The 70,071-nt window shown below is 35.3% G+C and overlaps 7 protein-coding genes across 9 annotated transcripts in view; 5 read left to right on the forward strand and 2 right to left on the reverse strand.

The window, feature by feature from the left end:
- The first annotated feature begins 12,857 nt into the window (after positions 1-12,857).
- LOC147547767 (5'-AMP-activated protein kinase-like protein) lies at positions 12,858-28,248 on the forward strand. 2 transcript variants are annotated; one of them, XM_086670411.1, is made up of 9 exons: positions 12,858-13,106; positions 24,557-25,276; positions 25,365-25,486; positions 25,944-26,129; positions 26,220-26,428; positions 26,584-26,729; positions 26,816-26,963; positions 27,624-27,692; positions 27,794-28,248. In XM_086670411.1, exons 2-9 carry the CDS (start codon positions 24,690-24,692, stop codon positions 27,887-27,889), a joined length of 1,563 nt encoding a protein of 520 aa, XP_086526537.1. In that variant the 5' UTR covers positions 12,858-13,106; positions 24,557-24,689; the 3' UTR covers positions 27,890-28,248. The 2 variants fall into 2 exon arrangements, with proteins under 2 accessions (XP_086526537.1, XP_086526538.1); XM_086670412.1 differs by lacking the exon at positions 25,944-26,129.
- Positions 14,115-19,970, forward strand: LOC147547768 (uncharacterized). Of its 2 annotated transcripts, XM_086672454.1 has the most exons (11): positions 14,427-14,692; positions 14,815-14,869; positions 15,142-15,281; positions 15,735-16,694; positions 16,764-16,901; positions 17,053-17,860; positions 17,966-18,115; positions 18,204-18,699; positions 18,830-19,001; positions 19,177-19,562; positions 19,650-19,970. In XM_086672454.1, the coding sequence occupies exons 3-11, from the start codon at positions 15,144-15,146 to the stop codon at positions 19,846-19,848; spliced, it is 3,447 nt and encodes a 1,148-aa protein (XP_086528580.1). In that variant the 5' UTR covers positions 14,427-14,692; positions 14,815-14,869; positions 15,142-15,143; the 3' UTR covers positions 19,849-19,970. The 2 variants fall into 2 exon arrangements, with proteins under 2 accessions (XP_086528581.1, XP_086528580.1); XM_086672455.1 differs by lacking the exons at positions 14,427-14,692; positions 14,815-14,869 and adding an exon at positions 14,115-14,178.
- Positions 20,892-23,274, reverse strand: LOC147547769 (protein FAR1-RELATED SEQUENCE 4-like). Its single transcript, XM_086666140.1, has 3 exons — positions 23,246-23,274; positions 22,029-22,804; positions 20,892-21,931 (listed from the first exon to the last, which is right to left on the reverse strand). Exons 1-3 carry the CDS (start codon positions 23,272-23,274, stop codon positions 20,892-20,894), a joined length of 1,845 nt encoding a protein of 614 aa, XP_086522266.1.
- Positions 28,249-30,802: 2,554 nt separating the features above from the next.
- Positions 30,803-33,064, forward strand: LOC147547770 (sulfiredoxin, chloroplastic/mitochondrial-like). Its single transcript, XM_086670413.1, has 5 exons — positions 30,803-30,985; positions 31,194-31,375; positions 31,881-31,914; positions 32,432-32,637; positions 32,796-33,064. The coding sequence occupies exons 1-4, from the start codon at positions 30,853-30,855 to the stop codon at positions 32,449-32,451; spliced, it is 369 nt and encodes a 122-aa protein (XP_086526539.1). The 5' UTR covers positions 30,803-30,852; the 3' UTR covers positions 32,452-32,637; positions 32,796-33,064.
- A 3,816-nt stretch (positions 33,065-36,880) lies between these two features.
- On the forward strand, positions 36,881-41,466 carry LOC147547771 (uncharacterized). The gene is made up of 5 exons (XM_086667602.1): positions 36,881-37,394; positions 37,522-37,658; positions 40,389-40,536; positions 40,845-40,951; positions 41,041-41,466. The coding sequence occupies exons 1-5, from the start codon at positions 37,085-37,087 to the stop codon at positions 41,080-41,082; spliced, it is 744 nt and encodes a 247-aa protein (XP_086523728.1). The 5' UTR covers positions 36,881-37,084; the 3' UTR covers positions 41,083-41,466.
- Positions 41,467-42,106: 640 nt separating this feature from the next.
- Positions 42,107-45,913, reverse strand: LOC147547772 (protein TWIN LOV 1-like). The gene is made up of 7 exons (XM_086667601.1): positions 44,804-45,913; positions 43,973-44,177; positions 43,813-43,877; positions 43,628-43,707; positions 43,449-43,504; positions 43,301-43,364; positions 42,107-42,447 (listed from the first exon to the last, which is right to left on the reverse strand). Exons 1-7 carry the CDS (start codon positions 45,417-45,419, stop codon positions 42,295-42,297), a joined length of 1,239 nt encoding a protein of 412 aa, XP_086523727.1. The 5' UTR covers positions 45,420-45,913; the 3' UTR covers positions 42,107-42,294.
- A 24,094-nt stretch (positions 45,914-70,007) lies between these two features.
- LOC147547773 (uncharacterized) overlaps positions 70,008-70,071 on the forward strand; it is a 3,206-nt gene continuing 3,142 nt past the window's right edge. The window contains exon 1 of the mRNA XM_086672145.1: positions 70,008-70,071. This exon is cut by the window's right edge and continues 242 nt beyond it. The gene's annotated coding sequence lies outside the window, so the exon portion shown is untranslated.

A 70,071-nucleotide genomic window follows, 5' to 3' on the forward strand; every position in this document is an offset into this window, starting at 1 on the left:
GGCTTGGTCACGTTATTGGCCCATTAATCGTGGATTTTTTGGGACGCTCTTGATGACGGATTTTGGCCCATACAATTTGTCCCCCACTCTCTAAGTCGACAGAGTGCGGAGGCTTAGAGAGTAGTTATTCTTGGTGCTCGGAGCAGAATAATACTACATCAGATTGAGCTAACGCTTTTGTAAATTTTCTTGAATATTCTTGGTTACCGACGGGCGATTGTAGATTAGTGGCAAACAAGTTGTGACAATTCATTAGTAAAAATACATTCTTCGAAACTTGGAGGCTAAAAGTGAAAGAGTAAGTTTCTCTATGTCCTTTGAATAGAATGCACAGGCTCTATTTATAATCATAGTTGGATTATTACAATATATCTTGAATATTTTATCTAAATAAATAATATTTACAATATATGATAATATATGATAATATATGCAATCAAAACCAAATAATATGAATGGGGAAATATGATATCCACATTTGAAAGTTTGGAAAGTTTGGAACATAAAAACCGATGACGAGCTTTGGAAAGTTTGGAAAGTTTGGAAAGTTTGGAAAGTTTGGAAAGTTTGGAAAGTTTGGAAATATGATAATATATGATAATATATACAATATATGATAATATGTGAAAGTTTGGAACATAAAAACCGATGACGAGCTTTGACCAATCCTTTGGTGAAGACATCAGCAATTTGTTTTTGTGTTGGGATATATCGAACTTGTAATGAACCACGAGCAACCCTTTCTCGGACAAAATGGTAGTCTAAGTTTATATGTTTGTTTCGGGAATGAAGAATAGGATTGTGGGCCATATATGTTGCATTGATGTTGTCACAATACACAGTTGGAGGTGTCTTAAGAAAAATGCCAACATCTTTGAGCAAGTGTTGGATCCATGCTATCTCTGCAGTAGTGTAGGCCATAGCCTTATATTCAGCTTTTGTACTGCTCCTAAAAACAGTTGGTTGTTTCTTGGATGACCAAACAATTAGATGATTACCAACATAAACGCATGTACCTGAGATTGATCGACGTGAATCTGGGTCACCGGCCCAATCAGCATCTGACTTGGCCGTAACTATTGAGTGGACACCCCCAACTCGGTAACCTGACTTAGATGAATAAAATAATCCACGTCCAAGAGTGCCTTTGAGATATCGTAAAATACGTTTGACTGCACCAAAATGGACATTCAAAGCAGTTACACGCTTTAAATCATTCTTGACTGTAACAAAAACTGATATGTTCTAGCTACGGAACCACCTCGTAGCAAAAAGGTCGTAGCAAAAACCTTTTGCTACGTCACTTTCAGTCACTAGATTAAAGTCGTAACCAAACATCAGTTGCTACGGAATGCTGCGTATTTGCTACGACTCCAGTCCATAGCTAAAGTTGGTCTGTTTTGTAGTGATTGCTATATCTTCTCAACTATCTGAGTCATTCAAAGCAGTTACACGCTTTAAATCATTCTTGACAAACCTGAGATCATGTCCTGTGTTGATACTATACTGTCGAAGAGCGAATTGAAATGCTTTTGCACCACCAGGAAATAACTTATCAACGGCAAAAAGAAAAATATATACATTAGTCAAACATCATGTATAATTTACTACAAACGACATGTACAGTATAGTAAATTATGTATAATGTGTAATAAAATTCATCATGTGTTTGATACTAACAGAACTTTAGTTTGAATAAGAAGACTACTTTTATTTGAAATAATATTTGTGTTATATTCAGTAAATTACACATAATTTCTTGTAATTTAGTAAATTATGTATAAGGTGTAATAAAATCCATCTTGTGTTTGATGCAAAAAGAACTTTAGTTTGAATAAAAACGCTACTTTAATGTGAAATAATATGTGTTATTTTTTGTAAATTACTCATAATTTCTTGTAAATTACACATCGTTTTCATTATGTTACAACAAAATTGTACGGAATCTTCTCTGGTTCAAAAATGGTACGGATACCTTGATCTGATTACAACAGATGTTCTAAGAATCAAAATCTGTAACCTAAAACTACTGAAAAGTAACATAATACATGGAGACAAACATAACATAATAGAAGAAAATGAATTGTAAACACGGATTTAACATTAACATCATAAATCGGTTATGAATCTTAGAAAGAGAAAATCATGAAAGTCCAATGAAGATTTGAAAAGATGATACAAAGATGAAATCGATTATAATGTAAATCATGGATAAAGTTTAAAATGATGATGAAAAATATTAATAGAACTTGTCACTTCAACCTTAGAAGCAACTGTTGTTGATAACACTAAAACGAACCTGAATCTTTGATGATGGAAATCGAAATAATCGATGGAGGTTTCAGCTAGTCTAATAGATTGGAAGGAGATTTCGAGCTTCAAAATTAGAGATTGAATAGAGGTTTCGGTCTTAAAGAGAGAAAAGTAATGACTTCCATTTTGAAGAAAAAAGAAGATAATAGTTTCTGTTAATAGAATGGAGATTGGAGAGAGAACGTGGGAGATAAACATGGAACTCAGATATTTGGGGATTTTGATTGAAAATGTGGTTATGTTTAGGCGGCGTCTTTGGGGAATAACAAAAGATCTCCGGGGAATAAAAGACATATTTATGTTGAGTCCAAATATATAAACTTTTTATTTGGCCCATATTTCTCTCTCATGTTGATTCTCTTTGTCACAGTTGCTCATTCTCTCTCTAGATCTCTCCATGGTTTTCATTATATCTCTCCACTTTCTCACACTACTTCTCTCTCTCTCAACCTCTTAAGCTCTTAGCCACTTCAATCTGTTGCATTTAATCTCTTATATTACTATGAAAATGGTCTGGTAGGTTTTACAAGTTTGATTTGGTTCAGAAAAGGTTATTTGGAATATAATCCTCAAGAAGAACTTGAAGATGTCCTAGTAGGTTGAAGAATTAGCAGATATATCGATTAGAAAGAGGTTCACTAAACTAATCCAGCTATTTTACTATGAACATAAGAATTAGGGTTTTCCATTAAATATCTAATACCAGCTTGAGCTACTAATGCATAACATGAAAAACAAGATATTTGGGAAGTTGTTTGTTCATTGTTTGACCTCTTTCATTCTTTACTTTCCCTGGTGTTGATTGAAATAGTTCTTTTACTAACTAGGGCATGATTTCTTCTTCCTTCTGTCGATTTGATCAGACTTCAGATTTGGGTTTTTGAGAAAATGAACAAATAAGAATTAGGTTTTTTGAGTTTTTCATATCCAAGAAGGGAAGTAATGAAAGATTGAAGATTTGCATTTTGGGTTTTCATGCTGTATTGGACTAAAAATTAATTTGCCCATTTAGCCTTTATTCCCCGGAGATCTTTTGTTATTCCCCAAAGTCGTGGCCTATGTTTATATAGAAGGTTATTTTAGGTATTAAGAATTAATATGAAATCTAGGGATATGAGTTTTCTCTAGAGATGGTTCCAAATGGACTAGATTTCCATTTATGTTAATATTTTGATTTATAAACCCATATTAGGATTGAAGAGGATTAAAAGTGTGTTTAAGTGTAGATTTTTGAACCCTAAGCCCAAAAATTAATTAATTTATATTACAAAATAGATTACATCATCACATAGTCACTATATCTATATAATAAAATAGGTTGAAACGTGTTGACTAGACAAACAAAAAAACAAAAAAAACAAACAATGAGATAAATCTAGCCGTCTGTTTTGGATCAGATTAGTTAGATTAAATCGTGGCCATTAAACCATAGTTATTATTTAAAATCAACATTAGTACATCCTTTAGATCATTTTCTATTATGATGCGCGTTAAAAAAATCATTAATTTGGATGTTACAAAGTAAATTTCTTCCTATTTAATCAACCTCTCACATTTTCCATTTAATGTGGTTAAATGATTTCAATTACAAACTAAATGCAGGGAGTTTTAGTTAAAAATCTATAATAATGTCTTTGCATGATTTCATCTTCACCTCCGTCTTCACGGGTAATTACATAGTTTCTCTTTCTAAATGTTTAGCATCTTTATCTGTATTTTAATTTGATTTGGAATAACACTAATCTGAAGTTGCTTTGAAAACGAACATAAAATATTTTTCTGCAAGTCTGCTTTTTGAGTTGTTATTTCTTGTTTGATTTTATGTTGGTTCGACCTCGGAAGCTGAATTCAAGGTGCATGTATTAATTTTATTTATAATCCAATTTTGTTTCTTTCTTCATCAAAGTTGTTTCAAGGTTTGTGGATCTAATAGTACAATTTCTTAACCGATTTGATGGTGGTTCACCCACGCAGAATTCATCTCATGGTGCCCATACTAATTCTATGTTTATGTTTACTTTGTCTTCAAGGTTTGTGTTTCTCATCTTCAATATTTGTTTATAAACCAATAAATATATGACACAACGATGTGAAAGAGGCAAATCAGTTGATTTTTGTCCTACGTTCCTACTGAACCATGGTAACTAAAATTTCACTATTTTATACCTATTTATTGGTCTTCCTATTAGCTATTATTACTGGTTTTCATATATATATATATATATATATTTTTAACTTTCTTCACTTTAGTTGTGCCCAAAAATATTGGATTCTTTTAGTCTTATTTGCAAAAACATAAAACAAGGAATGCAAAGCAACAAAACAAAAACAGCATCACCAGAGAAGCCATAATGTGGAACCGAGAAAAGGGAGCACAAACCTGCATCCTGGTAAGTTTGGCGTCACATGTAGGAGTTTTCAGAAAATGTATTGGGAATAATTATTTGTGTCAAGGGATTTTGGATTGTGGATAGTTTCTGTATTTTATGTGATTTTCATGGTTGCTGGAAGATCAACAAACTAACTATAGTTTTTTCTAGATCAAGTTTGCAAACAAACAAGCAGCCTTGAAAAAGTTATCGTAGAAAGCGTCGACGTCTGATTGAAAAGCTAAATAGCTAAAGTAAAAAAAAAAACATACGGGAGAAAGAGCTTTCTACGTTTATGGTATTACCGGAAGTCTTATTAAAGAGTGATTCTCCAATGTGTTAGACTAATGTACTTAAAACTTGAAACCCGTTTGTTTTTGTTACTTTAGGTTAACAAGTTGCTTTACTAGTCGTTTGAGGTTATATTGTTCATGTATCAAAATTTTGAACTTTGTTGTTTGTTTATACGATCAGTTTTTAAAATTCTCTTTGATTTTGGTATGAAACCTTAAACTTTTCTTTGAAATTTTACAAATCACAAATTGTTTTGAGACAAACGCTAGACCATCGTCGTTCTTTTCATTCAGCTCTGACTTTAGCCTTTAAATTTTATCTCCCCTAATTAAATTTGGTAATTGCCAAATTGATTTGAATTTCTACATCGATTGATTTGCCATAAAATTTACATATTTCACATAAATTGTATTTCTACCTTTTAATTTTTCTGGACAACTTTTCTGTTTCCCATGGAAACCTTTAGAATTCTCATAGGTAACGTTTTCTGCTATTTTTATAACCCACACCACCTTTCTTCTCTTCTTCATCATGTCTATAAGTTTATCTCTCTAAACTAAATAACTATAAAATGACTTCATCTTTTTCTCATACTTTTTCTTTCTACCAATCTTTTTATCTCTACAAACTAATTAATTACAAAATGACTTCACCTTTATATCTCTTCCTCATTAAGTTTGTTAATTGCCACAAATATTAAGTATATTTTTTAAGCCATTTATACTAACACCATATCAATTAATTTCTAAAGCCATTTACACCAACACATCTGAAGTGCTTAGATTCTTTCATCTTCAGTTTCGACGAGTATTTGTGGTGATTGTATTTTAGGTCCGAGCAAACAACCAATCAAGCATATATATAGATGATGTTTTCTACATTTCGTATTTTTTTTTGTTAAATGCATTACTCTAATTCAGATTTCGGGAGTAAAATATTATAACAAAATATGTGTGGTTTTGTGCACATAAGGCATGGTTGTCGTGCATGCATGAATTGCAGTTATAAGAAGTAACAGTCTTAGACTGTATCCCTGCCAACTACAATACATTACTTCACTGTATAGTTGGATCAGAGAGAGGATTGTGAAAGATTGATTTTCTTTGTACAACATTTAATTTAATAAACGATTCAAACAGAAACAAAATTACAAATCCACCGCCCCTTGAGTTTGGATGTCCTTTTGATGGGGGTTGTAATTCTTCAATGCCATTCTTAGCATATTCTTGCATTAACGATGGAATGTTCATATATCCATGAGGAGGCAATGATCCCAATACTTGAAAGTTAACAATTTATTTTTTGAAATCAATATGTGTATGTTTTTTTTTGTTGACATTATGTGTATGGTTTGTATAGGCTTAGGTCTTTTGTTTTTCATGACATGTCAGTTTTTAATGGCTATTTAGAGTTATTTGATAGAAATGTACGAAGTAGCCTTCGAGAAAACCTGCAATAACAGAGATAGCGCGAGGAAAATGTCCAAGCCACCAACAAAGGGTGGATATGAAGTTGGCTTGAATTTTAGCCGAACAGCTGGATTCACATCACTTTCTCCTTTTATGAAACGGAATGAGTGTCGATCATTAGATCTCAATTCAAATTTATCGTGGTACGATAGGATTTTCAACCGCCCTATCATCACTCATAACATAATTTCTGATTTCCTAGACTTAAAACAACTTTTGTAATTTTTTTTGTTAAACTGTGAAATATTATTAAGCCACAAGGGTACTATTGCAATATATATTCACTAAAAAGTAAAGTAAATTTTTCCAAGTCTTCGATCTATTTTTCTTGCGAGCCCGTTTAGCTAACTTGTCCGCTTGAATGTTGAGGATCCTCTTTGTGTGATTGAATTTGACGTTGCCAAGTCTATTTCTGATTTCTTTGATTTTTCGGATGTGGATCGTCGATTTCCATTGGACCTCGTGCCTCGGGTTTCTTAGTTGATGAATTAGGTTTATATGGTCGCTTTCTATAATGAGCCCATGAAGTATAGCAATTGCCTCACTCTCTTCGTTGTTTCGAGCTCGGTTCGTATTTACTTTAGCTTCGACAAAAGATGATTGAGTGTTATGAACTATCAAGTTGATGCCAATATGAGTATCAATATTAGTAAATGATGTATCAACATTAATTTTTAAGTAGGGCGACATAGGAGGTTGTCATTTTTCCAAACATATAGGAGCAGGTTTAGTTAGGACTTTGCTGGTTCTAGGGAAGGTCAAAATCAAGTTTATGACTGAACTAGTATTATTAATTGTATGTTGGAAGCAATGATCGCATCAATCGAGTTTTCCATATGTGTCATAGTATAGTAACAAAATGTATATCGTTCGATGTGCAACTTATTTGGTTCGGATCCTGCCAAGAAAAAATCCGGTCTGTTAAAGATTCAATGTTATTCGATATGATGTTGAAGTAAAACCAAATATTTTTCGCTAAAGGACAGTATAAAAGAACATGTTCAATGGTTTTTGTTTCTGTACAATTCGGGCATGCATAAATGTTTCCTATATACTTACCTATTCGTTCCCGGTCTGGGAGGGCTTTTGTACATATTTTCCATATAAAAAGTTGGATACGAGGGATTGTAGGGAAAAACCAAATAAAGTTCCAGTTGATAGAAGGAGGGGATTGCGGATTATTGTTGATACTGAGATGTTGATACATAGATTTAATTGAGAATATCCAGATTCGGTGAGGGTCTATTTCATTTGGTCGGTTCCTTCATTTTGGAGAGGAATTGTTTTAATAAGATTCTGCGTGTGTTCATCAAAGTTTGCGCTGAGGATAGCATCATCCCAACGATCATTTGTGATGAGTTGAGAAACTTTAACTAAATTCGAGTTGGTGGAGTTCTTGAATGGGTTATTAGTACCTGGGATCCAATTATCTATCCAAATATTGATGTGGTCTCGTGGTCTCCCTTGTGTACTTCCCAAGTAATAACGTTATCGATCTGATCAAATTGTCTAAAACAATTTTTGTAATTACTATCCAAAACTGTAGGGGTGAGCAACGGTTGTTTTTTCGGTTTTGGTTCGAGCCGAAGCCGAACCAATAAGTGGCGCTTAGACTAAATCGTTGGCCGAAGCCGAGCCGATCATTCGACCGGCCGACATGGTTCGACCTGGTTTGGTTCGGCTCGATTGAGTTCAGTTAATCGGTTTAACCGAGCACAATTTAGAGAAAATGATAAAGTAATGTTATTCAATTCATTGCATAAGGATTAAATTTGTTGTTCTCGAATAGGTTTTTCTTAATTTTTTTTCTTTTTAATTTAACACTTTTAAACTCTATTAATAATTATTATTAACTTAATATAACAAATAATTTGGAACTTAGTGTTAAGTTTTAATACGTATTTCTTAGTCTCTACTTCTTATATATTACTAGGTATAACCCGTACCTACGGCACGAACGATTTTTGGAAATTAAATATTGAACTGGTAAAGTAAGAAAATTATTTTAACGATTTCTTATTATTCATATGTTATATACAAAGAGTCATCGAAAATAAACATTTTTATCTTAGTTATCTTAAAATGTGAACTTGTGTGTCTTCACTATTGATTATATAAATTCAAACTTTAATGAATTAGATATCAATCGAAAGATGAAGGAAATAATTATATATAGAAATAAAGAGATAAAGAGAAAAAAAATACATATTGAATTGCTAATCAGTAAAGTACATAATAATAACTATATAATTAGCACGCGTCTCCAACACAAAGGCCTTTGTGGAGAATTTTACGCTTTTAAACATATTTTGGACTTGGTTATTGCATCGAGTGGCTTTTTTTTCGTTATTAGACCTTTTGAATCAAAGGGATTGAACAAGGGAAAAGATTATGGACCTGATTTTTCATTAGGTTTTCTTGTAAAACAATTAATTTGGGGAAGAAGAATATGTATAATACATAATAATAACCATATAATTAGTATGCGTCTCCAACACAAAGGCCTTTGTGGAGAATTTTACGCTTTTTAACATATTTTGGACTTGGTTATTGGATCGAGTTGCTTTTTTTTTTGTTATTAGACCTCTGGAATCAAAGGGATTGAACAAAGGAAAAGATTATGGGCCTGATTTTTTATTAAGTTTTTTTGTAAAACAATTAATTTGGGGAAGAAGAATATGTATAATAGAAATAGGAAATGATATATAATATAATTATGTTAATGGGTGAATATTCCAGTGACGATGAATACTATATCAAACACAACCAAGTGGAGGGAGAATATTATAAAATTATGAACCTATAAGAATTTCCCAATGAAAATATTTTAGATAATGTTGACATGAATTTGTAGGGTCAATTTTGATATCTTACCCTTAATATTAGAAAGGCCAGCGCTTTGGGGAAAGCTAAATAGTTTCCGGGGTGTGAAATTTTAAAGGGAATATGTAGGATTTTAAAGATTTTCCGGGGAAATAAATTTTAAGGGGAAAAAAAAAAAAAAAACATTCCACCTCACCTCAATCTATCTCCACCTCACCTCTTTGTCTTCTCTGATTTGGTCGCCGGCCGGAAAATTTTCCGGCCGGCGACCATGAAGAAAAAAAAATAATAATAATAATTTCACTCTCTCTCTCTAGAAACTCCGGCGAAGGGAACCGGTCAGTTCTTCAACAGACCGGAACTCCGGCGAAGGGAAACCCCTTCGCCGGAGTTTCTAGAGAGAGTGAAAAAAGGAATATTTTTTTTTTTAAATGGTCGCCGGCCGGAAAATTTTCCGGCCGGCGACCTAATCGGAGAAGATAGAGGTGAGGTGGAGAGAGAGTGAGGTGAGGTGGAGAGATAGAGAGCTGAGGTGGAGAAGTATTTTGCTTTCCCCCTAAATAAAATTGTCAAACAAAATTGACCAATTTTTGACCAAGTCTTCACACCCCGGAAACTATTTAGCTTTCCCCAAAGCGCTGGCCTTTTAGAAATCATTAAAATAAATTGGGGAGTACAAATTACTAAATAGGGTAACCCCGCAACATCATATAGAGAGAAACTGAGAACTTTTTCTTATTTCCACGCATAGAATGCAACACAGAACACAGTGATAGAAACTAATTAATTATAGAATATGTAATGACATGTACTCTATTTCTTTCTTCATCACCTTCCGCACAGCCATATAGAAGTCTTCGTATGTTACATGAACTCTCCTTTCACTAAGAGAAAATATCCCTACTTCGATGCACAACCTGCAAGTACAAGTAGCCGAGTACTGAGATTGGTATATGAAGGAAAGGAAGAGCTATAGTAGTAAGTTGGGATAATAAGAACATAATTATTTCCTTCGCATAAAAATAAAACAGTGACCAGGATAATATGAACATAATTATTTCTTTCGCATAAAAATAAAACAGAGAGCAGGATAATATGAAAATAATTATTTCTTTCGCATAAAAACAAAACAGATACCAAATAAAATTCGGATTCGAGATCTATATAACCAAAACTATAGTAGTTTTGCTTGAGCCATTGATACAAACCGTATCACTTTATGTTAGAACAATTCATACAAACCAATTAATTATTAATACAACAAAAGTAAAGAAATCTTACTCTAGAGATATCACTATAAACTTGGATTAGAGAAACTCAATATTTATAATAACAACAATATGGGAGACTTGCTTGAGAGCAAATTTGGATGATGACTGAAAACTCAATAGGAGGTGTGGGTTTTATAGAAAGGGGGAGTAATGGAAAATATTGTAGAAAGAATTGTTTGAGAGGAAGTGTTTGGTAACTGTAGCCCCTTTGTATTCAACTTTTTTTTTGTTGTTGAAAGTTGTATTCAACCTTTGATATTCCATGTTTGTAGAGAGAGGGTGATGGAGACCATCAAGATGGGCCTCACGACCGAACTAGTTAGAGGGCCTCATGGCCGAGTCCATTAGGGTTAGAGTTTATAAGTTTCCATGTTTTAGTATTTCCTACTAAGTCTAGGTTTAGAAGTTTCTATATTTGAGTATCTTTGATATTTAGGAATCCTAATTTGAGTCTATCTAGAAGTTTCTAAGTTCCTATAAAAGGAAGTCAGGTCTGTCCTTGTTATTCAGATCAGAAAATATTATCAACCAAGTTTATTATTATTCAAGTTATTAATCAAGTTTATTGTTTATCGTTATTTTATCAGTTTTATTTCGTTAGTTTAGTTTATTAATAATGGTGGATTCCATTACTTTTACGCTTCCGCAACAATCTACATCAGCTGGTATTCAGAGCTTTAAGAATCTGGGAACAGATAATTTTTTTTTAAATACTTCTCATCTTGAATGTTGGAATAATCTTCCGCGTTTAGGTTGGGATCCTTTAAAAGATGCACAACAACTCTATGTTGATCGAAAAGATCAAAACAAAATTAATGTCGATTCCAAAATTCCTATGTTTGATTATCAATATCATATAGATTTTTGGATTCAACAGATGGAAGATTGGTTTATAAACCAAGAAGTCCATGACGAAGATAAGGTTTTTGTCATCGAACAACACTTGTCTAAAAGAGTCTATGAAAAATTCAACGAGATGCAATGGAGACTCATTGATCAAGGAAAAAAATTCGTCGACGATTGGACTACATTGAAAAGCATCTTTAGGTATGTTTTTCTTCCTTTAGATGAATATTTTTCATATGTGGAGACAAAGATTGAATCCAGTAGACAGTTCTCGAATGTTACTTCGGTCACCGTGTTCGATGGTATTGAAGAAGTTCTTGACAAAAAAAATAAAATTTTCTCAATGACGGAGGAACAAGAAGAACAAAGTGAATTATCCTCTTTTAGCTTGAAAAGGTCAGTTTATTCTAGTTTAGATTTGATTAAGCCATATTCGAGTTTGGTTTATAAGCAACACGAAGATGAACGTGGGAAGATCGTTCAAGTGAAGAAATTCAAGGTTGATTCTTCCATAAAATATTATGTGGTGTTTGTGGTCTTCTTCATCAAATTAAAAGATGACGGGAGATGTTGCAATTTGTTGGAAGTTTCTTTCCTACATTTATTTTTGCAAGATTCTTTGCACTATGAGATTGAAGCTAGTGATTTCGTCCAAGTGGGTGTCCTTCGACCCCAATGCACCGTTCGCTCGAAGTGGGAATTAAGGATTGCATTGTTGAGTCTCACTTGAGGGCAAGTTCGTTCTCGGTCGGGGAGTATGATGGAGACCATCAAGATGGGCCTCACGACCGAACTAGTTAGAGGGCCTCATGGCCGAGTCCATTAGGGTTAGAGTTTATAAGTTTCCATGTTTTAGTATTTCCTACTAAGTCTAGGTTTAGAAGTTTCTATATTTGAGTATCTTTGATATTTAGGAATCCTAATTTGAGTCTATCTAGAAGTTTCTAAGTTCCTATAAAAGGAAGTCAGGTCTGTCCTTGTTATTCAGATCAGAAAATATTATCAACCAAGTTTATTATTATTCAAGTTATTAATCAAGTTTATTGTTTATCGTTATTTTATCAGTTTTATTTCGTTAGTTTAGTTTATTAATAATGGTGGATTCCATTACTTTTACGCTTCCGCAACAATCTACATCAGAGGGAAAGACATTTAAGAGGATGAATAGGAATAAATAGCATTGAAGATGACGGTTTTTGTTATATTTTGAGTTGGTGAAGGAATTATCTTTGTTTTTAGGTAGGTGAGAAATCAAAAAGTTAATGTAGTAGAAGAAACAAAATGGATGGCTAAATAAAAATAGCCAATGTTATTAGCAATAAATTAGAGCTATACGCGTATATTTTCTTTGTTAAATTGAGAGTCAAGATTTATCACGAGATAACGTCCGGTTAGATTTATCTCAATGTTTGTCTTGAATTTGTCTTTGAGTTTGTCCCGGTCAACACTCACCATTCTATTTTATATAATAGATATTTTATTATGATAAAACTCTTAGGATTCGGTCGGTTCGGTTTAGACGGCTTCTAGAAACCCATTTCGAAACCAAACCAAACGATTTGGATTGATCGTTTTTTCGGCTGAACCGAGTCGAACCGACCACGGTTCGGCCTAAAAACCAATCGGTCAGGTTCGGCCTATTAGTTCGTTTTTGCTCACCCCAGGATAGGGTACCGGTTCCTTTTAAATAAACTGGTTCCCCTCTTAATTTCAGAATTTAAGTTTGAGTTAATTCCTATATGGCCCCCTACTTTGTGACCAGCTTCCTTTATGACCCCCAAATTTTTGTAAATTCAAATATGACCCCCTATTTCCATGGAAATGTCATAACTACCCTTCCCATTAATATATTTTCAAAATAAAATTAAAAACAACAACTTAAATTCCACCTCACTTCCCTCTCCACCACTCATCTCTCTCCACGTCACCTATCTCTCCAACTCACCTCTCTCTCTCCAAGTCAGCACTCTCATGACTTCAAACTTTTAAAAAAAAAAAAATATTTTTTTTTTTTCACTCACCTATCTCTCTCTCCCCCAAGTCAGCACTTCATGAAGGTCGCCGGCCGGAAAATTTTCCGGCCGGCGACCTTCAAACTAAAAAAAAAAATTTTTTTTTTTTTTTTTTCACTCATCTCTCTCTCTCTCTAAAGATTCCGGCGAAGGGGGTTTCCCTTCGCCGGAATCTGGTCTGTTGAAGAACAGACCAGATCGGCCTGTTCTTCAACAGATCTGGTCTGTTCTGTTGAAGAACAGACGGTCTGTTCTTCAACAGAACAGACCAAATCTGGTACTACTCCGGCTAGTTTCTCAGCTGTTGCACTTTCCGTTAGAGGTTCATCTTCAAGTAATTCAATTTCTGCTTCTTTAGATCAAAAACCCACTCCCCAAATTCTCAGTCCAACTCCTTTTCTACTCGGTGGTAAACGTATTAGAACTGATGATGATTCCGATGATACTGACAAAAATGATTCTTCTGCTGTAAGTACCGCCGCCGCCGCCGCCGTAGCTGGTGGGTTTTGGGCTGTACCTGCTCGGCCGGATTATGGTCAGATTTGGAGCTTTTCGGCGGCACCTGATATGGTCTTACCCACACCGGTAATGGCATCTCAGCCGTTCATTTCAGCTAGGTTTGGCCAACAAAATCAACATCAACAACAAATTGGGGAAAATTCTGGTGTTAGGCTTGAGAATTATTTTCCAATTGCACAGGGACATTTGAATTTGTTAGCTTCATTATCAGGTGCACCTGCTTCTTCAGGTAGGAGAGAAGATGAACCTCGTTAATTCAGTAGTAAGTAAACTGTTTGTGTTTATGTGTGAATGAATGAGTTTGGAGATAACTTATAGGGTTTTAGAGTTAGGGTTTTTGTTTTAGTTAAATTTTAGTGTTTGTTGGATTTGTATGATTGAATTCAATTAGGGTTTTTAGTTTGAAGGTCGCCGGCCGGAAAATTTTCCGGCCGGCGACCTTCATGAAGTGCTGACTTGAGGGAGAGAGAGAGAGGTGAGTGAAAAAAAAAAAAAAAAAGAGGGATTGGGCTGGACGTCCAAAATGAGGCCCAAAATGGGCTGGACGTCCAGGGTTGCCCCTAAATAAACGAGAGGTCCAAAATGTCAGGCCGGGATTTAAAATGACGGAAACAACCCTAAAGTTCGTCGAATTTACGCCCCCTGCCATTGAAAATCAACCGGGATTTGGCGAATTTTTTGGCGCGATTTCTGACTGATCGAGCGACGGAAGTGACGTTTCCTGCAAACGGTCACTTCCACATTAACTTCTGCCCACGCCGAGTCCCTCTTCCCAGGTAACTTTGCTCCTTCTCAAGAAAACTCTCTCTCCAAATTTTTCTTCATCCGTCATCTTCCTCCTGCATCTTCCTCTTTCAACTTTTTCTTCTAAAGTGATTCAAGTTTTTTTGAAGAAAAGGAAGGGATTCAAGTCTGTTTGGAGAAATAACTTACAAGTTTGTGAAGGGATTCAAGTATGTTTTACTTCTATCTCATCCACCTAAACTTGTTTGATAAAAGTTTCTTTCATAAAAGATTTTTAAAACCCTAAAATTTGTGAAAAACTTTACTTTCTGACGCAGATATGGTGATTGATCTTTCTTTAGGGACGCAATATTTTAGAAACCTTTAAAGTTTATACAAATGATCTCTTATGGTTTGTTTGAAACCCTGGAAGATTTTAGAAACCCTAGAAGTTTTTAGAAACCATAAAATTTGTGTATAATCTTACATTTCTTTGACGCAGATATGGTGAAAAGTAAAGATACGAACAAGAAATCAAAGGGTGTGACTATCATAGAACCAACTTCCAGTAGAGAGAGATCAGTAAAGGAAAGACCGATTGCAGACATTCTGGCTAGAAGAACTAGTCCTAGAAAGAAGAAGGTATGAAACTGAACAAAAAATCATGTGTTCTTGAAAATCTTTCTGGTAAATGTTTTTTATTCTGGTAAATGTTCCATATTCTGGTAAAAAAAATGTTATTGTTGAAAGTATTCCTGGTAAATAAATTAAATTCTGGTAAATGTATTTGTTTCTTGAAAATATTTTGTTTTACTGAGATTTAGATTTGTCTAGTGTTCATGGGAATAATATTTTGCACCGTAAGTTGTTTTATTCCTGGTAAATAATTTTGTTCACTGTAAAATGTTTTGTTCCTTGAAAATATTTTATTGTACTGGCATTATGTTGTTCCAAGTGATATGGATTTCTTCATGAGAATAAAAATATGTTCAGTAATATGTTCAGTAAATTGTTTTATTGTAAAGATGACCATGCATTTCAAGTGTTTGTTGTAATGTGTGACACAACATTCTTTCCTGGTTACATTTTTTACAGGTAGAAAGTACTGAGAGCATTGAAGTAAAAGACAATGCAGAGAGAGAAAGGAAAGGAAAGAGAAAAGCTGCACAAGAGAGAGAAGTAAAAGACAATGCAGAGAGAGAAAGGAAAGGCAAGAGAAAAGCTGCACCCGAGAGAGAAGACAATGCAGCTAGAGAAAGGAAAGGCAAGAGAAAAGCTGCACCAGAGAGAGAAGAAAGCAGCCAAAAAAAAAAAGGAAAGAAAACAAAAACAGAAGGTGGAAACTCAACGGGTGAACGGAAAAATAGACCACCAAACCTGGCAGCACTGGTGCCGAAGGCTTACAAGTATGCCCTTCGAAATACGTGGAGACAAATGAAGAACACATATCCAAAGATGTCGACTACACAGAAAGAGTTGTTAGCCGCGACTCCATTTAAAAATCTGGTGATGGCTTTTGTTGAGGACAAAATAGATTGGGATAACATAAACAAACCCAACAAGGCTATCTTTGAAATTCTCTGCCTCTATTCTAGTTCGACAGAAAGGTTTACGTTGGCGGGGAAAGAAATGGAACTGAAACCTGAAGATGTGGCCCTAATTCTAGGTATGCCATTGTCAAGAGAGGCGAGAGAAGTCTTCCCTAAAAATCGATCAGTAAAGGAGCCTGAAATAGAATTTTGTATGAAGTACTTTGGTGAAATCCCTGGAATGATATCATGCACACAATTATCCAAAGCACTGAGAGATGCTGTCAACAGAGAGGTAGATGACATGGATGTCATCAGGCTGATCATCATGTATATTTGTGCGAGTGTTTTATTTGCTCCCCTAACAGGTTACAAGGTTCCAATGCGTATTCTCTTCAACTTGCATACAATGGAAGAAATTCAAACTTTGTGTTGGCCAACAGCGGTCCACTCATTCCTAATTGATCACATCAATAAGTATCCCAACGACCCACTGAAAGCTTCAGGGTGCCTAGTATTACTTCCGGTGAGTATGTTTTTTATCATTTAAATTGAAACTTAACTTCATGTGTCTCATACTCTATGTTTTTTATAGGTGTGGTTTTGCGAGCATACTACATGTTTTGATCGACAAGAGAGGTTTAGGGATGAGGTGCCTAGGATCGTCAGGTGGTCTTTGACCAATATAGATGAGACATTTGACCAGAAGCTTGCAAATCTTACTGCAGAACAGGTATACATTTGATCAGTGTTAATGTGAAACTGTTTTGTTCTGGTAAATAGAAAAGGAACCCTTAAATTGTTTTGTTCTTGGTAAATAAAATTATTTCCTAGTAAATGTTTAGTTCCTGGTAAATAATTTGGTTTACTGTACATTAAACCAGGTCAGTGAATCATTTGTGTACCCCCCAACTGATCAAGAAAAAGAGTTGCTGTCAGCACCAAAGAACACAGAAGTGGTAGCTGAATTGCTTCGAAGGATTGAACAGCTACAAAAGGAAAATGCTGAACTTAAAGAAAAACTGCGAGAAGCGTGCGAGGATAGGGATGATTCTTACAAAGCATATGAGGCACTCCTTCAAACCTATTTAGTTCCTGTAGAAGAACAGGTTAGAGGAGAAGATGGCCTAATCGAGGTTACGGATGGTGTTGAGGAGCTACGCAAACGTTATTGTAAGGGAAAAAGTAAGATGGAAGATCCAAAAGATGGAGAGAAAGAGAAAGAAGAGAAACAGAAGAAAGAGGAGAAAGGGAAGACAGAGGAGAAAGAGAAAGACAAGAAAGATGAGGGGGGAAAGGGTGTAGAAAAAGATGATGAAGAGGGAGAAGAAGATGATGAAGGAGAAGAAAGTGAGGGAGAAAAAGATGATGAAGGAGAAGAAAGTGAGGGAGAAAAAGATGATGAAGAGGGAGAAGAAGATGATGAGGAAGATGATGAGGAAGATGATGAGAAAGATGATAATGAGGAAGATGATGATAAAGATGATAATGAGGAAGATGAGGAGAAAGATGATAATGAGGAACAAGATGATGACAGTGACGAAGATGAAAAGGAGAAAGATGGAAGCGAGGATGGAAGTGACAAAGATGAGAAAGAGGAGAAAGATGAAAGGAAGCACAAGAAAAATGATCGGAGTAATAAGTATCAACTTAAAGACAGTGACGAAGATGATAGCGATGGCAATGAAGATGGTAATGAAATAGTTTCAATTTTATTTTATATTCTCAGTAAATATTATTCTTTTTCAGTTTTATTCTTTTTCTGAGAAAGTATAATAAGCATGCTAAATGATGAAGGCAATGAGGGAGAGGAAAAAAAGAAAGCCAAGCTGGATGAAGAAGGAAATGATGAGATGGATGATGAAGATGAGGTTCATATCAATTTGTCTAGTGAGCATGCAGGGTGGGTGGAGGATACTTCTGAAAAAGAGATGCCTCCCAAGAGAGGTAATGTTGCCAAATTTATGTGGTGAAATAATTTAAGTTTCCTAGTTTGTTAAAAACATTATTTTTCTGAATATACATTATTTGACAGATATTATGAAGGATGACAGCAATGATTTCCCAAGTTTTGATCTTAACTTGGGAACGCAAATTATTGTGTGGACTCCACCACCACAGCAGGGAGATGATGTTTGCCAAACAGCTGAAGAGAATTTCGCCGATATTGCTGAAATGGGGAGAGCATCGGTGGAAGAAGTATCCAAAAAATTGGATCATGTTGGAACAAGTAGAAAAATTAAATCACCACACGTGAGCCCCCCAAAAAGAGTAGTATCGAAGACACAGAAAGGGTCAATTGCTAAACCAACATCTCTGATCAAAAGGGTCAAGGATAACCCCAGAACCCGAAAACAAACATCCAGAGCTGCAGCTGCCATTAAGTTCCCTGTGATTGATATAGAGTCGATCACAATGAAGAAACAAGTGAAAGAACCAATAAGTAACTGGAGACAGGGAGGGTTATGGCCCTACGTCCAGGAGAAAGAAAAATCACTAATGCTAGAATTCATGACATACGGGTGGACAAGGTAAATAACTCAGTAACTGGTAAATAATTAAATGTCTGGTAAAAAAAAAATGTATGGTTAACAATTTGTATAGTAAAATGTATATCTTTCTGGAAAATAATTGTGTGGCTGGATGGGATTCTATGTACAGCCTCGAAGTCTGGAACAAGGATAAAGAACATTGCCTGAAAGGCAAAGATTTGGATGAACTTATGATGGTTCGGGGATGTGACTCGCAAATAATAGACTGGTTTGAGGACCACCTTGCACAGGACGCCCGAGATGTGAACAAAGAAGTTGTTTTCCTATCTTCATTGCTTTTTGTAAGTTTCCTTGGCAAACATATAATTCATTTTTAAATGGTGTTGAGTAAATAGTAGTCACTGAATTTAAATCAGCGGAGTATTGAGGCCAATACTGAATTTAAATCAGCGGATTGTTGAGTAAATAGTAGTCACTGAATTTAAATAGTAGTCACTGAATTTAAATGGTTTGCAGACATTGATAAAACAAGAGCGGAGTCAGGCAAGTATTGAGGCCAATTTAAATCAACGGCTGGAAGCGCAATACGTCAAAGATCATACTACAACTTTGTGTGCGCCACTGAATACGCCGTACACTGATGACTCATTCGAGGGTCATCATTGGACTCTGCTTGTGTATGAATTTGAAGAAAATCAATGGAAGCACTACAATTCTTTGCAGCGTGACACTAACTTGGCTAAGCAATGCAACAATAATGCAAAGAAATTTGCATCGCAGCTATCAGAGACCTTGATAAAGATGAAGTGCACGCGCAAAAGAAGTGGGCAATATGCTAAAGAAAGGATGAGCAAAAAGATATCCTATGTAAAGGAGGTTGACTGCCCTCAGCAAGGGGATAGGTGAGTCTAAATTTTGCTTCCTTACTTTAGTAGTTATTGAGTTTATTGAGTTTCTTTAAACTCACATTTTATTTTTGAATCAAACAGTCCAGACTGTGGACTGTACGTAATGCTCCAGTTGGAGGATATCTTCAACATAAGCAACCAGTCCAATTTCCCGGGGTCCTGCACGCAGGTGGAAACTTATGCAGACAAGGCAAGAAGAAAGAGGGTAGAAGTAACTTTCAAAATTTTGGATGAATCAAAGGAGGTATGGAGAAGGTTGATAAATGAAGGTCATAAATAGTTTATGTGAAAATTATGTTTGTGTTTGTTAACTGTTACTAAGTACTGGAAAAAACTTGGAAGGTTTTGTTATTGTGACAATTTGTAAGTTTTGTTATTGTGAAAACTTGGAAGGTTTTGTTATTGTGAAAATTTGTATTGGAAAAAAATATGTTTTCACTCGAAAAAACTTGATAATTTTCCATAAAATATGCCGGGAAAACAAAAAATTTCCGGTAAACAAAATTATGTACTTGACATAACTTAGGAAAAAATATCCAAAAATCCGGGAAAAATTTAACTTTCCGGTAAATAAAAATATGTACTCGACCAAACTTAGAAATTTTTCGGAAAAAATCTCGGGAAAACAAAATATTTCTGGTAAATAAAAAAATTTACTAAACACAACTTAGAACAAATTGTACTGAAGATGTTTTTGAGTAAAATCCACATGTACTGGACAAAACTCTATTATTGTACTAGACACAACAACTTAGAAATTTCTCCCAAAAAAACTTAGAAATTTTACGGAAAATCCACATGTACTGGACAAAACTTAGAAGTTTTGTCCCAAAAAAACCCGGGGAAGAAAATAATTTCCGGTAAATAAAAAAATGTTCTAGACAAAACTTGGAAAAAGTCCCTTGGAGAAAATATATTCTAAAAACATAAAATAATTTCCGGTAAATAAAAATATGTACTCGACTTGACTTAGAAAAAATAAAATCACCACACTGGAAAAACTTAAACTTTCCGGGAAATAAAAAAATTTACTGGACAAAACTTAAACTTTCTGGTAAATAGAAAAATGTACTGGATAAAACTAAAAGTTTCATATCATGCATTATGTTCAAGCACAATACACACTAACAAAATATAAGATAATACATTGACTTTAAACACAAATACATTAAGTTCGACAAAAGATACAAAAAAAATCAAAGCAGCACAAGGCTAAAATGTGACTCTCTTCAAAAATTTGAAAAGCTCCCAACACTGTAAATGCTTTTCAAAGTTGTAGAGTGCCCCTAGTTTTTGCTGCTGATATAAAAACCATTTCAATCACTAAATCGCTTCGTTGCACGAAGCACGGTTGTGATAAGAGAGCTTCTTACACCTACCGCATATCCGCTGCCTCTTTCTAAAGTTACCAGAACTTTCAATTCTTACAGAACGTGGTCTGCCCGGACGTTTCTTGGTTAAAGGAGGAAGTATCTTGCTGGCTTCCTCAAACGTTGTTGGTTGATCGAAAGATGGGACAGGATTTATGGAATGACTATAAGTCTTACAGTATGCATCCGTTGTAACAGCGGGATCAAAAAAGGATGATGAATCACCTCCATGCACTTTAATACACAATATGGCATGCTCACAAGGGATACCTTGGACTTGCCACTTACGACATGTGCATGTAAGAGCCCCAAGGTCCACAGAGTGACTCGGCATGGACATTACTTCATACACAAATTTACCTGATTGTATTACCTTCCAGCTACAGGCAACGTTGAATCTAGACTGCATTTTTTCGTTGACCTTTGGGCACAAGAAAGAGTCCCAAGTTGCCGACTCAGTTCTTCTGGCATTCATCATGTTCATAATTTTGATCCTCAACATATCTAGCATTACGGTTATTGGAAGAACTCTCTCATCCCTTATCCACGAATTGAAGGATTCCGAGAGCGAAGAACATATTAAACCGTACCTTTTTCCTGGGAAGAAAACATCAGCCCAATGTTCCGGATTTACAGAGTGAAGAAATGCATCCACAGCATTGCCACCCATGACTACAAGTTCAGAAGTGTACTTCTGAAAATCCGATATAGTAAGGGCTCTAGCCGCCTTAAACATGAGGGATTGGAAATAGTCCGACTTCTTCGCACCATTCTTTACACGTACATTCAAATTGTTTCTTAGATGCCAAACGCAGAATGAATGGTGCGCGGTTGGGAAAATGTTGGAAACTGCATTTATAATACCATTGTGCCTGTCCGACATAAAAGTCAAAGACTCACTATTATCAACCATTTTCGCCAAGTTACAAAAAAACCAGGCCCAGTTTAGATCATTTTCTACGTCAACGACAGCATAGGCGATAACAAAAAAACCTGCAAAGTACATATGGCAGTAGTTAGAACAGGAAATAAAAAAAAAACCAGTAAATAAAATTGTGTACCGGAAGGAAAATATTGGTAAAATACTTACCATCATTGCCATTCTTGGCTACAGCTGCAAGAATGCACCCATTGTATTTCGTTTTCGCAAAAGTACCATCAACAAATATCAATGGGCGACAGTGCTTGAAACCTTGGATGCATGCTCCAAGAGCAATAAATATTCGAACAAAACGGTGGGAATCTTTATCAACTTGAAGATCAATTAAACTATTAGGGTTAGAACGGGATAGGGCATCAACATACCAATTGAGTTTGGCATAAGAATCAGCTTCCTCCCCATAGGCCAAAGAAATACTCCTGTTTCGAGCCTTATATGAATAGTAGTAGCTGAGTTCAATTCCATAGTCTTTCTTGAAAGATCTGACAATGTCTTTAGTACTTTTGGTCGGATTCTCCCTAATGTCATCGACTATTAATAAGCTAACACTTTCGGTTGATAATCTTGGCTTATTATCTGACATTATAAAATCTTGGCATGTGTGCACAGGGTTGTAAGCTTTTAGAACAAACATTGACCTGGACTTCAGAGGAGCCACAGCGTGAATGGTCCAAGAACATTTTGGGGATTTGCATACGCAAGTAATACGATCAAGATCATTCTTCAAATAATTAAAATTGTACCCGTGCTTTATTGAATAACGTCCAAGTGCATTTCGAAAGGCGTTGGCGCCTCCAGGGAATTCCTGCCCTAAATGTGTAAACACCTCAGGCCAGCTAGCAGACCTTAGAGGTTCAGCCCTGACAATAGCATTACATGCATCCTCAACCAAGAGAGAGGAATTTCTTGAAAAATCCAGTGGGAGACTGCACAAAACAAACATATCATTGACATCTGAATTTAATTTAGGAAAGGAAACAGTTTTGTTTTCGGTAAACATAAATATTTACTGAACATATTCTTGTTTACGGTAAACATAAATATGTACTAACCAAAATTTGAAGTATTCATGTATACTGAACCATAAAACTATTGGATTTACCGTAAAGTAAGAGCTGGTTATAAGTACACAACAATCAACAATATGTAATGACTTCCACACATACTTATTAGACATTTGTTACTGGTTCATATAAATGGCACAGGTAAATTATTATTAGGTAAGGAAACAGTTTTGTTCCTGGTAAATGAAAATATGTACTGAGCAGAGTTTGGATTTCAGTAAATTAAAAAGTGTACTCACCAATTTATTGTTTTTAAGTAAAACAATAACGAAACAGTAAAGTTCAAGTTAGTTTTGGACTTACTTATTAGATGCTTGATTGTGGTTCGTCATTTCTGATGATGTTGCAGCAGAAGTAGATGAAGTATAGCCGAAAAAATCACGATCCAACCTGGATAGAGAGAGAAAAGAAAGAAGGTATGAAACGATAATTTACAGAAAAGAAAAAACAAAATATCCATTGTATACTGTTACAACTAAGTTGAAGTTTGTTTCACCAGAGAGGACGTCGTGCAACAATGTCCCCAGAAAGCATTCCTTCAATATCCATTGTATACTGGAGGGAAAAGAAAAAAGAAGAAGGTATGAAGAAGGTATGAAAGATGAAGAAGGTATGAAAAATGAAGATGATAATGCCTTTTAAGGTATGAAAATATAATGTACAGAATAGAAAAATATTCCTTTCACTTTGTCTGTCATTTTGGAATGTCAAAGTTTCATTTACAAAAGGCATTATCCTCTTCCTTAAAAGGCATTATCATCTTCCTTAAAAGAACAAATGGAATATTCAGCTTCCTTAAAGTCTATCATTGAAGACAAATAGGATTTGCTCATTTAAGAGGAATTACCGGAAAAGGTTGGAAGATAAGAGCAGATTCTGGTTGGAAGATATTAAGACAGTGGGTGGTATAAATAGGTTGGAAGATGAAATTTGAAAACTTTTTAAAGATTTTGAAACTGATCAAATAGAGAAAGAGCGGGATCCCAAAAATTTCGCCAAAAAAATTGGCTAAATGGGGGGAAAACTAAGCTTTAATGGAGGATAATTTAGAGAGAGAAAGAAAAGGAAAGAAGGAAGAAGCAGATGGCGCGAGATATGGAGGAGGGAAGTGACGTTGCCTGTGAGATAGGGACGGGAATTTAATGATCCCTCAAAAAACGTGGGAGAGAGAAGGGCTGGGTCAAGTCGAGGGGCAATAAAGGAAGAAAATAAAAAAAAAAAAGGTAAACAAATATTTTCCCTGACATTAGGACCTGCCCCTCATTTTTAGGCAACTTAGGATTTTTTTTCATTTAACCCCCCACTTTTTGGACCCCTGCCTCAAAAACACAAAAAAAAAATTTTAAGTTTGAAGTCATGAGAGTGCTGACTTGGAGAGAGAGAGAGAGGTGAGTTGGAGAGATAGGTGACGTGGAGAGAGATGAGTGGTGGAGAGGGAAGTGAGGTGGAATTTAGGTTTTTGTTTTTAATTTTATTTTGAAAATATATTAATGGGAAGGGTAGTTATGACATTTCAATGAAAATAGGGGGTCATATTTGAATTTACAAAAATTTGGGGGCCATAAAGGAAGCTGGTCACAAAGTAGGGGGCCATATAGGAATTAACTCTTTAAGTTTTGTTCGTTACTTGCCTTCTCTATCTCGTTCTAAACAATTTTAGAATCTTCTTTTGTTTTCGTCTTCTGGGTTTCGAGAAAAAAATTCAGTTCCCCAATTTTGAAGAAGAAGAAGAAGAAATGTACCAAAAATGGTTTCATTAATCAGACCTTCTCCCAATCACTTTCTCCTCTTTTCTTCTTCTTCTCATTCATGTCCACCAAATTCTTCTTCCTTTCTCTCTCATCGGTTCATTTATCCAAGAAACCATCTTTCTCTCTCTATTGATCTTCTTGTATTGAAACCAACTAGTTTTTTAGGGTTTTCTTATTTTGGGTATCCATTTGTTTTGCTTCAAAGAGGGTTTTGTTCTGGTTCTGGGTTTCTTCGGATTAGGAGGAGTAAGGGTTGGGAGAGTGAAGAAGGAGATCCAGATTTAGAAAGAGAAATTTTAGAATTCATGCGGAATTCAGAAAACCCTTATGTTTTTCCTAAAAAGAAAGATTTGATTGAAGCTGGAAGGAGTGATTTAGTTGATGCTATTGAGAAAACTCGTGGTTGGCTTTCTTTAGGTTGGGATTTTGATGATGATGATGATAACCCTATTCAAGAAAATGAGTTTCAGGGTTCGGATTCAAGATTTGATTTTGCTTTTGATTTCTTGCAAAGTGATGATAGTGGTGGAGAAAGTGATTCTTGTGAAGGAATTGAAGCAGCTGGTACTTCTGGCAGACCAATGTGAGGGCATTTGCTTCATTTCTTGTTTAATTTTTAGGGCAAATCTTTCTTGGGGTGCAACTTATTTGATTCTATCTTTGTTTCACAGGCGAATAGAAGATGAAACTGATAATGATGATGATGATTGTGGTGGTGGTGGTGGTGGTGGGATTGAGGGCATCTTGAGTAGATTAGAGAAAGAAAGGCTTCAGTCATTTGGACTCTCAATGGGTAAGTTTATCTCTTAATTGAAACTTTGCTTGTCACTGATTTATTACTATTATATTATATGATTCTTTATAGGATTACTTTTGGGTTGGTTTCCATTTTTAGAATACTTTTTGTTCCCAAACTAGATTAGTACTGTTTGTGGCTTAGGGTTCTCTGGTTGAACTATATGTTATTAACTGGTACCCACTTTAATTCATTCATTCAAGAGATGGATTCTCATATCTCTAATTTCATTATTGGCGGTTCTATTCATTGAGATTTGAGGGTGATGTTCTTATCATATTTCTAATGAACAGAAAAGCTATGGTTATATCAATAATTGCTATAAATTGTTTTACAGAACCGTAAGTTTTTCGATTGTGAAAGAAAGAAAGAACAACTTCCGCTTATGACATTTCATCGATTTAACCTCCAGTTGGTAAATAATTTGCATATACTTAAAACTTGTATTTGACAGCTTCCGATTATGAAAGAAGGAACAGCTCGATTCAGGGAGAAAAGAGTCTTAGTAAAGATAGATTTAGTGATTACGAGGGTACGGGTTCATGGAATCGGTCTTGGTCTGACATTAATGGCACGAGAAACTCACTTAAATCAGATATTAATGGTGCATGGAATACCCAAAATGAGGATTATGCGGAATGTGAATTTGAAGTTACCCATTTTTTCGTATCAAATTTAGGTTCAATTACTTCATCAACTAAGCTCTTCTCACATTCTATATGTCATACAGCTGATGAAAATGGTAAGCCTTTGAGGAGTGATGCTGTCACGGTAATAGATATTGTAAATGGAACACGAAATGTAAGGAGCTCTAGTGATAATAACATTGGTGGAAATCAGATTGAGTCTCGTCTTCAGCACCTTGAGTTGGAGCTATCTTCTGCTTTACGAGTACTACAGTTAAGAACTAAATCAACCGACATTGTTGTGTCTCATAAGGCAAGCATTGCGAACAACTTCTTCGTTTCCTACAGATCCTTGCCATAAAAATCAACTTTTATTTTTCTCGTTTATTTGATCTGATATGAAACTGCTTATGAAAATTCCTCAGAGTTATGTTGTACTTGATAAAACATTTTTATTTTCTTCACCAGGACAGTGGAAGTTCACCAGAGAAGTTGCACGAACTTTCTGATACATGGGAGTATCAAGAGACTGAAATAATGAATGCTCGAGATAAATTGCGATCGACACGTGCAAAGTTGGCTGTATTAGAGGGCAAGATGGGTCTGGCGATCATGTATGGATAATATCTAAGTGATGGCATATATAATTTTATCCCTGAATTTCTCATTATGAACTGACAATATATATTTCCTTTTGCAGAGAAGCACAAAAGATGACGGTAGTGAAACAGAAGAGGATTAATGATGCTCGAAGGGCTCTCAACATTCTCCGAACTGCATCAGTTGTTTGGCCTGGTTCAGCTTCAGTGGTTCTTCTAACTGGATCTTTTGATGGATGGACCAGCCAGGTATTCATACAGCTTTCATTTCCTCCATATACAACTTAAATGTTGTAGTTCATCCTCGATTTGACACCCCACCAATGGCCACTCAGCCCAGTTGGTACATGAGCTTTCTTGGCCATCCTATACTTGACCATCCTAGGAGCCAAGCCCTCAACTAGGTGTAGCGAATGTGGCTAATATCCAAGGTTTGGAAGGGAAACAGACAGCCCTTCAGTTCACATGCTCATGCATCCTTTATGCATCCGATTTTCAAAAATGTATTGTTTAGTTATCGTTCAACATCTGCCTCGATATAGCCGTGTTTTCTCTAATTGAACTGCTCTAGACCACCACAGCCAGTTCTACTTGACCAGCCTAGGAGCCAAACCCCCAAGAAGAGTAACCAAACAAGGTGTTATCTTATACCCAAGGTCTGGAAGGGCACTTCCTAATCAATGTGGGACTAAGTGTGATGCATATGAGCCATCGTGCTCATGTGTATCTGCACCCTTTCAGCATCTGATTCTCAAAGGCATATTTAGTTACTCGATCACTAATGCTAAATCTTTTTCCCTTGTGGCCATGTTCTTAACTAGGATCCGTTATACCAAAGACATGGCGTTTCTAATTTAGCTAAATAAACTCTTAAAATGCTACTCTGTTTCCCTTGTCTGTGAAATGCAGAGAGTGATGGAGAGATCGAGTTCAGGTATCTTTTCTTTGAGCCTAAAGCTTTATCCTGGTCGTTATGAGGTAATCACAACTCACTGTGATCCTATCACTTATGTTATTAGTCGTATTTCTATATGGTTAGCAATTAATAACCGGAAGCTGAAAACTGTTGTGATAAACAGATCAAGTTTATCGTCGACGGTGTATGGAAGATTGATCCTTTACGACCTATTGTAAACAATAACGGTCATGAGAATAATCTCTTGATCGTCTCATGAAGGCACAAAATAACAAAGATCATTCGTCTATTCTCGTATTCATATCCTAAAGAGCAGCCACAAGTATGTCTTTTTAATCTCATGAAGACACAAAATAACAAAGATCGTTTGTCTATTCTTGTATTCATATCCTAAAGAGCAGCACAAGTATGTCTTCTAATCTCTGTTGGATTTTCTTTGCCCATAGTTGTTAACTGAAATTCTTTTGTAAACATCAAATTGTAACACGGTCGATATATAGCTTCTTCCACTTCAGAACAATGCAAATAGTTTCTTCATGGGCTCACAAGGATGGATTCTACCTGTAACAGATATTTCTTTCGTTTCATCTGTAAATATCAATTGTTCTTTTCTTTTACTATGTACTCATATTCCATTTTATTCGAAAACTTACTTGACCAAAAAAAAAAGCTCCTTGCCACGAGTTTAGTATAAAGTTTTGTACGTCTGATTGTCTAATTTTACTGTTAACAGCCATGATCCATGAATCTAAGCTCTGTAGACCCTATAGCTGCAAAGGAGGACCATTTTGGTGGTTGTCCAACTTTTCTATGGGTGTCTCCTAAATACTAAAGGCGCCCATGTAGGCTAAGTTCCACGGCACCTTTGGAATTTCCATAACATCATTTATACAGATGTAAATGGGGTGGCTTTGGAACGGCCCCAGTCTCTCCAAAGTCCAAACCATTTCTGTTAGTAAATGTGTTGGGAGAAACCCGATCTACGGTTATTAGTCAATCCCGCTATGCTTATTAGTCGGATCGTGATTGTGTTTCCTAAACCAGCTATGTCTGTAACAAGTTTTTATGTTCTGATTATCGACTGCAAAATCTGTCTCTCACCATTCTCTTATTTTAGATATGAAATATAGTATCTGGAACCCAAAACGTAGAGGACAAAACCCTAAGACAGGGAGGATAGAAATTGTAATTACTCCAACCAAAGATTTTGATTCATTTTTTCTTGTTTAATTTTTTGAAATAAATATTACAGTATTGGTATGGAGCAATTGCTTCTCTTTTCTCTCTTTCTCTTCCTAAATAAATATGTTCTTTTTAAGACTTTTGGAAGACTTGTTGGAGAAAAGAATGGTGAGCACTAATTCCCATTAGGGCCATCTATTGAAAAAAAGGCATCAATCAAATCCAACTGTCCAATAATTCCAAGCCATTAGATTATGAGAATTTAGACATCTGATTGGAGTTCCAGCATCAGAATCTTCTTATGTACGACCGACATTTTAAGCCGAGAATGGCGGAATTGTTATCATTTTATTAGGTCTTAGACTATTAAACTTTGCTACTCAACACTAACATCCAAATTTCCTCTTCTCTAATCACAAAACCCATGGTTGAGAGAGAGAGAGGGAGGGGTTTCTTTTCTAGCTTTAATCAAGTTTGTCACTACCTATTTTATATAGTGGTGGGAAAAAAAAAAGACTCCGAAGACCACTACCCCATCCGTGCGACCGAAACAAAAAGTACCCATGGGCACCCGATGGTCATAACGGTCAGTGTCCGACCGACTCGAAAGAATTTGCGGATGGTCACGGTCAAATTCCATATCGGTTGACTGCTCGCTAATCGACCGACCAATATGATCAGTCCAAATACCCGACCGGAACTAGTGACCGAATAAACCCGTCCTCATTTTCAGAGGTTATAGATAGACGGATTTTATAGACATGATGAACGTTGGACATAGAAGACCAAACCGATCCCAAAACTCAACTCTTTATAAATATACCCCCTAAGTATCCCTAATTCTCTTTTCCTCTTTTTTTTTTCCAAGGTCCAAGTAAACTTAAACTCCTAACCTTAACTATTGTTGGCTACAAGTCTTGAAACTATCTCTCTTTTGCTTTCTCCATGTAGAACAAAAACTCTGATCATCTTAGTTATTTTCCCTATCCATTTATACTTTCTCTCTCTGAATTTCTCCATCCCCTCGAAGTTTTGCATCGAGAATCGTACCACGAAGGTTTGTATAACTTTGTGTTATATTTTTCTCTGAATCTTTAGTCCTTATTGGTTCCATTCATGCTTAGTTACTTACTGGTTTCATTCGTACTTACTGGTTCAATTCATATTTCATTTTTGAGGGTTGCTTCACGCGGACGAAAATGAAGTTTTTGTAAATTGTTATTGGACAGTCTGAATCGAGACCGTCTGATGTCCGACTGGCCTGATAAAATTAACGGTCTTGAACGGTCAATGGACAAATAATTTTTGAAAGTGACCGTCCGAATAAATAGGTGGTCACCAACATTTTATGTCCAAGTCGACCTATACGATGAAGTTAGAGTCCAGTATCAACCGACCCAGACCGATTCCCACCACCAATTTTACACTATCAAACGGAGTCTTAATTGAATTGTAACTGTATTAGACATAAAGAAATTAAGTACACGAGAGATTGAATCTCTTTCTTTAAGACATTTTGAATCTCTGTAACAATTCAATTACTTTACATCACTGAAAGTTTTCGAACTCAAAGCTTCTGACGTCGAATAATAAACACATGTAGAATTGTATTCAAGACACACTTGGAAATTTTTTTTTTTTTTTTTTTGTTGAACTACTTGGAAATTTTGTTGACTTCAGAAGAGAAGAGAATGACGGATCCTTTTATTCCTCTCTTCATTACCGTAACAATTGGTGAGTAGCTTACAGTATAACTTTTTTTCTTGGGAAAATGGCTTTTTAGGGTCAAAAAATTATCATATTAACAAAAAAAACCTAGATTTTTTTCTATTAGGTAGAAGTTACCAAAATTTTATGTGTAATAATAAATAAAGTTTGAAAAAATATTGATAATTATCAATAAGGTCACTTTCTCTTATTTTCATTCCCAAAATAACCCCACCCTCAAAAATCGATTCTCTCTCTAAAAAGTTCTAAAATTTTAGGGGTTTCTTCTTCTTCCTTCTTCTTCTCCGATTCTTCTCTGGTTTTTCTTCTTCGATGCTTCTTGTTCTTCTTCTTCTTCTTGATTCGACAAAACTTCATCTTCTCCATCCGCAACACCTCCATCTCCCAGTCAGAAGTTGCAACAACTTCAGGAGGTCATTCTCAGTTACAGCTACAACATCAAATGGTATTTCACACTCTCTCTGCAATATATTTCTGATTTCAATTATGTTTCAATTGAGTTTGGCTATTCTAATTAGTTTTAAATTTAGTTCCAAACTACACAATTAACATAGTCGATTTTGGATGTATTGAGTCTTATGTGTTTTTGGGGTTGGATTAACCGTATTGGAGTTGTTAGGGTTTGAATTCATCTTTTATGGGTAATTTGTCAGGCAGTGTTCCTCCCTTAATTGGTGATAATAAGAAAAGCAATTCAAGAGGAAGAGGAGGGGTGGTGATAATGGAAATTCTGATGGATAAGATAACAAGACCTCTCATGCGGACCAGATCAAATGATCCAAACAAAGTCCAAGACCTAATGGACAACATTCAACAGATTGGCCTCAAAGTCTCTGTATGTCATCATTTGTTTTTAATTATTTGTTTTCTATAATTTTAAATTAGGTGATCACAGCCTAGGGTTAGAAGTCCCTTATCTCTTGAAATAGATCATGAAGATTAAATCACTTGGAACTTTTTCACCAAAACTAAGTATTGCACTTGTTAATTTACTGAAAATACAAAAGTGGAAATGAAATGAAGATATTCAAGTGGAAAGAGTACTAAAAATTTTGATAGAGGTAATTAGGTATAGGCCGCACACCTTACTAGCGAAGGCAGTGCCAGTATTGTCAAGCGTGTTAGGAGAGTTCGCATATAATGTGGAGGACGATACAAATGCTGGTGTGTATCATATGTTGCAGCTAACAACCTTTTACCGATAATACTTCTCTAAATTGCTTACCAATTGTTTTCTAGTGAACGGCTTCTTTAATTATGTTACTCCATTTAGATAAACAATAGTATTTTCTTATACTCAGAGTGAACTTCAATTTGTTTGGTTGTTTGATAATATGCAGATTGATGTGCTTGAGGTCGATAGAGTGTACTACGGTACGTTCACTTTAACCTGATGATGATGTCTTGTTCCTTTGTTTTCATCAAGTCTGCTTTCCAGGTGCCACTTAAACGTGAAGTGCTTTAAACTTTATGATGACCAAAAATACCTACTAAGATAGTCTTGTCGTGTTGCAGTATTATGAGAACTCATTTCATAAGAAAAAGTGGTATAAGAAAAACTTGGAAGCCTTGTGAATAGAAATCTGAGGTGGTTGTCATTTAGATAGATGAAAACATGATCATTGTTATAACTTCACTGAATGGTGATTCACTAATGATGAGAAATGCTTTTTTCTTATAGTTTTATACATAATCTTGCTCAGAGACTGATTACCCTAACCATGTAGTTTCCATAATTTGAATTCTAGTTATCTAGGATCAACAAAAGGGATTATAACAACAAATTACTTTGAGTAGACCTTGAGTAAAACTTCAACCAATTCCAGCAGTATGGAAGAAGGATATGGGGAAATTTCGTTAATTGCTACTAAACTGTATTGTGTCTGAACAGGTTTCTCTAGTTTCCACTGATATGAAGCTCACCAGAAAACTCCCAACAATCCGTTGCAAAGTTTGTTAAAGATCTAAAACCATGGAAGATCGACGAGAAGTACTTCCATAACGATCGAATTGATCAGCTACAGAAATTCTATAAGATTTACAAAGAAAGGATGCGAAAATTCGATATTGTCAATTATCACAAGATGTATACAATAGGTCAGTCATTAGTCTTCAATCCTTCTCTTTGTTAACAATCTATATCCACGATTTCCATATACTCCATTGTTCGTTTAGTCTTGAATTGTCGATGGATAGTAAATTCAGACCTTTGATCATTTGCTTTCTCATGTTTGAAATGTCTTGACAATTTACAGGTTTTCTTCAGCTTAGGGACCCACTTTATCAAGAAAATCAGGAACTCAAACTTTCAGTGAATGATGAACCAAACGGAACGAAATGGGCCAAATGAAACTACTATTTTGTGTTGGCATATAAGTACTTTTCAGTGATGATGGGTTGAATGGGCCAAATGTGATGATGTATCCCTTTCTAGATGGACATGAAGTTTCTTATTCTTCTAACTCATATTATTTTGTGCTTCATGAATTTTTATGATGAATGATGAAATCAATTCCAAACTCAAGATTTCATAGACACATACTCTTAGTTTATATTCTCGATTTGCAAATCGAGTTTGCAAGATATGCAACTCAAGATTATATTCTGTAAAACTTGCAAATCATGTTTGCAATCTATATTTTGCAAACATAGTTTGCAATTTACATTATACAAACACATGTTTGCAGGTCAGATTGTTGCAAACACGTTTGCAGAACAGATTGATGCAAACACGTTTGCATAACGTTTGCAAAACAGATTGATGCAATCAAGTTTGCATAACAGATTGTTGCAAACACGTTTGCATAACAGATTGTTGCAAACACGTTTGCATAACAGATTGTTGTAAACACGATTGCAGAAAAACGTAAAGGAAAAGAACGCCGTTTTTTTCTGGGTTTTTTTTTTGAAAAAAAAATATTGAAAGTGGATCTTGTTAGAAAGCTAATGAAAAATCATTTCTAAATATATAATTTTTATAAAATTCCGACATCTCAAACAAAAGTTATATCGATTTAAAATAAAATTAAAAAACAAAAGAATTTAGTTACACAAAATGACAAAAAGGGGTATTTTAGTATTTGCACACTTTTTGACCTGAATAATAATTTTCAAATGTTTTGTGCTACTCTACTCATTTTCAATATTATTTTGACCTTTCTAGAAATTACCTCTTTTTTCTTCTTTTTAGTAGATGTGGTACTGAACTAATGTTCACTACTTTATTTGAACTAAGGACAACTTTTGTACTACATTTATACTCAATTTGAAACCTCAGTAAATCATTTAATCGAAATTAGTTGAATTTCAAGTTTAAATTGAAGAGCTTGACGAGATGCATCGAACAAACCAAAGAGATCCTAATTTCGGTATATTTAGGTCCTTAAAAATAGAGGAAAGCAAACGATCTATAGGTTTGATTCCAACAGGGAGAGAGAGGGGCAAACCCGATTAGGCGATTACGTGTGCCCTAAAAGATATTTGCACCCAAATGTTAGTATTTTCCGTAACCCAAACCGTAATGCCCCAAACATCGGCCCTAGTTTTAAGACTTCAAAGAAAAAATTCAACTGGCTAAATAATTAGTTCCATTTAGAAAGTCCTTGTATGTGAAGGGTTTTAGGGTGTGGCTAAAGGCCCCGCCCAAACTGTTGTAGGCCAGTTTAAGCACAAATTATGAGAGATTCCATGTGTAATCCGGGGGCCTACAATACTTTGGCCGGGGGCCTTTACCCCCTCCCAAGATTCTATTGTCATCACCATTTTTTGGACACAAGATCTCAAACATTTTCGACATATTTACTGTCATTGTCGGCAAAAAGTTGTACAATAAACTAACAAATATGAACACACAAGAAAACAATGAACGAGGTTTTTTGAAGAGAGAGAAAGTCCAACCTGAGTTTCTTCCCTCTTTTTTCTCCCAAAACGAACCCTAAACCACTCCAAGTTCATCTAATCTGCCACCCAAATCTCACATGCAATAACATCTTTTCATCTAACCTACCTTCATAACCCCACATACGACTAATCAACACCTTGCCTCCATTATCTTCTCTCAACTATCAGAAATAAGTAACCCCAAGAAAACCCTAATCTTTAAATCCCAAATCACTCAAAATCAACCAACACAAACAGCAAAATCACTGCCTCGTTCAACTGGATCTGACTTTCAGGAAATTTATGGATTGATCGAAGTAATCTTGAATCAAAGTCAGCATTCCGTTTCACAACAAAGCCCCACATAAATTGCAGCAGGGTGAGGAGAAAGCAGACGTAAATCATTACCCTCAGTTCATCATCACGTCAGCACATTCAGGGCAGTAATCTGTCTCTTCTTTACTTTTGAAAATCTAATCTTTAGCCGTGGCCTAACTTCTCATCCTTAATTAGAGTGTCTTGAATGATTTTAGGCATTTTTTTGTTGGTCATTGTGATCTTTAGTTCTGTCTGCACTAAGACTTGCACATGCATGTCTATTTTTCTACATCTTTTGGTTTTTAGACGTGTATCTTTAGAGGTCGAGCCTAGATCTCGTCAAATGGTGGTTTCTTTCACCCCTCTCCGTTTAACTGATGACCAAACCTTAGGTTCAAACATCTCTTCTATCTTAACTGAACATGATTTTAACCTTGGATATTATTCTACCATCTTACATTACAGCACCAAGAAAGTTTTAATTGACTGAGATCAAATTATGTTTATTTGGATCCATCGATTAACCTTGTGGCTCATGAGTTCAAATCGACTGTCTTATAAGAGATTTAACATAAGTATTAACCTACCTTTCGACCCCTGAAGACACTATGATTCCATAGTTATGTCCACCTTTGTAGTTCACCTTTTGTTTCTCATTCCTCAGCTCAACCTCTGTCGATTACTTTTGTGTTTGATTTTCAAATAGATTTAACTCCTTATCCAAGTTCCTCAACATTTTCACTTCCAGCCCTTGTCGCAATTCATTTACGATTCTTTGTAGGATTAGTTGGGTATTTATACTCGGGCTATGACGACGATCTCATTTACCAGGTGTCTGATCAGATTCTACTTTGTGGAACTCGAACGAATATGGTCTCTGTATATGGAGAATACTGCGGGATAACTCGGAATTGGTTCTATCTTACAGACATCCTCGCTTCGTACTGGAACATTGGGTGTCTGTTTAATCCATCTTCAATGTCACATGAAATTAGGTACTAGTTTCATCTTTCAATCGACTGGAAGGACTCTAAAGACCAAATTTCAGATCATCCTCTAGAAGAGCAGTCAGGCTTGTAAGCTACATAATGAAGAATGCTCCACTAATCGAAGTTATATTATGTAATTCCTCCATTATGTGATTTTGTTGTTTTACTTTGTTTATTGTTATGTTGTTTTTTTTTTGATATTGTAATTGACCTATTAAGGTTAATGTATTTCCTTTCAAAAAGATAAAAGACTCCCATTGTCACCATTGTTTTAAGTATTATTGACCCTTTTTGTTTTTCAACTGTTTTAGTTGGAAACTTGGAATGTCCTAACTAATTTCTACCTTTATGACTATTCTTTTCACTAATTAATTTCTACCATGTTATACTATATGGTTCTATCTTCAATGTCACAGACATCCTCGGAATTGGTTCTATCTTACAGACATCCTCGCTTCGTACTGGAACATTGGGTGTCTGTTTAATCCATCTTCAATGTCACAGGAAGTTAGGTACTAGTTTCATCTTTCAATCGACTGGAAGGACTCTAAAGACCAAATTTCAGATCATCCTCTAGAAGAGCAGTCAGGCTTGTAAGCTACAGAATGAAGAATGCTCCACTAATCGAAGTTATATTATGTAATTCCTCCATTATGTGATTTTGTTGTTTTACTTTGTTTATTGTTATGTTGTTTTTTTTTTTTGGATATTGTAATTGACCTATTAAGGTTAATGTATTTCCTTTCAAAAAGATAGAAGACTCACATTGTCACCATTGTTTTAAGTATTATTGACCCTTTTTGTTTTTCAACTGTTTTAGTTGGAAACTTGGAATGTCCTAACTAATTTCTATCTTTATGACTATTCTTTTCACTAATTAATTTCTACCATGTTATACTATATGGTATTACATGTTTTCAACATTATTTTGTAATCAATACTAAATAATGATAGGGATTACCTAACTTAGTAGTAATGTCCTAGTGGGTTATCTTCTAGTAAAGAATTGAAGCATCATAATGGAATTCTAGGGTATACTCTTTTGGAAGTAAGTGGAAGATCAAAGTTTGATGCACCAATAGTATAGCAGATATATATATACTATCAATTAACCTCTGTTGTCTTAAAAGGCCAAATTATAGAATAAATTTGTCATAACTGACACTGTATTTTAGTCCATTAATTCAATCAAATGACCCTTCAATGTAACTGAAAGGCCACCCTCATTCTCTCACATCATATAGATAGATAGCTCAGCTTGATAACCTCCCAGCCATCACCCCTCTCTCTCTCTCTCTCTCTCTCTCTCTCTAAACTCTCTCCCTCTCTCTCTCTCTCTCTCTCTTTTGGTTGGGGAGATGATGAAGATGGAACTAATATTATGCAGTCATAATCTTCATCTCTTCCCAATTACATCAATACCATCTTCTTCTTCTTCTTCTTCTTCTTCTTCTTCTTCTTCTTTTTCCTCTTCTTCTATCTTCAATCATGGAAGTATAGGAATCACCCAGAAGATCAAGAACTCAATATCAAGAAGAAGAAAGATAAATGGATCCAGGGTTGTGGTTGCATCAAGTAGTAGTAATACAGCTGCTAACCCACTTTGGGATTCTTTTAAACCATCAAAATCAACATCTTCTCTCAGTGACATCATTTGGCCTTCTGCAGGTTTAATACACTTTCTCTTTCTCTCTCTCTAGTTTTTGTTTGTATGATTGGTTCATTTCATATATGGGTGTTTAGTAGTATTGAGGGAAAAAACCTTATGGAGTATAGATGGAATGAGAGTTGGCAGGGGCATTTGCGGCTATGGCAGTGCTAGGTAAAATGGATGAAATATTGGTGTCTAAAGGGATAGCCACCATGACAATAGCACCTCTTGGAGCTGTTTGTGCTATCTTGTTCGTCGCTCCGTCCTCTCCGCCTGCTAAGGTATTCATCTTTGTCTCCATATATACTTATGTGAAATTCTATTTTTCCCTCCATTTGCTCATTCTCTCCAGCCTTCTGACTGATGTGGCGACGTCTTACTTGAGCGTAGAACAAATTGAGAGAGAATATACTCAAGTGAGAAATCACCACATCAGCTGGAGAGCTGAGGGAGAGAACTAATAGAGGGAGGAATAAGATTTTTGTGTATTAATATACATGTACATTAACCACTAGGTATGACATACACAACACAATATAGATCGTTAACAATAAACGCTTTGTGTACATGTATAACTATATTCATTTTCAGACCACCAGCCATACACATGACTATTTGTATGTATAGCACACCCACTAAACAAAAAATGAAGTTTACTTGTCAAAAGTAAACTTCATTTATTAGTTAAGTTGGAACAAAACACTGGATACAATATGTAATAATACTCTCTAGGTCTTGGTTTCCTCTCTAGATGTCTCTGTCCTAGCTTTTCAACTGAAAATTTGGAGAAAAAAACTTTGCTGACTGAAAAGGAGTAGGTCAATATCCCATCACAAGAATTATTATGTCTCACACTAAGTGAGTGAGGGAGAGAGAGAGAGTATACTGAGAGCTAGTGGCTATTCCCATCACAATTGTTAGTGTCATACATATTTGATGCATTTACAATTAATAGCTATGTTTAGTGTATCCGAATGAGACGTGGTTACCTGGGTTGAGAATAATCGGGCTTAAGATAAGAACGATTTAACAACCAAAAATAACTATGTCGAAATTTTTTGTGAAAGGCCTAAAATCTGAGTCTTAATAATACCAAAGGCCCAAACTGAATAAGTCCATTTTTTTGAGTTACTGGTCATTCCTAATGATAATACAAAAATGTATCGCTAAAGTGTTCATTGTTTAGTGGAAGTGTAGATATACTTTATTAAAGCCCACATTTCTACAACTCCACTACGCAATAAACAAATTAGTGGTGAATTTTTTATTTGTATGAGGAAAAATCAATAATTCAAAATAATGAACGCATTACCTATTTTTTTATTAAAGCCTTCAACCCATAATATTTTTTATTTTGGACTTATCACCCACGAACCCAGTGATATTGAGGTCCTCACTACTTGTTGTCAATAGGTTTTGAGTTTACGACCACAAACTTAACATGGTATCAGCACTAGCCCACACATGATAACTTTGAAAGTGTACATGTACTCTACGTCACCCGAAAAGTGAAGGGATGTGTGAGAATGAGAATAGTCTTACATTCAGAACGAACACTCTAACTGTTGGGTATAAATAGTATCAACTGTCTATCCAATTGTCGGTGAATAAATTTGCATGTTCTTTTATGGCTATTAGTCTATGGATGCAAGAGAAGTTGATTTTCTTGTGCCCTCCTAGCATGATGATTGGTTTTCACGAAAGTCACATCAATCTTCCACTATTTCAATTTCTCTTTGTGATAATCACCTAACGGTGAAATATCCTAAAATATCTTCAAATATCTTGAACCTCCATTTGATAGTCTTTTTGATATGTTACTTTATTCCCTCATCTCATTAGTGTCATTAAATACATACAACATTTTGTTTATAGCTCTTTCAAGATGGACGTGTCAGCCATATACACTAGTTTTCTAGTTATGCATGGAGGGTGTTGAATTGAATTTTTCAACAAAAAAGAAAAGTCAACTCCAAAAGGCCAAAAAATTGAGAAAATCACATGAATCTTTGGTTGAAGAGCCGCTAATCACAAAGTCAAGAATAGGTACCAAACATAAATCAGGCTGGCTCGAAAAGCCATAAAAGAATCCACTCTTGAAGGTCAAACCCTAAATTTTTAATAAGCTAAACTACATTCTGTTGGTTGGGACCTATTCTTGGATGGAAAAATATGCCTTAATTAGGTCTTCATTTTTTTGTCTTTCTTTCCACCCACTAGACTTAATGTTGTTGGATGCACTTTACAAGTTGCTTATCAACTTGTTAAATTTTCATTAGAATGTAATTTGCAAATAGCAACTTGCATGTTGTCATTCAAGTTGCTTATAGCTTTGTCTAAAATATCTATCTAGATTCTAGCTAGGGCTCTAAAAATGTAGTTATAAACCTATTTCACTCAAGTGGTCATGGAGTACTTTGTGGGCAAAATTTTGCCAATATGGTCTAACTCTCTCTCTTTCTTTGAATTCTTTTCAAATACTTTTGAGTTCATTTCATTTTTTTAAGGATCTATATAGAGATATCATAAATTAGGGAGGCACTAGTGCATTATACATGAAAAAGTACATATTAATTTGTAGTAATGAGTATTTGTTAAAAATAATTTTGTACAACTCCAATGGATTCATTGAACTAGGCTATGTTAACTCCAACCATAACAACCTACTAAGACCTTGTACGATTAACTATTAGTAAAACTACCCTCAGTATGTACGACCTTTAGACACATGTCATAGCTTCCAGTATAGTCGTGGTTTACTACGTTGATTTGATGTGTTCGAGTTTGTTACCTAATGATCATGATATACCGTTGTAAATTATGATGTAATATTGTAAATGTTGATGTGATTATGATAGAACTTGGTAAAGTTGAATTTTTTTTGTTAAAAATAAGGTACCCAAAATTACACAAGCATATGGTTCGAGCAAATCAAATACATAGAAATAAGGTTGAAAAGAAGATGACTACTTTTTTATTTGAATTCTCAAAGTAAATATGTTTTGCTGCAGAAGTACAATATGTTCATGGCACAAATTGGTTGTGCAGCATTTGGAGTAATAGCTTTGTCAGTTCTAGGTCCAGGTTGGCTAGCCAGAAGTGCCTCACTTGCTGCATCTATAGCTTTCATGCTTTGCACCGGCTCCATGCATCCACCGGGTAAATACTATTTATTTGACTACTTAACCTTGTTGTTTATGGTACACATAATGTATTTCTATAGCTAAATTATGTACAACATAAGCTAATGAGGGTATAACCGTGTCCACCAAATACGGACAGTTTTGTCAAATGTGTTACATGATGCGTGTATGTAAAAAGAAATTTAACCTAAAACATTAAGTCAATACACTGAAAGAATTTGGTCGGCTCGCTTAATTCTCGGAATTTCAACATATTTAGTTAGTTGTTATCCTACTCTAATGGTAGTAATACATATTCCTAATTTGTTTATTATCATTATGTAGCTGCAAGCTTGCCATTATTGTTTATAGATGCAGCAAAGTTGCATCATTTGCAACTATGGTATGCATTGTTCCCTGGTGCTGCTGGATGTGTACTCCTCTGCTTAATTGTATGTCCTCTCTCTCTCTCTCTCTTTCTCTCTCTAATAAAAGAGAATAGTTTGTGGGATGTTAATAGATTTGACATTGATGGTTGCAGCAAGAGGTGGTGTGTTACTTGAAAGACAACTTCAAATTTTGAGAATTTAGGGAGCATTTTTTGTACCCTCATGATATGATGGATGTTAATAATGTATGTAGTCTAAAGGAATAATAATAATAGTATGGCACAATACTCAAGAAATGGCCTTTGGGGGATATATGGAGATGGAGACACACAAGAAGACTTCATTAGTTTTGATTGCAGAACTACCCACAATTCTGCTCTGCCGGCCTTGTCTACTCTCTCTCTCTCTCTCTCTCTTTATTTTCTTCTCTCTCTACAATTGTTAATTCTGCTCTATCTTCTTTCTTCACCAACAAAATCTTGTAAAAAAGGGGGGAATTATTCCTTGGAAACAAATATTCTTGTAAAGGGAATTCTTGGGAAAATTTCACCTAATAAAATAGTGTACTCTTTCTTTTCTCCCTTGTGAAATCAAACAATAGTGTTAATTGGTACTTCCATAATAACTTTCTTATCCAAATGATTGAGGAGATTTTGGAGTTCAATATTTGACTTGGTCAATAAATTATGACTAATGCTCTGTGTCACTGTGTGTGACTATATTTTTTTAGTGAAGGGAGAAAAGAGTTAAGAAAATGTTTAGAAAGATAAAAAGAACTGAAATGGTTTATGTTTTTTTCTCATTTGTTTGAAGTTAAATCGTCTGTGACTTAAATTGAACTAAAATTAATCTAACCCAGTCATTTTTTTTATGACCAGGGAAGAGGGAAATCAAGAATTATTACAAAAAATGACGTTAGAACCCTGTAGAACTGTTACAGATCTTGTTAGATTGTCAATAGTTTATAACAATTCAGGACAAGATAGAAGGGTAGAAAAGGGGATTAGAAAAATATGACTGTATCGAGATGGGAAAAACAACTCAAAGACCCGTGTTTGGACTTGATTTGAAGTAATTTTTAAAAAGTGAGTTTTAAAAACAAATTTTTCGGGCCTAATTTCTTTTCTCGGCCCATTTTTAGGGCTTTTCATCAAAAAATTCGCAATTAAATCCGAGGATAGGAACAAAAGGTAAAATCCTATATAAAAAAAAAAGAGATGGAGAAATTTCAACTTCGGGTTGAAACATATTCATTGATGATTCATATACAAACTGTGAATTTACAAAGCCAGCATCACAAGTTATATGTAGAAATTGAAGTCCATTTATCCCTTCACTTCTAAAAATGCTTCCAATATCCTTTAAGACCTCAAGGTTGAGTTTCAAAATGTGTTTGAATAAACCTATTATCGTTTGGAACACCCAGCAGTCACTGCTAAGCTTCTGATCGCGACTTTGACTGCACCCACGGTTCCGAGTTGCCTCATTTCCGGTGACAACCCTCGTCCTCCTTCACTCCTACAGCCTTCTTCTATCTGAACACCGATATAAAACGCTATCTGAAATACAGATAAAACAAATATATTGTGAGAATAATCTCACATGAACAGAGGTAAGTCTCTTGATCAAGTAATTAACACTAGACAAAACGGTTAAAAATACGAAAAAATAGATTTCCTTAAGTGACATATATCACGAACAACAAAAAACCAGAGATAGGTGGGTTTAGGAACAAAGATGGAACCAGGAATTTTTATCGACAGGCGCTGGTTAAATATGGGTAAATTTATGGAGTCTGATTTCGAATTGGGAAAGTGAGGCCGAAGTGCCAAACCCATTGGAGAGCCCAAATCTTTAACTATTTTTTATATGAAAATGTTTGACCCTACTTAAAAGCCAGGTTAGCCAACTAGTGGTTCCGCCCATCTGCTTGTGGAGGAGTAAACAGCACCAACACGAGTATTGTCTCCTACTCGATACTACATGCATCAAGGCTCAAGCAATATCGACCTCTGCGCATTTTAACAAAATATACGCACAAACCTAGGCAATTCATATTTTGATATTTTCAAGTAACCTGGAAAAAAAAAACTCTTAAGAGAATTGTTAAAGCCTCTTGTTGTATCTTGTTGAAGTCATCCAACTCAAAACCAATTGGCAACGTCTGGAGAGGACCTAGACATATATTCTTGGTTACTAGACTACCTTCTCCCATGTTGGACTATTCTCACATATCTCACCCACAAGGGTTATCCCTATTGAGACTAATTATATTACGACCTGAATTACTCATAAAATTTCAATCTTTTGTTCTTATTGGTACTAAAGCAAATATTTTGTACAAGTTTATGCCTAAAATTGCGTATATTAAAGCAAGGTTTATATATTTTTCCATGAGAATGCAAAACTTACTCTGCCAGTGGCATTCCGGACAGGTGATATATGGAGAAGATTCCAAAATGAGCTTCCATCCTTCCTGAAATTCAAGTACAATATTAATGTCAAGAGAACTAGCTGGCTAAAACCGTTTTAATGTCTGAAAATATAATATTTAATGCACCTGTAATTTAAGATACGTACGGAACAGGCCTTGTCGTGTTCAATGCTCTCTTTTATCTGCGAAACAATGAAAAATAGTCATATTTTGATCCACCAAAGAGCGATATATACTTTAAATTTGATTCACCATGAATCATAAGAATGACCGAAGAAAACATCGCGTAAATGATTGAGTTTTACCTGGCATAGTGTCTCGGGGTCAGTGTCAGGTCCATTCAAGAATCTACAATTTCGTCCCAAAACTTCGTGTCTACTATAACCTAAAGAGAGAAACAAACGTTTACTTTAAATTGTGAATGCCCTCTTTTAAGGATGCCAAACAAGACATATAGACACCTTCATTGAAGCAGAAACTCATTGAGTACCTGTCAAAATTAGGAAGGCGTCGCTCGCATAAACAATGGGCATCTCGGGTAAGTTAGGATCGGTTCTGTAATCAAACACAAATAGGCTATTCAGAGGAAGATCAAACTAAATAACTGTCTAGTAACAAACAAACAGGAAAAAAAAAATGTAATAACTCACAATACAAAGCTTTGTTTGATTCTACCGAGAGATATATTTAAAGACGAACTAAGAGATCCCATCATAGAATTGCATCTCTTTCCACAGACCAGTTTGCCTGTGAACTCGCTATAGTGGGTCAGCACAGACAATATACTGTTAATGGCTGTGGTAGCTTTTCGTTTCTCAAGGTCATTTGCTTCACATGTTTCTTCAGCTTCCAATACTATATGCATATAATAAGTAACACAGTTAAGAGAATCCTAAGTTAAATATAATCTTTGCAGAAATATCGAAGAAGACTAAGTCGAATTATCGTTTGAAATAAGAAATCTAGAGTTGAACGCAAAAGGTTTATCAACAAAAGAACGATAATCAATCAATTTTACCCAAGTAAAACATAAGCAACATGGAGATTGGAGAATACAACTAAACTGCAGATCATAAAAACAAAAATGAAAAGAATAACAAAACAGAAAACACGATCTTTCTTGTATAGTTTGAAACCATTCTCTATTCATTCCACAGAATTGCAGATCCTAAACACTAAGCATATAAGGGCGTGATCCGACATGGGAATATCCCCATCCCCACCTATCAAAGTAACTCGGCCGAGTTTTCACGACATATATAACAGCCAGAGACTCCGAGGTTCGGCATGCAATCAGCTCAGACTACTCCCAACCCATTCCAATCCCGGAATAAGCGGGACGAGTCTGTCCATTCCATCTAATTATGCTAAACAACACATTATCAATGAAAATAATAACTACTTCTAAGCAGCAACGAAATTCACATTATGTTTTCCATGATGAATAGAATAGTTTAGTATAACAAGTTAAGAAAACATACTTCGATTATCCGAATCCAAGAACGAATTCGATGCCCTAGCTCGATCAAATTCCAACATACTATCACTACAAACTTCTCTCCTACAAGACCCAAACACAATTTCTTGCCATCTATTTCCATCTTCACTCCTCAATTTCCTCAAAATTGGAACTTGAACTGATACAAAATGAATAACCCTTCCATCTTCCTTACTAAAAACTGGACATAAATGAAACAACATCCAAAATGGTGTCCCATCTTTCTTGTAATTTAATAAACTTGTTTGAATTGCCCTTTCTTCTCTTATTGCTTCTCTAATCTCCATTATTGACCTTCTATTAGTTCTTGGTCCTTGAAATATCCTCCCATTTCTTCCTATAACTTCATCTTTTAAGTACCCTGACATTTTCAGAAACCCTTTACTAGCAAACACAATTGGGTGTCCAGAAATTGAAGGATCAGTTATTGTAAAGTTATCTGGTAGTTCATCAAGAGCTTCATTTACCCATGATGAGTAAATTGAATTAAATGATTGATCAATCAAACCTAACTGTGATTCCATATCTATGTTATTATTTGTGTTCTTCTTTCTGTGTTTCTGTTCTTCTATCTCTATGTTTAAATATCCAAATCCCATTCAAAATACTATTGATCCTCTTAAAGAATCTTTAGATTATAATTACAAAATCATCAAAAGTACCAAAATCTGAAGTAAATCAAACTACCCATGAACCCAATTTTGCTAAAACTATTTAAAAAAAATGATCAGAAGTTCATTAAATTTGCTGATCCCAAAATAGAACAAAATCTCTAGTGAGAGAAATCAGAGAGAGAGAAACAGAGTAATGGGTAAAAGGTGAAAATATCATTTAGGGGATCAATAATTTGATTGAACTGAGATCATTCACACATACCCATAAATCAATTACTTCTATGAATGAAATTTCTAGAGTGAGAAAATCAAAGGAGTCTCTACTACTATAAAGTATAAATCAAGTAAAAAACAACAAAGATTGAATCTTTTTCTTCTTAATTTTGCAATTTTAGATTTTCTCTTCTCTTAATCCAAAACCCACTATTTAAGAAAGAAGAGTAATAGTTTCTCTTTCCAATCCAGATGAAGTTGATGATGAATTTAAGGTCAAAATTAGTCATCTTAATGCAGATGTTTGGCTTACATATCCACCGTTCGATTGTTCTCGAATTTCACATGCTCATCTTGATGGTAAGGTGGAGAAGATGGACGGCCGAGATTTTTGGATAAGTTGAGGAAGACAATTCTAATTCTTATCCATCCACCTCTATTTTTGATGAGTCATCTCCATGTCATTTTCATTTCTAGGGGTGCTTCCATAAACCACAACAAATTGTTTTATGGATTTTGTCGAGTATGACCGGCAAAGAGAATTAAGGCTAGGTCCTTTTTCTTTTTGTTGAAAATTAGGGCTAGGGTTATTTTTTTTGGTTGCAAAAGAGCTAGGGGCTATTAAGTTTGGGGTCAACTATCTCAAACAATAATACTAATATAATTGGTAAATGAGAAATTTTTTTTATTTTTTTTTTGAAATAGAATACATTAACCATCTAAGCAGTTTACAGCAAACATCATAAAAAAAAAACAAAATTACAGAACAAAGAAATTGCATGATAAAATTTTGATTTGCATACCATTCTTCATTCTTTATCCTGCGAGGCCGACAATTCATCCGGTGAATGATATGGAAATTGATCAGAGGAGTCCTCCTGGTTGATTGAAAGATAAACCTTGTACCTAACTTCCTATAACATAGAAGATGGATTAAACAGGCACCCAAAATTTTAAGAAAAAACGAGGATGTTTGCAAGAAGGAACCAAAAAAAGATTCCTATTTACCCCGTCATTGTTCTCCAAACACAGAAACCATATCAACTCGAGTTCTAATGAATAGAAACAAGTCAGATACCTGGTAACTGGGATCGCCTTCATAGCATGAGTATAAATAGAACAGCTAATCCAACAAATGATCGCAAATGAATTGCGCATAAGGGTGGAAGTGAAAATGTTAAGGAATTTGGATAAAGAGTTAAATCTATTCGATGACCGAAGACAAAAGTAATCGACAAAAAGTGAGCTGAGACATGAGAAACCAAAAGTGGCCGACAAAAGTGGAAATTAATATTTGAAATAAAATGTCCTCCAAGATCGAAAGGTAAGATAATAGTAACCTTAAAGTGCTCGTAAGAGAAAGGATATGGGCTCATGAGACGCAAGGGCAATGATAAAGAGGTTTGCAAATGACTGACAGAGTAAAAAACCAAATCATGAAGAGTAAACATGGTTGATCAGTAAAGTGGGTATCCAATGGAAAAGTGAGGTCGAGTATGGCCTATGACGGTTAATGGTTTTAATTGGTCGGATCTGAGTACTAACACAAAAGAGTTGAAGAAAATAGAACTTGCAGAGATGAGAATGCAGGCACTGAAGGTATTGAGATAGAACTAAGCTAATAGGCTAATACAAAAGTCAGAAAAGATTAAACATGAATAAAAAGAAAATAGTTATGGTTCATCATCATCACAGTGAGCGTACAAGAAAGATGAAGTATAGGTGCCAAAGAAGTCGCACTAACTTTAATATTGGATCATATTAAAGAGAAACGCTAAAGATAACAATGAAAAGAGTTAGGGTCAGTTATTTACTTTCCTGGAGTTACCAATCTTTGAATATTATGGGTTTCATCTTGCATCAGTTCCATCTTCGTTGGTGGGAAAACCTTAGATCTGTAGAGGAATGAGTGAATCAAAGATTAGGGCTCATAAATTGGATTTGGTTTTGGGGGTTTAGGAGAAATGCTATTTGGGATGTAAATGAGGTCGTCCACATTTTAAAAGTTGATGTCTCCGATTTTCATTAGGCCAGACATTTTTCCACTCCTTTACTTTCGAGCTGTGATCTGCTTCCATCTTGGGTTAAATAGCATTTCTGTTTTTACACGGGGGGTGTGCCACAAGATTATTTGAAGGATTTTGGACATGGAGTACGAAAGTAGTGGAACGATTTTCAAAACTTGGATAAAATATCAAAGTTAGTGCATTTTCTTATATTTACATCATGGATAGTTGTGATGTTTATGCAAAAATTAATGTATGTAAAGCAACAATAGACACCACAACGCTATCGGATATCCATTGAGTTTTGTGATGTTCTTGCTATACTGTCTAGTTTTATTAATGCAATTTAGTAGTTTAATCAATATACTGGTTAAGGATATGATAAAGACTAGTATAAACATACAAACACTGTATTTATATTAAAATATGAAGTTCTTGGTGTAAGAAATATTTGAGTAGATTAAGTTTGCTCTCGCTAATCTAATTAATTAAAATAAAATTCTTTTTTATGAAGTAGAATGACTACCCTAAAACATATATCAAAGCAAAATATCTAGAGTTGGAGAACAATAGGATAACCTAATTAATTATGTAATAGATTCTTCATTCTCGAAGAAGGGTGTCTCTCACATTATCCAAAAGCCAAATGCATAAACTGGCTCTAAAATTAATTTAATCCTACTTGACAGTAATGTTAAATGGCAATCTCTTTACGATCAATACAAAATACTAAAAGCAAAAGTTAACCAATTCTAACGGAGGAGAAATAGGTTTCGAAAGCGATTGAAGCAACTTACCTTATCTATGTTGGGTGGTCTTGGGCCTCTCTCATCCCAAAAGTTAGCTCAAGAGGTAAGGCTTCTCCCACACTTATTTATACACCATGTGCTCCTTCTACAACTAATGAGGGATTAACCTAACAATTTCTCCCTCACACATTGGCTCTTGACAATAATTATTGAGAAATTCTATTCGTCCACATCAGCGGAGGGCTGGGAGAGGGACCGAAATGGAGAGATGAATAGAATTTTTGATAGTTATCGGGCTGAGACTTGTTGTTATCCGGACTCTAATACCAATGTTGGGTGGTCTTGGGCCTCTCTCACCCCAAAAACTAGCTCAAGAGGTAAGACTTTCCCCACACTTATCAACACACCCCATGCGCCTTTCACAACAAATGTGGGATTAACCTAACAATCTAAGTCTAATTGTGATGGTAACAATCCAAAAATAATTAAAATGCGTGGCCACATAGGAGATTATGTAATCTTACCTTTGAATAGTTCAATCCAAATGTTAATTTTAACTTCGAGAAATTTTGTTGATTGAGATAACTTCGTGGACTCTTATTTATCTAGTTTTTTTTTGTGGGATTTGATCCTTATCCTCTAACATCATTTTAGTGTAATATTTGTATTAGACTACTATGTTTATTCTAAGTCGTATATGTTTTAAGAGATTTAGTTATATGGAGGTCAAATCTTACAGTTTGATATAATAGAAATCCTACATCAAGCCAGAACAAGAGAAATTTACAAGCCAATCTAGATTCAAGTATTACAACTTAGAGTCAAAATTCATAGAACTCTTTCTCTTTTAAATTATTCTTCAGTCCTTAGTTGTCCAAAACCAACTAAGTTGTAAATTGAGAGTTCAAATATATTTTGAGAGAAGTGTTCTGTTTTGAGAAAGTGTGTCAGTTAACTTGTTGCAGTGTCAAAGATATACACATTTAGTGTCGTATAGTGTAGTGATAATTGATTAGTTTATTGTTCTTAATATCAAATTGATCATACAGGTGGCATAATTAAAGGAATAAAAGATTCTTGAGCAATTTTTAAATTGAATTATTTCAATATTTTTTATCATTCTAGTGTGGAACAACTTAACTACCAACCCTTAACAAAAAAAAAGAAAAACTTAACTACCAACTACATTTGTAAATCACACCACTCGTCATAAATTGGCGAGACGAAAGAAATAAATAAAGAATTACTATGATATTATATATTTATGTGATGATTCAGTTGGAGGATAACGAAAATGTTATGAAAATATATTTCACTATGAATAAGTAAAGTGGGAATGAGTAATCACAAGTCGATAACTCACTTTTGTATAATGGTCACCATAAATGTATCTTTTGTATAGATTTAAGAAACTTGAGATACTGTAAGATCTTAACTACAACATCTTGAGGGGCAGGCTGGATGAGGGTTAGGCTGGATCTCGATCAATCACATTTCGGGGTGTCTTTATCAATTGAGTGTGATTTAATTAGCAAAAAATGAGTGAGCGATCCAAATTTTGAGGGGTAAATGAGAGCCCAATTCATTTTTGGCCAAAAATGTGAAGCAGGTCCAAATGTCAGAAAACAGTACTATTTCCTGGTTTTATTTTTTTTTCCTCCCCTTCTTACCCTTGGACGGGATATTTTCCAGTTTTCTGACACTCTGACGCGAGTCAGCGAATTAATTAGTTTCCCGTACATGACGTCACAACAGAAAGACATTCAGATTTTTCGAAATTTCAAAAATGGCGCATTTTTGGCGAAATTTCGGCCATTTTTTTTGGATCCCGCCCATTGTATTCTGTTTCAATTCCTTCTTTGTTCCTATTTATACATCTAAAAATCTTCTTCATCATTCTTATTTTGCTTCACATTTTATCTTCTCCATCTTTTTCAATCTCTAAAAACATCAAAGTTTCCAGTCCTTTCTCTCTCTAAAAGTTTTATGGTCTTATTTATCTCCTTCATCTCTTTCAATCGATTTATTTATTTCTTCATCACTTTCAATCTCTAAAAACATCAAAGTTTTCAGTTCTTTCTCTCTTTAAGTTTTATGTTCTTATTTATCTTCTTCATCTCTTGCAATCGATTTATTTATTTCTTCATCTCTATCTTTTTTTTTAATTTATTTTGTTTCCAGATCTTTCCAGACTTACACATCCAAGATCTTCTTCATCATTCTTATTTTGTTTTACATTTTGGAAATATTTGGTTTAAAGTTGACCAGTACATCCAAGATCTTCTTCATCATTCTTATTTTGTTTCACGTTTTGGAAAGATTTGTTTCACATTCTTATTTTGTTTCACATTTTGGAAAGATTTGGTTACAAAAAAAAAAAATTGGTTTAAAGTTGACCAGTACACAGAACAATTTCCGGTACACAAGAAAATTTCCACTACAAAAATGTCTAGTACAGAACCATATTTCCAGTAAACAAAACAATTTCCAGTACACAAGAAAATTCCCCAGTATAAAAATGTCTAGTCCATAACCAGATTCCGAGTAAACTGAACAATTTCCGGTACACAAGACAATTTCCAGAAAACAAGAAAATTTTCCAGTACAAAAATGTCTAGTACATAACCAAATTTCCAGTAAACAAAACAATTTCCAGTACACAAGAAAATTTCCTAGTATAAAAATGTCTATTACATAACCAGATTCCCAGTAAACTGAACAATTTCCGGTGCACAAGACAATTTCCAGAAAACAAGAAAATTTCCCATTACAAAAATTTCTAGTGCATAACCAAATTCCGAGTACACAGAATATATGAAAACAAATCAATGGAAAACTATCAAAAATGAGGAAAATTTAATTTTAAAGAGATAAGAAATAAATCTGGAAAAAAGAAGGAAATTTGTTGAGATTGGAGAGAGAAATTTGTTGAGATTAAAGAGAGAATATGTGTGGGAGAAAATAAAAAAATAAAAAAAATATGAAAAAAAAAACGAAAATGGCAAGTTGGTAATTTTGTAATGGCAATTCTGTAATTTTGTGGGAAAGTACAAGGTTTGATGTCAGTGCGTCAGACTATTTTTCAAAAAAATTCGTGTTTTCCGGAAATTTTTCAGTGGCAATGTTGTAAATATGTGGGGAGTACACTGTCTGACAGCCTGGTGTGTCAGCTAGTTTTTCAGAAATTTTCGCTTTTCTGGGAAACTTTTTTATGGCAATTTCGTAAATTTCGAAAGGAATAAGGACTTTCCGGACATTTCATCTCTTGGTCTGACGCATTGGACCTGCTTTACAATTTTGTCCAAGTTTGGGTTGGGCTCTTATTTTGGGCCAAATTTTGGATCTTTCATCCATTCCCTCTTTAATTAGTACTATGGGTAGTTAGACCAATCCAAAAAGGGTTATTTAGTGATGTTTTCATTGTTGTTTTACATGATGTTTTCCAGATAGAAATAGAGGTATTGCTTCATCTAGCCATTGAAAGCTATCACACTTAAAGTATTGGCACATCAAATACTTCCTTCCAGGGATTCTTGGTGAGCTTGACACCATAACTTTTCGAATGCAATCACACTTTGCATTTGTGCATGATGAATACATAAATGGACATTTCAAGGCTTCATGTGATTTCACCACACAAATTTGACAACTCATCTCCTTTAGTGAAGGACCATCACAGATTTTGCAGCTCATCTCTTGTAATAACATGAATTGTAATGTAAGAAAGCCATGAATCAAATGTATGAGATGTATCAAACCAATTTGGGGGGTGAACCCCTAATATTGATAAATAAATGGGATCTAATCACTAAATAACCCAATATTTCTGAGGAGGGAAATTTCGTCAGAAAAAATACACGTGAGTGGCACACGCGCTACTTAACGAGCTTTTGATGAAAAAAGAGGAAATGGGGGTTAACCCCTGAAACATTATCATTTTGGGAGTGAACCCCTAATATTGACAAATAAATGGGATCTAATCACTAAATAACCCATCAAAAAACCCCAAACCTATAGTAAATCAGTTTGGTTTATGTTCACGTTATATATTTTCATCTAGCTCGTTGGTCGTGTTCGCAAACAAAAACAATGATTCAACCAAGTGTTTGATTAAGAAAATACTAAATCTACTTCTAACTTAATTTATGAGTACATCTTTAAGGAAAGGAAAAGTTTCAATATAGAAGAATGAAGTTGTTATTAGGGGGTGGGTTTTTTGAGGAGAGAGAGTGTCTGGAGTGACGTCATCAACCCTAATCGTCTCTCTCCTTTCCACCCTAATCGACTTTCTTCCAAAGAAACCTTAAGGCGGCAACCACTAGATCCCACACTTTCCAACCAATCATCGAGCATACTTCTTCAATCCCAGCTTCATCCAACCCTTAACAACCATTAATTCCTACTTTTCACTGTCGCAATCACTCTCTTCTCGATTCCCCAACTTTGAATCAACTCTTATCTCTGGGGGCGGCTCAAGCTACTTGCATGCATGTTCAAGTGGTATAATAGAGAAGACAAGATGTCTATTCTCTGATTACACCTTTCCGAGGAACAAACGAACGAGATTGGGTGGTTATCAGATCACATTTAAGGCCTGCAGTCATAGGTAAACGAAATCATATCTTTTGGCTCCTTAAACACTCAAGCTAAAGTATCTCCCTAACCCTCCTCTATTTAGTTTTTCTCTGTCTTTCTCTCTCTTCTCTCGTTTTTCACAGTGAGTTTAATTAGTTTCGTCTCTTCTTCCCATTCTCTCTCTAGAATGTATACAGTTCATAGAAAATGTTATTTTCATTTTCAATTGAATTGATACCGTGTGGTATTCAATTGAATGAAAGTTTCAATTGAATTGATATCGTGTGGTATTTCTAGCATTTCTGTGATATGTTCTAGCATGTTCCATTAATCTTCAATTAGCGTATTTCACGATATTTGTACTGAAATTTAAAGTTATTAAAATTAAGAGAAGCCCACGACAAGAACTAATAATTTAAAGATCTTTTCCTTTTATCCTTCAATTCATCCAGTAACAACCAAATTAATTCAGCCCTCTTCCTCTACGCTTGTATTATTAAGTCTTTGGCTAACATCCCGTGTGAAAAATGTTTATAGTTAGATTTGATCACAAGTTCATCCATGTGAAAAATCATATACAACCACAATCTCGTCTATAAATTTGTAAAATATATTATTGTTCAAACAAGTGCTTGTAATTAACAAAATGGTAATATAAAAAAACGTAAGAGAATCGAAATGTAAAACTGAAAATTTGTACAGTTCTACTGCTGATAAAGTCATTTTAAATGTAACACTATTATGTTTGTAAAATATGTTATTTTTTGTCAGAGTTTATAAAATGTTAGTAAAATTTCCACAATTTATGCAAAATCAGAGAAGCGTCACAAGAAATTTGAGGCCGTTGCCGAGTGCAAACAAACTCGGTCATTCAAAATTACAAAACGTGAATGAGTTTCTGGGTAACTGTGATGGTCCAGGTCAGGTTGCGGACCGGGGCAAGTAACCTAGGATGGAATAGTCCTGAGTCCGGGTTTGCCAAACCCATGGCCCAGCCCGGGACCGGGACTTGACCCAGGTCGGGCCTATCCGGGCCGGGCCAAACCCAGGTCTGGTCGAGCCAACCTGTATTTCTTTTCTGAATATGAAATCCAGTCAAAAGATTACCTAATCCTAAAACTAAATTAAAAGAAAAAATTACAAATATAAAACTATTTGTATCAGAACTTGCCTAAAAGAAAATAGAACTTACTTATTACCTAATACTAAAGTAATGATTATTTACGTAAAAGAAAATAGAACTTCGCTAATACTAAAAGTAAGAGCATCTCCAATGCAAGAATCAAGAAAAAAATCCTACGTGTCAAGTGTGAAAAATGGATCTCTAAATGGTCTCTTTCCTATTTGGCTATTTAGAGACCCTTTATTGTAAAATCTTCTCCAATGCAACACTCAAGAGAAACTCTAAAAATCTTTATTTTAGTATAAAACTAATTGATTTGCTTATGTGGCACTTAGAGATCCTTAAGAGGACACTCTAAATTTAAAGTGTCCTTTTATGGATCTCTAAAATAAATCTTGACACATCACTTTAGAGATTTATGTTGAGTCTTGCATTGGAGACGGATTTGAGCGAAACGCTCTAAAAAAAAATCCTACATGGCACTCTAAGATTTAAAATTTGAGTGTTGCATTAGAGATGCTCTAAATTAAAACAAAATAGAACGTACCTAATACTAAAAGTAAATTAAAACAAAATAAAACTCACCTAAATTTTTTATAGTAATTACCAAAAATTTATTCGCTAACTTAAAAGGAAACGATTTTCTAAACTTACCTAAGATATAAATTGTATGGGCTAAAATACGTTAGTAGGAGCGCCCCCAGAAATCCACGATTAATGGGCTTACACGGTGATCAAACCCATGAATTAATGGCTAATGGGTCTGACCCATTTATCTTCGGGCACCCCGAAGCAACGTCAAGATACGCAAGCATTTCCGGCCCTAGTTAAAGAGGTTAGTCCTCACTTCTCCAGCGGACCTCCCACCGTGTATCCGTTGAGGAAACGTTACAGTCATTCAAGATGACAATATCCTGGATAGTCCTGTTGAGCTGTTATGATAATCGTATTTATGGGGACATCCCATGCGTTACCACCATTGAAGAGGACAGCTCACCGCTAGGTGGCAGTCGACCACCAACACTATAAAATGACCGAGAAGAAGATGATACAAATCATCTGGCAATTAGCGAATACACACTACTTTCTCTCTCATACAGAGCATGATCTGATTCTGGGTAAACACATCGACTACTGGCTTAAACATCATCACCTGCTATCTAAACAACCCATTTCTCTCTCATAGAGTCTTGCTCTTTCATAGAGTCCCGCTGATGGGCCTAAAAAGGTTACCCTAAATAGGTCTACACCCGCAAGTGCACGGGTGTCAAGTTGTAATAAATTCCGGTAAGACCGGTTCGTTCCTCAGAGACTAAGTGAAACCTATTCTAAGACTTGGTAGTAACTCGGTTTTGAAATTGACTTTAGTTTTGGTTTTAAAATGGTTTTGAAATGAATAAAATATTAAAAATAAATTTACGAAAAGAAAATAATTACAAATAATACAAGGAACTCAAATGGGGGAGAGCCTAGGGTTTTCTGAATCCGTCCCTCTAACAATTCTAACGACAATTTATTTTGGTTTGATTAGATAGTTCTTTATATAACTCAGGTTTTCAGTCCATGAATGGTCAAAAAACCCGGAAGATATTTTCGTTAAAATAATAAAAACTGTAATAAATTTATCATTAGAACAATTATTAAAACTTCATCTAAAACCCTAGATAGGAAAGTTAGTTACTCATGGATAATATATAAAATAAATTAGAAAATTAAATAAAGAGAGGAAGAAGAAAACTCAAATTTTTCGCTTTTTCCAAACCAAACAGACCCTAAGGGAATAGTTTTCCTTTTATTTTTACTGTTTACAGACAAACAGACCCTTAGGGAAAAGATTTCCTTCTGTTTTTCTGAAATCTGCCAAACGCACCCTCTGGGAAAACGATTTTCTCGTCTTCCCGGAAATATTTTCCTTGAGAGAAAATAATTTTCTCACCTTCTTCAACCTCCTGTTTCTCTCTCTAAACTTTCTGTTTCTTTCTCTTTTCTTAATCTTTCTGTTAATTCTCTCTCTCTATCTCTCTCACAAAGACAAAGTAATTAAAATCAAAGAGATATAAAATTGAAATAAAAAATTAAGGAAAACAAACTCCATTAAAGCTCTCGGCTCTCTCTCTCTCTCTCTACTGTTCTCCCTCTCTACAACTCTCTCTTTCTCTCTTTCAATAACCCTTCTCTCTCTCTTACTAAGAACATATAAGAAAAAGAAGATACAGACAGGACCACCTCTCTCTCTCTCTACAATTCTTTCTCTCTTAATACTCTTTCTCTCACTAAAAGAATACAAACAGAAGAGGAAGAAGAAGAATAGGTGATGGTGGTTTCTCTCTCTAATCTTTCTCTCTCTCTAATAATTCTGATTTAAGTGAGCTTAAGAGAGGATGATTTGATCCCCCAACCGAGATGTCCCAACTCGTTTCCCTCTCTGTTTCTATATAGCCGAACCGAGCAGTCACCCTCAAGTCCTTCTTTCTTTACTTTCCAAAAATCTCTCTCACTTTCTATATTATCTTCATCAATTCTCATCAAAACAGCAAAGAGAAGATCTCCTATTAATTTCTGTTTCTAGCAAGTATCCAGCTTTCGGGTGAAGAATCTCCTATTTTCTTCTCTTTAGGTTTTCAAATCTTGTATTTCCATCTCTGTTCTCTATTTCCTTCCTTTACCATTTAAAATATTCCCCTTTTAATAGTAAAGAGATAAATACCTGGATAGGAATGAAATGAATTTAACAACCCAACATTTGGGAATCAATCACGTGTTGTGAGCTGGCTAGTGGATTGGTGGGTACTGATCCTTTAATATGGAAAAACTTTGTTGTAGCTAGGTGCATCAAGAAAAATTGAGAACACCATCTAATCCTTGCTGATCCGCGCGTCCACAACTATGTCCGTCGGATTCTCTCAGGAGCATTGAATCCTTCGCGTGTGAAGCACCAAATCAAGAGTCCAAGTAAATCCCGAGCGCCGTCCCGAGATGCCAAACAGTGTACCGAAAAATTCAAGTTCCCGTCAGATTTACTTCCATCTTGTGCGCCAAGTGTCACTGACCAATCTATGTTGACTTTTATTCAACCGATTTTTACACAAACTTTGACATGCTCTAGTTTTTTCCTCCGAACTCCGATTGGACTCCCGTTTTCTCCTGCGGACTCGTCTCGGACTCTACTTTCACATGAGAACTAATATTGACCAGAATACCCTTGTCATTAAAATGACCAAAATGCCCCTCAAGTATGTCTTTATCACGATGTTTTCGCATCGAACTCCGTGAATGAGACCTGAGAAAGAAAATCAAATAATTCATCAGAGTAACTGCTCGAGTTGGACTAACTAACCCGAGTTAAGAATTCTGATGGGACATTTTCATGTCTCATCAAACATCCCCAAACTTAGATTTTGCTAGTCCTCGAGCAAAACAGAAAAATAAAACTAAGCCATTTCACCACTTTCGTAGGGAAGCACGATTGCACTTAGCACGTGCAACAAGCCGTTAAACCTCTAGGTTACCCTAGAGGACGAGTTTTGTCTCGTGAGGGTTTGCAGTGAATTTACCCACAAAATTCAAAATTTTCAAAAATCCAGAAGGGTCTAAATATGATAAGGACTAAAAATGTGTATCCGGTAGATTTCCGAAAGTTAATAAAAATAAAATCCTAGTCAATCAAACCATACAAACACTAAAAATCTCTTCACTAGTAATCAAGACTCGAAGTGCACGTGACCAGCCAATATGAGTATCATTTCGGTTCAGAACAGACAAGACCTTGATTACCTTCTCAATACATTTCGCCTTGACTACTGCCTCACGGTCATACACTCAAAAATTAAAGTCACTCAGAAATGGTTCACTCAATGTGTGAGTATGAGTATGGAGGAAAACTCAACACATTACAAAAGATGGACTAAATTCTTCGTGGACGACTGATCTCAAAGAAGGAAACAACCACTAATATGGAATGGGGAAGCTAACCTACTCTTCTCACCTGATCAACTATCTAGCAGTGTTTCCTAGAGGTCGATAGACACTAATGATGATGTGACTAGAACTCCTGAGAACTCGACGTCTTCAAATCTTCAAGAACTACTTCAAGGGATAAACACTTAAACTTAAACAAACATTTTTTCTTTCTTTTTCTTTTTTTTTTTTTTTTTTTTTTTTTTTTTTTTTTTTTCAATACGACTCATAATACAAATACTACTTTCTTGACATTATTCTTTCCTTGGTAATATTCTCTTCATTTTGCTTCCTGCCTAATTCTCAGGGTTCTAACAAATGGATTTCTATCTTCCTCTAGTTGACACTGTTTTCAAGTTTCTCAGACTACAAGAGAAAGGTTTACTTCCTGATGACATCCCTAGTGGTTGTAAAATTTGAACTCAAGAGATCAAATGAGTTCTAATAAATGTTGCGAGGTTGAGTAGCTCTTCATTCTACTCGGAGTTAATGCAGAAGAGATCACTCAAAGCAAAAGAAAGGCTCAGAATCTCACATGGGTTAAGTCTCCACTAATGATCGATTAAGTTCTCTCAGAAAAGTCAACTCTTCACCTATCTAACACTCACATGACTAGTGCACAGACAACCTCAAGACTCGAAATTCGTGGAAAAACATTTAGCAAACGAATAGCTCGATCAACTAGACTCTATAACTATTAACAAGCAAAAAACAACTAGACTCATATTTTCAATCCAAAAATAAAAAATTTTGAAAAATTTTAAACCCTTTTGAATTTTTGAAATAAGGACTTAGCAAAAATTTCAATCCCCTATCCCCAAACTTAAACCGAACATTGTCCTCAATGTTCTGAAGACTATGCAAAAATAACAGGATGAGGGAAAGATATTACCTGATTCGGAAGTCCTAAGCGTGGGTTGCCTCCCAGAAAGGGCTAAGTTTAACGTCTTCAGCCAGACGAAACAGATGACTCGAACAAATAGAAAGAACTAACCTACTGGATTACAGATATGTGTTTAACTGTAAACCAATATTCGATACATCTGTGGGTCCACCCAAAACACAAAGTTTTCAGTGAACGATAGTCTCACATCTTTGTGAATTGCAAAGAGTGCATGTGAGACTATTAAAGATGAGGGGCAATCCCCAAACTTAGTGGATGCACAGTCCACTAAGTAACTATAAATACTTGGACCAATGACTAGAAAGTCATCAAAAGGATCGACATAACAATGAAGGGCCAATATATCCGTCGAAGGCAGAAAGTCATCTGCAAGCTTAGTGGATAGAATATCCACTATTTCCATAGACGTTCTAGAGGAGACATCTGAAGTGTCCCAAAAGGGATCAACAACCGAGTCTGAGACCATGTGAAAGGTCAAACGAGACTCTAAGGGTAAGGCAATATGCTCGGGGACCAGGTCAAGGTCCATGGTTTCCTTAGGTACACAGTCTGACAAAGTATCTAACATGTCTCTAACGTTATCAATGTCCTCAAAGACATCTGAAGCCTCGCAGTCAGGTATAATATCATGCCTTCCTAGAATTTCATCTAAGGCTGACTCCTTACAAATCTCAAATGTCGGAAAGTTCAGAATAGTGTCATTCCCAAACTTGCTCATAGAGCCATCATCTTGAATATCAATGTCTAGTGTAGTCCTATCATGGTGAGATGACATAGGTGGAGGAAGCAAGACAACAAGGTCATCAGACCTTTCAGGCTCTAGGGTATTATCAGTAAATTCATCGACATTTAACTTAGTACTAGGGTTAGACGTATTAACCTCGTCATCGTACCTAGTACCTTCCTGAGTTTGAGGTGGTGAACCCCCTTCCTCGTCGGCGAATAACTGTGACTTAAACATTTTCATCTGTTGAGCCATGGACTCAGTATCCTGCTGCATTTGAGTCGTAAATTGTAACATAATCTCAATAAGACGACTCTCGGACTCTGATCGAGATCTATCTTCAAGAGTCTCCTCGTAATAAGGTTCGCTAGTGTAATTAAACGTAGACTCTTGATAATAACTTCCTCCGTACATATTAGGATCATACCTGTCTCTAAAGTCATTGGTCTCAGAATAGTGTGGACTATAAGGTCTCTCATATATATTTGGCGTCGGACCATATCCATCGCTAATCGGACCATCTCCACACATTTGCTGATAATCTCCTAATGTCATATGAGATCGATCAGGCTCATATGGTCTACTCCACTCACTAATCGGACTGTTTCTAGACATTCGTTTATAATCCTGAAATGTCATACCCGGTCGGTTAGGCTCGTCTCTACACATCTGTTGGTACTCTCCTAGGGTCATACCAGTTCGGTTAGGCTCAACTAGCCTATTCCCCTCGTTAAGTCGTTGACAATCTCTTAGAGTCGTACCACGTTGGTTAAGCCAATCTTTACGCAACTGTTGGTATTCTCTTAAGGTTATATCAGTTCGGTTGATGACGGGTCCCTTTAGATCAAGGTCATCATCATCAACAGGGTACGTCCAACCAGAAAAATGCGCCATGATGGTCAGGCACGATCACAAGATGAGAATTGACACTTATGTAACTAAACTTGACTCCTTTCTTTTGGTCCAAATTTTTTTTTTTTTTTTTTTTTTTTTTTTTTTTAAAAAAAACACGAAAACCGAGGAAGCACTACGAAGATCTTATGAAAAGTACCCACTAACAGGGGATTCGTGGGTGATTAGAGAAAGTTACCTCCCGTTCGAGACGGGCGACGACCTTTGCAGACGACCCGGGCCACTCTCCCCGTGAGTGTTCGAACCAGAGGCTTCGTTTGATTTTCGGTTACAATTTAAAAGCCCTCCAATTTAGGGTCAAAACAAAAGAAAGTACTAAAAAGTCTAAGTCTCTCTCTCACCAAAATAAAAACAAAAAATTAAAAAAAATGTAAATTTCTTCTTTTGAGGTCCTCCTCCTTGTTGCGCCTCCTCTTTAGCTCCTTAATGCCCTGCACACCAAAAATAGAGAAGCAAGTCAAAGTGGCCAAAAATAAAAACTTACCAAAAATAAAAACTTTCCAAGTTTAGAAAAAATTTTGAACATAGTCCCCGGCAGCGGCGCCAAAAACTTGATGGGCCTAAAAAGGTTACCCTAAATAGGTCTACACCCGCAAGTGCACGGGTGTCAAGTTGTAATAAATTCCGGTAAGACCGGTTCGTTCCTCAGAGACTAAGTGAAACCTATTCTAAGACTTGGTAGTAACTCGGTTTTGAAATTGACTTTAGTTTTGGTTTTAAAATGGTTTTGAAATGAATAAAATATTAAAAATAAATTTACGAAAAGAAAATAATTACAAATAATACAAGGAACTCAAATGGGGGAGAGCCTAGGGTTTTCTGAATCCGTCCCTCTAACAATTCTAACGACAATTTATTTTGGTTTGATTAGATAGTTCTTTATATAACTCAGGTTTTCAGTCCATGAATGGTCAAAAAACCCGGAAGATATTTTCGTTAAAATAATAAAAACTGTAATAAATTTATCATTAGAACAATTATTAAAACTTCATCTAAAACCCTAGATAGGAAAGTTAGTTACTCATGGATAATATATAAAATAAATTAGAAAATTAAATAAAGAGAGGAAGAAGAAAACTCAAATTTTTCGCTTTTTCCAAACCAAACAGACCCTAAGGGAATAGTTTTCCTTTTATTTTTACTGTTTACAGACAAACAGACCCTTAGGGAAAAGATTTCCTTCTGTTTTTCTGAAATCTGCCAAACGCACCCTCTGGGAAAACGATTTTCTCGTCTTCCCGGAAATATTTTCCTTGAGAGAAAATAATTTTCTCACCTTCTTCAACCTCCTGTTTCTCTCTCTAAACTTTCTGTTTCTTTCTCTTTTCTTAATCTTTCTGTTAATTCTCTCTCTCTATCTCTCTCACAAAGACAAAGTAATTAAAATCAAAGAGATATAAAATTGAAATAAAAAATTAAGGAAAACAAACTCCATTAAAGCTCTCGGCTCTCTCTCTCTCTCTCTACTGTTCTCCCTCTCTACAACTCTCTCTTTCTCTCTTTCAATAACCCTTCTCTCTCTCTTACTAAGAACATATAAGAAAAAGAAGATACAGACAGGACCACCTCTCTCTCTCTCTACAATTCTTTCTCTCTTAATACTCTTTCTCTCACTAAAAGAATACAAACAGAAGAGGAAGAAGAAGAATAGGTGATGGTGGTTTCTCTCTCTAATCTTTCTCTCTCTCTAATAATTCTGATTTAAGTGAGCTTAAGAGAGGATGATTTGATCCCCCAACCGAGATGTCCCAACTCGTTTCCCTCTCTGTTTCTATATAGCCGAACCGAGCAGTCACCCTCAAGTCCTTCTTTCTTTACTTTCCAAAAATCTCTCTCACTTTCTATATTATCTTCATCAATTCTCATCAAAACAGCAAAGAGAAGATCTCCTATTAATTTCTGTTTCTAGCAAGTATCCAGCTTTCGGGTGAAGAATCTCCTATTTTCTTCTCTTTAGGTTTTCAAATCTTGTATTTCCATCTCTGTTCTCTATTTCCTTCCTTTACCATTTAAAATATTCCCCTTTTAATAGTAAAGAGATAAATACCTGGATAGGAATGAAATGAATTTAACAACCCAACATTTGGGAATCAATCACGTGTTGTGAGCTGGCTAGTGGATTGGTGGGTACTGATCCTTTAATATGGAAAAACTTTGTTGTAGCTAGGTGCATCAAGAAAAATTGAGAACACCATCTAATCCTTGCTGATCCGCGCGTCCACAACTATGTCCGTCGGATTCTCTCAGGAGCATTGAATCCTTCGCGTGTGAAGCACCAAATCAAGAGTCCAAGTAAATCCCGAGCGCCGTCCCGAGATGCCAAACAGTGTACCGAAAAATTCAAGTTCCCGTCAGATTTACTTCCATCTTGTGCGCCAAGTGTCACTGACCAATCTATGTTGACTTTTATTCAACCGATTTTTACACAAACTTTGACATGCTCTAGTTTTTTCCTCCGAACTCCGATTGGACTCCCGTTTTCTCCTGCGGACTCGTCTCGGACTCTACTTTCACATGAGAACTAATATTGACCAGAATACCCTTGTCATTAAAATGACCAAAATGCCCCTCAAGTATGTCTTTATCACGATGTTTTCGCATCGAACTCCGTGAATGAGACCTGAGAAAGAAAATCAAATAATTCATCAGAGTAACTGCTCGAGTTGGACTAACTAACCCGAGTTAAGAATTCTGATGGGACATTTTCATGTCTCATCACCCGCTCTATCACATAGTCCTGCTTCTTTCCTCTCATCCAAGTACTGGTCTTACATTCACATACAAAACCTTATCAAATATTGTGAACAGTGATACGAGATTTTATACCATTTACAAAGGTACGGGATCTCACCAGATACAAGACTCTACCAAGTACAGGGTTATCTTACAAATACATGACCTTTGAGGAGACAAACGCATACTTTCCCGTGAAAGTACAAGTACAAGAGTTATTAATGGTTTGTTTAGTTTCTCTCTCCTGACAACCACTTTACCAAGGGTTTATCTGCTTCATCAAGGGTTCGTCTACTTTAAGGGTTCGCTTACTTTAGAGAGGTCAGACACTTCCTACATCACCCACGTGATTATCTATTTTGCTCACTTAATTTCTCTAGAAGCCAACCCCTCTTTTCCACTCCCCACGTGACTATCTACAAGATCAGGACTCCAAAGATTCCCATTTATTTACGGTACATACCCCTGGACAAGACAAACCTCTCCAGGGTTGTCTCATCCACAAGGCAAACCTCGTAAGTATTATTACAGTGTCTCTCTAAACAAGTCAGTTTATCCGTAGAGATTGAGATCTGGCCACTCTACGAGTCGTGCCTAAACTCCGACCATTATCCAACCAACGGTAACATTCCAAGGATATCCTTCCCGTATCAATTACTCCTCTTGGAAGCTTACTGACTTGACCGCCAGAGTTCCCTTAGGCCGACACAATTCCGGTGTCGCAGGGATCTTATGGTCACGTTTTTTTGTCTCTTGTTAACGGGTTAAGCCCAAAGACGTCGTCAGTGTCCGCAAAAATATTAACAGGTGAAGGTTTGACTTCCGGTCAACGACTCTGTCCTATTGACTTCTTGATCTGCGATTTCATACCCTCATAGTTTGGCGCTAGAACTAGGGTCTGATTACTAATTACTGAGCTTACCCAACTTGCAATGCTAACATCCTATTTTTGGTTTGTTTGGCAACTAATAAGAATCCTATGATTTATTATTATTTGAGTTTTTTTAAACGCTTCTTTAAGAAAAACTATTGAAGAAACCTTGTTCTCGAAATTTATTTTTTCAAATATCATTTCATTCGAGAACCTTCCATTTTCTTCATAATATTTTTCGAGAACCGTTTTTCCAATTTTTTTCGTAAACAACTTGTTTTTTCTAATATAGTGTTCCCTGAAAGCCGTTTTTTCCTCGAAAATCCTTTTTCCCCAAAAATATTATTTTTTTCCGAAAATAATTTTTTTCGGTAACCGAGATTTCATGAAATTTTTTTTTTCACGAAAATCTTTATTTTTCCCGAAAACCAATTTTTTTTTCGAAAACCGTTTTTTCCTGGAAAAAGCACAATTCGGGAAAAACGGTCTTCATGAAGCAAAAAAATTTTTAGGAAATTTCAGTTATCGAAAAAAAAGTTTTCAAGAACGAAAAATGTTTTTCTATAAAAAAAAATGATTTCTCGATAAAAAACGGGTTTGGACAAAAAAAATGTTTTTAAGGAAAAATCTGTTTTCGGGGGAAAAAATCGGATTTCAGAATTTGGGGAAGAATCGGTTTTCAAGGGGAAAAAACGGTTGTCGGAAAAATCGCGTTTTGGGAAAAACATTTTTTGGAAAAAAAATGAGTTTTGAAAGAATAAAAATTTTAAAAAAGTTTTATAGAAAGAAATATATTTTTTTTGTTGATTTTAAGTTTGAAATCTAGGTTTATTAATCCAAAATCCTACCAAATCTTAGGGGTAGGGTGGGATTTTGGTCCAACGCAAATTTTGGAATCAGGAATTATTAGGATTCAAGAGTCGTAGGATTCTTGGTAGCCAAATAGACCTAGGATTCTTAATTTCTACCAAACTTTAGTTTTATTAGGAATCCTACTTAAGAATCCTGCAACCAAACACACCATAGTCTATTCATTAGTCGAAAAACAAAGAAGATACATCTCTCTTATACAGCTAACTTTGGGTATTTCTAAAGAGTTGTCATTTCGTTAATGTCCGAGCAAAAATATATATGTTCAGTGCTGGTACATTTTGTCTTTTTGAAACTGTCGGTATGATTTGTTCAATGCTTCATAGTTTCATTAGTTTAATCTCAAATCATTGGCATTGACTTCACCTAATTATCATAACTGCTTTATTTAAGTTTCTAACCAAAAAAGATGGGGAGACAGTTTTTGGATGGGAAAGTACCAAACAAGATTTTCAGGTTTAAGGAGGATAGGTGGTGTGAATTGGACTTCTTGTGTCCTTTTTCCAAATTTTATACTCACATGTACAAAGAGAGGATCCTCAATGTAAGATATGTGCCTGAAGGGTGATCGTAGAGAAGAATGAGATTTTGAGTAGAAAAGAATTTTGTTCGACTGTGAAGCGGAAACTATTCATACCCTTTGGTCTAGGTAGGATAAGAATCGTTCTTTCGTTGTTAACTGGTTCCTTTGGAAGCTATGGAACAAGAGAAATTTTCATTGGTAGTTAGTTGGTTCCTTTGGAAGCAATGGAACAAGATAACTTTTAGGAAATGTGAGGATATATTGGTCGACCAAAAACGATTTTAGTCACAGGACGTCAAAAAGTGCATCATAAGGACAAAAGAACAAAATTACGAGCTAACTAACCATCTTTTCATGTATTGGACAGCGGAATTTGAAGTCGTAGTTTTTTTTTTTTTACATAAGGAGGATCGAAAATAGGAGCACCGGCGGTCAAGATAAGTTGCAGAAATAATATACGTGTATGTACGTGACGGATCGAGAAGACGAGATCCGACGATCAAGAAGAATTCAGAATATTTCTTCAAAAAAAAAAAAAGAAGAATTCAGAATATTGAAGATATTTGAAGATATATTGAAGATATGTGAAGCTTTAGTTTCTTATATTCAGAATATCTCTTGTAACTATCTAATGGTAATATTAGATAGATTTTGTATTATTTCCTAGTTTAGTAATCAGAAACTAGGAAACCCTAAACCCTAAGTCATCTATAAATAGGAGAGGGTTCTAGGAATAAAAATCATCGAGTTATGTCTGACCAATGTAACCGATCAAACCCACATACTATTGTATGTGGTGAATTATAATAAAGAAGTTGTTCTCCGTGGACGTAAGTCTTGAGTATTCGACCGAACCGCGTCAAATTATCGTGTCTTTTACATTATGTCCATATCTCCGATTATCATATAATCGTGAATTTAACATGGTATCATGAGCAGGTTATTTGTTCGTGTTTTATGCTTCCGCAAAATTTCCAACACTTTTATTCGTTGTGACATAATTAATCGATCAATTACTTTGACGATTTTTTCCCAAGTTATTCTTGTGAATATCATATTCCAATGATTTTTTTATATATCATTGTGATTCAATAATCGATAAGTTATTTCGTCAATTTTTTTTCCCAAGTTAATCTTGTGATTATTTCTCATCGGTGTTACAAAGAAAAGGAAAGTGCAGTCTTCATGGTTGGTTATGTAAAGAAAAAGGTATGTTCTATATTTATTTCAAAATTTCCAATTTTTTTCTGATTTTTTCGAATTTTTTTAGACCTAAAATAAGTCTGAAATTAAAAATAGAATTTTCAGAACCAAAATCTCAGATCTGGTTTGTGATCAGAGAACCGATCCCGTATTTACCTTGTTCTAGAACAAAGTTAACCAGGGTTTGTTAATCCCGCGGCCAAACAGACCTTATTCAACCCGTCAGGCCCGTGAGACCAACCTTACAGATCACGCTGACCCAGTCAGCGTCCGTTGACCCGTACACCGGTCAGCGAATATTGACCGAGACTTCAGAAACCAGCAGTTGACCCGAACTGCTCCTTCTTCTTCGCAACAGAACCCTAAAGGGTGCTATTCGCTGCACTTTCCGGCGATTTTTTGCGCTCCAATCACTTACTTCCATCGATTTGGCCGGCCACCAACTATTTACTTTTCAATTTGGTGACAAATCAACAACATTTTTCTCGGTTTTTCGATCAACAATCCATTTTCTCTCTCTAGAAATATATCACCATTGCAGGGCATATATGGCTCAAATTCATTGGCTTTTGGACATGGTAATTACCTCATGTACATTGATTAGGGTTCTTTCAATACCCTATTCATGTTTATACCTCTAATCGAGAAGATGTTAGTTTCTTCAATGAAAACCCAATTTTTTTGGTAAACCCTAATTTAGAAATTTCTAAATTTTTCCCCTATTTCATTATGCGACAGTTTCTCATACCACTATTTCGTGACAGCCACTTGCCACAGTTTTCAACTGTCGGAACATTTCTTTCGTGACAGATCACTACTGTCACCTATATCCAACTATTTATAGTTGTGACGCAATTTTCTGTCACATTTCTCTTCTATTTGTGACACTAAAATAGATTAATTTCATCTATTTTGACTTTTCTTTCCGGATATACTCGTGACATTTCCAAACTCATACTTTGTTTATGTAGATTTTATTTCTCTACCAAATTTTGGACTTTCTCTTCAACGGATAAATAATTCTTATTTTGGATTTTAATTCCGGAATTCAACCGCGAAATTTTCATAATCATATTTTTCCTATGATTATTTTATTTCTTCCAATTATATTTTGGATTTTCCCACCACAAATAGAACATATCTATTTTGATCTTTATTTCCGGATTCTCTTTCCAACTCATACTTAATCTATGATGACTTGTCTTTCCTACCAAATAACATTTTGGAATATTTCTCCACTGAATAGAATATCTCTTCAATGAATAGAATATCTCTATTTTTTCGGAATTATATCGATCTTGCATATTTTTGGCAATGAATTTAATGTCGACCATCTTTTTGGTGGTTTCTTCTCCAATATTTTTTGGCAATTACGACAATGATTTCTTGTCGATTTTAAACAAAACAACATTATTTTGTTGTCACTCCTAAAGTTCATTCTTGACGTTTTTATACGACAAGATATTGATCATCACAACCTTTTAGTTGTTGACATTTTCTTCGTACAATGACCAACTTTACATACATGAGAAAACTACATGTAGTTTCGTTGTCATTGATTTTCGCTCAATTTTTTGACCGCAACGATCAAGAAGAAAATAATATACGTGTATGTACGTGACGGATCGAGAAGACGAGATCCGACGATCAAGAAGAATTCAGAATATTGAAGATATTTGAAGATATATTGAAGATATGTGAAGATTTAGTTTCTTATATTCAGAATATCTCTTGTAATTATCTAATGGTAATATTAGATAGATTTTGTATTATTTCCTAGTTTAGTAATCAGAAACTAGGAAACCCTAAACCCTAAACCCTAAGTCATCTATAAATAGGAGAGGGTTCTAGGAATAAAAATCATCGAGTTATGTCTGACCAATGTAACCGATCAAACCTGTGGTGAATTATAATAAAGAAGTTGTTCTCCGTGGATGTAGGTCTTGAGTATTCGACCGAACCGCGTCAAATTATCGTGTCTTTTACATTATGTCTATATCTCCGATTATCATATAATCGTGAATTTAACATGTTGAACTATTTGAAGTCGTAGTTGATTTATTTAACTTCTATATAGACAAAAAAAGATCTGGTGGACAAAAATTATTAGTACGGGTACAAGGATTAAACCAATTGTTTGATAATGTAATATTTTGGGTTTCAAATATATCGTTAATGAGAAGGTGGTAATATTGTATGGACGTTGTAAAACTCCATAAAAGGGTTAAATTTTCTTTTTCCAATTCACTCACTACTTGGAGAAGATCAACCTGAAATTCTTCAAGTAGATTACAACCTGGGAGAGAAAGAACTATGTGGAAGTATTTTCCTCGACATTGAGAAAATACTCATACTTATCATAAAACCAATCATATAATTATCCACGGTATCTCTTATAGAAAGAATGCATGAGAAATTCAAAATCTGGACCCAAATAAGGAAAACAGTTCACTCGAGAAAATTAATCTAAAAGAATTCATTTTTTAAACACTTTTTAAACTGTTGACTACATATATAATTATGTTGTTAACAAGACAATCCTACTTCTTTTATAAGAGTTCAACAAAGAGAGAAGATGTGATATGATGGTTATAATTGCAGCTTCAGAGACAAACATCGATCCTCAGATCATATCTACTTCTCGGCTAAATGCCTTATTTATCATTGGAGTAGAAATTACGCTTGGGCTCGAACTTACTCGTTCGCAAGCATGGTTGACTCTTGGGATGTTTTTATCTCGTCTTTGTAATTCCTCCTGGATCGTTTGGACCCTGGTGGTGTTGCTTGTTTTCTGTTGTTGTGTGTTTTTTTTTTCTTTTTTCCTTTTGTGTTTTCCTTGCGTTCTCGCCATGCTTGGCCTAGGCTGACTGGTCTCCTTGTATCTTTTCTCTCTTTATCAATTACATCGTATCATTCAAAACAAAAAATTGCAGCTTCAGGAAGGTGCGCGCAGTTGCAACTTTATAACCTAGGGTGCCAGTATAGGCACCCTGTTTTTTCTCTTGTGTTGTCTCTTGCCACTTCCCGTGGGTCTCGAACTGAATAATCCCATGGCAATTGGACTGGTCTGAGTCTGTGTTGTTTAAACCGAACACGGATTAGGCTCAGTCTAGGTATCTTCAGACTGCTCTAATCCCTAAGGAAAAATTTAGCGGAGCATCTATAGACCCAGACTAACACCTATGTGTCTGCTCAAATTGAGGCAGGGCGGCAGGGGTGAGAGGAAAGCCCAATTTGATGATGAGTAAACATGGCCTGCTTGATTTAGTAATTA

The sequence above is a fragment of the Eschscholzia californica genome, unplaced genomic scaffold, assembly GCF_041429995.1.
Source record: "Eschscholzia californica isolate CP2 unplaced genomic scaffold, dmEscCali1.0.p SCAF_3, whole genome shotgun sequence".
NCBI classification, from domain to species: Eukaryota; Viridiplantae; Streptophyta; class Magnoliopsida; order Ranunculales; family Papaveraceae; genus Eschscholzia; species Eschscholzia californica.

What these genes read in the sequence shown, in the direction of transcription:
- LOC147547768 (XM_086672455.1), top strand. Translation starts at nt 15,144, where the DNA reads ATGGTGAAAAGTAAAGATACGAACAAGAAATCAAAGGGTGTGACTATC. An exon ending in GGTGCCTAGTATTACTTCCG is followed by an intron (nt 16,695 to 16,763) that starts GTGAGTATGTTT and finishes TGTTTTTTATAG; the next exon opens with GTGTGGTTTTGCGAGCATAC. An exon ending in TAGCGATGGCAATGAAGATG is followed by an intron (nt 17,861 to 17,965) that starts GTAATGAAATAG and finishes TAAATGATGAAG; the next exon opens with GCAATGAGGGAGAGGAAAAA.
- LOC147547769 (XM_086666140.1), bottom strand. Translation starts at nt 23,274, where the DNA reads ATGACGAACCACAATCAAGCATCTAATAA. An exon ending in CACAATCAAGCATCTAATAA is followed by an intron (nt 22,805 to 23,245) that starts GTAAGTCCAAAA and finishes TGTTTTGTGCAG; the next exon opens with TCTCCCACTGGATTTTTCAA. An exon ending in AGCCAAGAATGGCAATGATG is followed by an intron (nt 21,932 to 22,028) that starts GTAAGTATTTTA and finishes TGTACTTTGCAG; the next exon opens with GTTTTTTTGTTATCGCCTAT.
- LOC147547767 (XM_086670411.1), top strand. Translation starts at nt 24,690, where the DNA reads ATGGTTTCATTAATCAGACCTTCTCCCAATCACTTTCTCCTCTTTTCT. An exon ending in GTCATTTGGACTCTCAATGG is followed by an intron (nt 25,487 to 25,943) that starts GTAAGTTTATCT and finishes TGTATTTGACAG; the next exon opens with CTTCCGATTATGAAAGAAGG. An exon ending in AAGATGGGTCTGGCGATCAT is followed by an intron (nt 26,730 to 26,815) that starts GTATGGATAATA and finishes TTCCTTTTGCAG; the next exon opens with AGAAGCACAAAAGATGACGG.
- LOC147547770 (XM_086670413.1), top strand. Translation starts at nt 30,853, where the DNA reads ATGCTTCTTGTTCTTCTTCTTCTTCTTGATTCGACAAAACTTCATCTT. An exon ending in AGATTGGCCTCAAAGTCTCT is followed by an intron (nt 31,376 to 31,880) that starts GTATGTCATCAT and finishes GATAATATGCAG; the next exon opens with ATTGATGTGCTTGAGGTCGA. An exon ending in GGTCGATAGAGTGTACTACG is followed by an intron (nt 31,915 to 32,431) that starts GTACGTTCACTT and finishes GTGTCTGAACAG; the next exon opens with GTTTCTCTAGTTTCCACTGA.
- LOC147547771 (XM_086667602.1), top strand. Translation starts at nt 37,085, where the DNA reads ATGATGAAGATGGAACTAATATTATGCAGTCATAATCTTCATCTCTTC. An exon ending in CATCATTTGGCCTTCTGCAG is followed by an intron (nt 37,395 to 37,521) that starts GTTTAATACACT and finishes GAGAGTTGGCAG; the next exon opens with GGGCATTTGCGGCTATGGCA. An exon ending in GTGTACTCCTCTGCTTAATT is followed by an intron (nt 40,952 to 41,040) that starts GTATGTCCTCTC and finishes TGATGGTTGCAG; the next exon opens with CAAGAGGTGGTGTGTTACTT.
- LOC147547772 (XM_086667601.1), bottom strand. Translation starts at nt 45,419, where the DNA reads ATGGGATTTGGATATTTAAACATAGAGATAGAAGAACAGAAACACAGA. An exon ending in CTTGGATTCGGATAATCGAA is followed by an intron (nt 44,178 to 44,803) that starts GTATGTTTTCTT and finishes ATATGCATATAG; the next exon opens with TATTGGAAGCTGAAGAAACA. An exon ending in CGCCTTCCTAATTTTGACAG is followed by an intron (nt 43,708 to 43,812) that starts GTACTCAATGAG and finishes TTCTCTCTTTAG; the next exon opens with GTTATAGTAGACACGAAGTT.